The 54,281-nt window shown below is 38.4% G+C and overlaps 1 protein-coding gene across 2 annotated transcripts; it reads right to left on the minus strand.

Moving 5' to 3' along the window:
- Positions 1-3,191: 3,191 nt before the first annotated feature.
- Positions 3,192-53,469, minus strand: loxl4 (lysyl oxidase-like 4). Of its 2 annotated transcripts, none has more exons than XM_084392276.1 (15): positions 53,388-53,469; positions 51,106-51,421; positions 41,616-41,938; positions 40,995-41,209; positions 28,894-28,932; positions 28,548-28,761; positions 27,270-27,450; positions 21,774-21,928; positions 20,945-21,112; positions 16,677-16,839; positions 16,344-16,587; positions 9,236-9,351; positions 9,041-9,150; positions 6,363-6,474; positions 3,192-6,266 (listed from the first exon to the last, which is right to left on the minus strand). In XM_084392276.1, exons 2-15 carry the CDS (start codon positions 51,398-51,400, stop codon positions 6,196-6,198), a joined length of 2,406 nt encoding a protein of 801 aa, XP_084248402.1. In that variant the 5' UTR covers positions 51,401-51,421; positions 53,388-53,469; the 3' UTR covers positions 3,192-6,195. The 2 variants fall into 2 exon arrangements, with proteins under 2 accessions (XP_084248402.1, XP_084248401.1); XM_084392275.1 differs by having other exon boundaries at positions 9,014-9,150.
- Between the last annotated feature and the right edge of the window lie 812 nt (positions 53,470-54,281).

A 54,281-nucleotide genomic window follows, 5' to 3' on the forward strand; every position in this document is an offset into this window, starting at 1 on the left:
TGACATGGCGAATTGATTACGTCTGGATTAAATTCATACTACACACATTCATACGATGTAGAACATAAATTTTTTTATCGGTCACAAAGTAATTACTTATTCAAACGAATTCCCTACAACATATGCAGCCAATATGTAAAAAAAAAATGTGTGTGTCCAAAATATGAATGGGTAATATCACTATCAGATGCTGGCCCTGTCCCAAATAGAGTGGATGGCGTCAAAACCTGGAAGACAAATTTGCCACTGGTTCCTTTGAGATTATGGGGTTTGAAAATGGATTTTTTTTCAATTCATGAGTAAACTAGGTCTGTGGTAAACATAACTTGACGATACTTTGACATTTTGTTTGAGTGAGTGTCTAGGGTGTCATTTGGGACAGGGCCATTATAGACCTTTTTACATGTTAATGGTGTTGCAAAATCCACCTAGCTATACTAACAATGCTAGGTTATTAGCACATCTTTAGAGTATTCAGTCCTTGCGCGTACTATCCCATAATCCCTCTGTGCCATGTGGGTCTGTGGAACTCTCAGAGGAAGCCTCCTGGCTCGTCTCTGTGGCATGGGCAGAAAAATGGCTCTGTCCCGATCCCACCCTATAATCAGTGCTTTTAACAGCTCTCATTTTCTGCTGTATATATAACTGTAATTGTCAGGCAATACTCCCATAGCAATGCATATGTTCGGCAGTAAATTTCAGAGCAAAACTGTGAGGAACCAGACAAATTTACTCACTCTCACACACACACACACACACACACACACACACACACACACACACACACACACACACACACACACACACACACACACACACACACACACACACAGTATAACACAAAAGCTACATACAGTATGGCTAAATAATGTTAGCTGAGTATGTTTGCGGAGGAAAATCATAAAAAGCCAACTTTCATTTTTATACAATAGGAATGAGTATAATTCACAAAGATAATGATGTGTTATATGTCAAACATATGAAGTACAAATGAATAAAGAAGACAATATTAGCCAGAACACAACTCTTTTCAACAACATCATCTTGATGTTGATGTTGATGCACTGATATTAATTAATTATGATTCATTTTATAATTTTATGAATATGATGTGGTCTGAAGACTGACGCATGGTTTCAGAGGTAGTGAGTGGTTACTGTATGTCATCATTTGATCAAATGAAATGGTAAAAATGATTGCCATCTCTGAATATTTCCAAAGTTGAAATGTTGCTATTTTCAAAAACAGTGGCAGATAAAAAGTTGTATTTAATTTGTGGTCATTTCTTAGCTTTTCCTGACAGACTTTCATAATGATTGAGTTCAGATTTAACAAAATAACTTGGGCTTCATAAACTAGTCTGAAACTGAATGTATAATAGCTCGTAACATATTCTTGACTTCAGCTGCACTGGTTTTATTGCTTTCCTCTTCGATACAATAGTTTCTTCCCAGTGAACATAACAAAGCCATACACAAATGACTGTAGAACTGCCATACGCTCTCATAAAAATGTCACACATCTGTTGATCAAATACAATGTGTCACCATGTGTAGAATAGACAAATGCATTGATTTGAGGGCTGAACTGTAGGATGTCTCATGAGTGTCCAATGCTTTCAGTTAGACAGACATGTTGAATGTGCGCAGTGTCCTAAGTGGCGGTTGTAACTTTGGATGAGCATTTAACATAGCTCTTGCAGGGACTAGGTGACCGTACAGGGAAAATTTAGGGCACGTTTACATGACAACAATGTACTAAAAAGTAAGCATTTTCAGGCAACCAAAACGCTGCTGTTGTGTAAATGAATGGCCAAAATGAATTTTCAGCATAATTACTCCAGTCTTCAGGGTCACATGATCCAAATAATTCTAATGCTGATTTGATGCTTAAAGCGGGGCTCAGTAGTTTCGGGATTTCTTCGCTGTATTCTCGCTTTTTGCTCGCAGGTTTCTCTCTAGAGCTCCCCCCACAGCTTCGGTATAGATATTTGACAACACTGTTGTAAAAACTCGTTGGCAATTCTCAGACACCAGAGGCTAGTAGATCAACGACATCAAAGCAGATGGGACATTCTTTAAAATGTCTTCTTCATTCGGGTTCGAACAGCGTGAGGGAATGCAATAATGACAGCATTTTAGCAGTTTTCTTTTGGCCGTAAAGCAATTGTTTACATCGCGAGACCTGATATCACGCGATACTTCCTGACGCGGCGGCCGGCGGCCCGCCGGCTCAAAGTTGCAAGCGTGAATTTTCCGCTCACGGGCACGCGAAACGACCACCATTTAACCCGAAATAAGTAATATAACCATTCCAATGACTCCGAAGCTGTTCAGTTAAGGTAAAAAAGTTACTTAGTTCACCTTTAAGAAAAATTTCTTATCAATGTTGAAAACAGTTTTTAATTTGAAAACTGAGACGCATTTAAGGATTCTTTAATGAATAGGAAGTTCAAAAGAACAGCATTTGTTTGAAATAGATATCTTTTGTAACATTATAAATGCCTTTAAAAACGATATAGTTCCCCCCAAAATGAAAATTAGCCCATGATTTACTCACCCTCAAGCCATCCTAGGTGTATATGACATTCTTCTTTCAGACGAATACAATCAGAGATATATTAAAACATGTCCTGGCTCTTCCAAGTTTCCCATTCACTGCTGGAAGCTAGTTATTTTAGTCGATAAAGTTTTAAAAATGAATATTTTTCTTACACAAATGCATCGCTTCAATTCAGAAGGCTTTTATTAACCCCCCAGAGCAGTGTGGAGCACTTTTATCATGGATGGATGCACTTTGATGAACTTCCAAAAAAATATACCTATTCACTCCCAGTATAAAGCTTGGAAGAGCCAGGACATTTTTTAATATAACTCCGATTGTATTCATCTGAAAGAAGAATGTCATATACAAGGGCTTCAGGGTGAGTAAATCATGGGCTAATTTTCATTTTTGAGTGAACTATCCCTTTAATGTCACTTTTGATCAATTTATAAAATAAACGTTGGTCGTGTTTACTATTATATAACTGATTATATAACAGTTACAGAGATTATATAATTAATTACAATTACAATATAGTAGAATTATAAAATATGAGGATTACTAAATTTTTATTTGCTTTGTCAAAGTAAAATGCTTCCATATATGCCGTATTTTTTGCTACAACGGTTTCAACTTTTTCCCCCCTCATCTGAAGCAGCCATTTATTTTTATTTGAAAACAAAAACAGTCTTTCACAAACACACATTTATTGATAATGGAGTCCCTGTGCAATTGATCATGGTACACAATGAGCAGAAAAACAGAGTATAGGTAGCTAAATGAGACCTGATACGCTATATTTATTCACATTTGAGATCAGTTGTTTGCATTGACCACTGTAACACTCATCACAGAACAGTAACAAGAGTTTTACATCACGTTTGAGTTTCTAGAATGATTTTGGTATTACTTTCCCATTTATTTGTGTCCTGGCTGTCCAAATGATCTCAAAGAATTTTGAACACACATATTTCATCCCTGAGAGTATTGCAAATTACAATAAGAGCTTAAACTCTCAACTACTCCATGAAAAAAATCCCAGAAAAGTGCACAATTTGCACCTGAAGATAATAATATAAAAACAGTTTGCTGTGAATTATGGACTGAAATCAATTTATGCACTAATATGGTAACATGCAAATCATAAATAAAAGTATAGATGAAATAACAGTTCAAGAGAAACATGGTGAACATAAAGGTACACAATAGAGGCACAGAATAAGTCATATTGATGATCTTACAAAAACAGTTTTTCGTGAAAAAGGAAAGTACATAAAGTTGATCTATGCACATACTATGGGCACAGATGATTCACTTAAGAAAAATCACTCGTGTGTTTATGAAATCAACCATTATGGATTATACTTTAAGATAAATAACATGAGGATTTGAGATAAACAGCAGGAACAAATTACATATCAGTTCATTACATGCACAATAACCATTGTTTAACAGCGTCTTGTACTGTGCAAATAATTACAAACATAAAGACTGATACAGTATAGCTCAAAAAAAAAAAACTTTTTAGATGTTTAGACTAAGACTATATGTAATGCTCTAGCCCATAAATATTATTCAAGCTAGATTTGAACTCATCATTAAATGCTGTAGTGAGCTCTTCATAGTATTCCCAGCATCCCTTTTATGCTTTACACTACTTTTTTTTTTTTTTTTTTTAGGACACTGTGACAACATACTCCTTTATACTCATAGATGTTTTAAAAAAAGCTTCAAGTACACGCTAGACTAAGAAAACAAGTTCCATTCATCCACAAATCAAAGCTCCAAGATGTTAAATGACTATTAAAGCAGTCAACCATTTAGCAAGCATTTATTAATACTATGAATTGTCAAACTAATAAAACTCTCATCCAGAAATTTTGTTTTTAACATTGTATTAAATAAATTAATCTTTTGCATATACAACATCCTTTATTATCTTTTAGGATTTAGGAAAGTCACTGAGAAAGAAGGTATTTGTTATTAATTTGTTAATAAACAAACAAAGAGATGTGTGTTGAAATATGGTAGTGAATTACCCATTTCTACCAGAATACTGACGGTTCTTCAATAAAGTGCTTAACTCAAACAGAAGAATTGAAGTTATAAAAGTCATGAAGATATAAAACTCATAAATGAGCAGAAAAAGTGAACACACTGCATTTGGATGTCATATAAAATAGATCATATTGTAATTAAATGTAATGGGGGTGAAATGTAATGAACAATTAAACATTATACAGATGCATTTATTCTATAACATATTTATTATTCTAAAATTATTCTGTAATGTCAGGAAATAAATATGTGTACATGTAGACAACAATAAAAAAAAGTTATTTTCTAATAGTTTTATGGTCCCAAGAACTACAAATCTTGCATGTTTTATTTTAAACTGGCAACAATTGCAACTTAGTCTCTGAAAACAATGTCCCAGTTCAATGGATAATAACTAAAGCATCAGTTCACCCAAAAATACAAATTATGACTATGCATTATTGGATTCTACTCTTTTTGAGTATAATGAAAGTGGGAAAAGACTGTGCACGGCTATCAAGCTCTAAAATGACAAATAATGCACTATAAAAGTATATTCCATGTCTTCTAATGCAAAGTGATGTGTGTCAGGAACAGATTGAAAATTAAGCTATTATTCAATGAAAATTTTGACATCTGCGACTGCAACTGGGTGGAAAAGAACAACCAGTATGCTATTCAAAAAATAAAATCAAATACAAAAGACAGACAAATTATGACAGAATTTTCATTTTAAGGTGAACTAATCCTAAAGTTCTATTGATTTTCAAACATCTGCTAGACTTAATTCAATTCCATGGAGAAAACCATTTAAAGGGGTCATGATATGAGAAATCAAATTTGCTTTGATCTTTTGAGATATAAGAGGTACTGTTATCATTAAAAGGTCCTGCAAGTTTCATAGTTAAAAAACAAAGCATTTATTATTTAATATAAATACATTTGCATATGCCTGACTCCAGAGGAAGACCTTGATATAGTTATACATCATCACACCATAGGCCCCAGCCACTGGCGTTCAGTCGCTCAGTGGCTATATGTTTGTCCGGAGCGTTTTGTTTAGTACTTTTGTTGAAAGATGAAGCGGTCAACTGTTTTGAAATTGACAGCAGCTGCACAAACCGTAAGTAAATTATTTCATAATGCTTTGTCTGTAAATTACGGTTTTATGTGGATAAAGTTTTCAAAACACTTACTCGCATGTAATAGCGAGTGGACGTTGATACTGTTTCCTATGCAATGACATTAGCCAATCATAACAGTGGCCATTTACTGACAAACCTTAAAGGAGCCGCCCCTTAAAAACTGATCACTTCAGACAGAGGGTCAGAATAAAAGTGGACAATAATTGTTTTTCTGCATATATATTTGTTTTTGTGTGTGTATGCGCAACACAACTTTATAAACATTATAAGTGAACCTCAAGAAACCAAAAAAATATATATCCATGTCATGACCCCTTTAAAAATGTAGCAGATCTCTTCCACTGTGGTGCTACTGGTAGACTGTTCTGAGATCAGTTGACAAGATCTCTTTCTCTTTCACACAGTTTATTGTCCAGAAAGCCACATTTCCAGGACCCATCCCCTCCTCTCACCTATCTTTACTATAGGCTCAGATGAAGTTATTGCTGATCTGACGCTGATGTTCAAATAAATCCTCGATTTCAGCGCTGTAGGCATCACCTGTGAAAGAAGAGCGCGTCAGACAGGGAATTTAGATACTAGTGCGCTTGAGCATGCATGCATGTTGTGAATCATTCATTGATATGGGGATCATACCTGCATGGCAGCCGTACATAAACACTCTGTGTCCATCATATTTACATCGACAACGCATGACGTTGTTCATAAAGTCTGATTCAGCCATATCCAGGGACGGATTTACCTCAACCTGACAAAACACACAAAAGAATGAATAGAACCGGTCAGTAATTAGGTCAATTTGTAGGGCAACCCAGAAGGACAATTTACCATGGGTTCCCTCTGGAATTTTTTTTTTTCTTTTCTTTTTTTTTAAAGCAGTTTATGGTCTTGTACTTCTAGAGACTCCAGGTGGTTTGCAGTTCTGGAAAATGGTGGCACTGGAGACTATAGAGTTAATATCTTTCAAATTAATACATTTTCTTCTCAACCTGTTTTTTGTGACCCTGCTGCCCCATTGAGCATTTCTTTCCAACGGACACAACTTAAAGAGATAGTTCGGCCAAAAATTATATTAAACCCATGATTTACTCACCCTCAAGCCGTTCGAGATGCATATGTCAATAATTTTTCAGACGAACACATTTTCAGTTATTTTAGAAAATGTCTTAGATCTTTCAGTGGTTATAATGTCAAGTTATGGGGTCCACGCACGTATGACGTAGGACGTAGCGTTTGATTTAGCTATACTTCGTTCTACGTCACGACGCTTACTACGCTACGTCCTACGTCATACGCCAGCATCCATCTCCCGTGAACGCGCGTCGACCGTTGCCGGAAGCCAGTTATTTTCATTTATAAAGTTTTAAATATGTATATTTTTACAACAAAACCGCACGGATTACCCTCAGAAGGCCTTCGTTTATCCCCCTGGAGCCGGATGGATTACTTTTGTGAAGGATGCATGCACATTTTTGGGACTTGAAGGAGTGGACCCCATAACTTGACATTATAACCATTGAAAGATCTAAGACATTTTCTAAAATAACTGAAAAGGGTTCCAAACCTGTATGAATTTCTTTCTTCTGTTGAACACAAAAGAAGATATTTTAAAGAATGTTGGTAACCGGACAAATGACTTCCATAGTATTTTTTTCCTACTATGGCAGTCAATGGCTTCTGTCAAATGTTTAATTGCCAACATGCTTTAAAATATCTTCTTTTGTGTTCAACAGAAGAAAGAAACTCACACAGGGTTGGAACAACTTGAAGGTAAGTGATGACAAAATTTTCATTTTTGGGTGAACTATCCCTTTAATTTAGCAATTTCTATAGCATCCTTCCCATGGGCATTTAATCATTTTGACTTTTCAGTAAGAGTTTCAGCGTTCATTCTCTTTTTTGGTCCATTTTACCTGTAAAAGAAAGCCTGCTCAATAATTATGCACATCTGAATGTAAGGTGTTTTACACTTACAGCCCTCGCTAACAATTAGTTATTGTGTTTGGAATTGGTCAAATGTACTTGGGGAAAAACTATGATAAAAATATCGACTTACCTAATAATTATATAATGAATTGTAGATGAACTGTATTAAATATAGAAGGTTTTTTTTACAATGCCAGCCTGAAATAATACTACTAGTATCAGTTGCAGACATGCAGAACCAATAAGGATGTGGAGCTTGTAAGGAAATGTTTTGCAAACAGAATTGCTCATCAAACCACTTTACAAATTGGCTCCACCAAACCAGACTCTCAAATTACTGTTATAAAATCGCAATATAATAGTTTAATAGTGCAAAAAGTTTCTGTAAGCAGGGTAAGAAGTCAAAAGAGCAGCTTTGAGCAACAGTACGTTATAAATTGAATGGGATTATGCCTACTAGGCTTGAGAACTTTTTAAAGGCTGATACAACAGTTCTTTTATTTTCAACACTGTTAAGATATTGTTCCTAGTAGCCAAAGGTCATTATTCTGTGAGCACATTCAAGTCTCACTTATCTTTTAGCAACTTTAACTCTGGACTATATAGATCTGAGTCTGTCTGAGCATATGTTTGAGCGAGAAAGCGCCTGTAAAACTGGCGGGCGTAAATTACTCTGAACGTAATTGACCATGTCTAATAGAGGGGGATATAGCATGTTTTTCTCCTCCAGCAGGGAAAGCTTAGCATTGGGTTATTTTTGGTGTAAAATTAAAGACCAGCAACTCAAGGAAAGAGCAACAAGTTTGTCTGGTTCATGAAGTATAGATGCTTCATTTACACGGCGTCTTTGCTCAGACGGGGTTGGCATGGGATAGCTGGCCTCATTCTACATGGAGATGGTAACTCTGACCTTTTGACTATCACCACGGCTCATTGCTGTGCCATATATAGCAGCAGCCCGATGCCGGTTTGTAATTAGCATCTGCCAAACGTGCTTAAAATACATGCAGATCTATCATGGCGACATTTCGAGCAAATAAATCTTCAAAAAGGTCAGAGCACGAAGGTACACTGTAATTAAAACAAAGCTTCACATCAACCTATATTTTACAACTGGGATGTATAAAAGGCCTCTTGATTGGCCCCTAAAGCGGCTCTTTGATTGGCTGGTTCTGCATGTGAAGCTCAGCTGCGGAAGTGCCCACAGTGATTTGGATGATTAACACGTTTCCAAAGTTAATGACAGAGAAAAAGTGGAAAAACTGCATCCTGAAAAGAGAATCTACTCTTGAAAGAATAGTGAAAAATGTTTTGTGCGTGACTCCCGTCTTCCACCGTTCAGATGTTCTGAATCATTTCACCTGCATGATGTAGTCTCCAGGTCTCACATCGGTGATGTCTATCCACTGGCAGTCGATGTCGTGGCGGTACGTGTCCCAGCAACCCACTGAAATGCCTTGATCTCCATAATTGTAGCATGAAAAGCGTTTGTGAAGTCCTGGAGATAAACACAAAAACTGTTTTATTTGCTCTCGTAAACCAATTCGCATTAGTATAAGGTTTTAACGTAACTAGTCTTTTACCCTCAGGACAGAAGGTGTCTTCCAGACAGAAACTGGCTTTGTGTCCTTCAGCCACTCTGCTTCCATTGAGTGTGAGGAGGTCATAATGCGTGAACACTTCAATGCTGTGATAATGCCTGAATAAAAAAAAAAAGAAAAAAGAATGTAAGTACAAGTAGCATTGTATAATTAAGTGATTGCCAAGGCAAGAACCACAATTACTATTGCCGTACTGTACATACCTTCACTGCTCGTGCTAAGCACATAAAATATCATTCAAATCATGCAACTTGTTCGAGGACGATATTGAGAATGCATCGAATGCAAACTTGAGAGAATCAAACCGTTAGAAATCCCAGAAGACGCTGCGTAAGATGTAAGCTTTAAACTTCTTGTATTGACTGTACGATTTCGTCAATCCTATAAGATCATTACAAATCACACTGTACAAAATGGATCTAATAAACTTGTACGATGATGACACCTATTGAATGGTAGGCTACGACGCAAGTTAGTATAGAAGAATAAAATCATCAGCATGCGCTAGTGGTAAACAAATAGAGCAAGATTAATCACACTTTGGCATTTGTGGTTTTTATGTGTGCTATTTCCAAGTGAAACGGAATATTGAATAGAGGGCGGGGGTTTTATTTTAGCGCACCTCCTCTCCATCCCCTCGCTCATTGCAGACTGACGGTTGGAGGGAGTGGTTAAAGATATTCAACCCAAGCCGTCAAACCGACGTCAGAGACGGAACGCCATTCCAGAGCGGAAGCAAATTTTCATATTTTGATTCAACAACTTTTTTTTCTGTGTATTAACTTAATAACTTAACTCAAATTAATTGTTCACCACAAAGCTAGTAATGTGCACTAACAAAGTAAATAGGGTCCATTGTGATTTCATGACGACTTTAAAAAGAATCTTAACATCGACAGCATAGGTGACGTTATAACATACATACTGATTTTCACATATACGTTGTTAAAATAAAACAATCTAAAATAATATGAACATAATGTCTATAATAATATGAAAGAAATGTTTCAATAGGTTATTAAATTTGTTTGTGATGTTACTGTATGTTGTATTTATTGTGTATTGGACGCTACTTATAATAGGACGGTCAGTTGAGCAACAAGATCGCAGCACATCTCAATTCTCACAAGGATGCGTTCTGTGCCCTCGCGTCCTTCCGAGTTCGTTCTTTCAAGGCAACCTGGCAAAACAAGTACGTTCTTTGCGTTCTTGGATTTGAGAAACAGCCTAGTATTAAATGTGTTATATACCACTCTGAATTCCTTAGCAACTGTACATAGTAATGTTCTAGCAACACAGTATAATCATGTTAAATATGCTATATACCACCAAAGACTTTAGATATACAAAAACAGTGCACTCATATTACTTGAAGAAAGTGCAAAGCACAATATGGCGGCATAAGTCCTGCCTTCTAAATAAAAGAGCCAAAAGCTAATTGGTAAATTCATTGCGCGCTTAGAACTGCACGTGCATTGGCTGGTCAAGCCTGGAAAATAAGCTTTTTTAACACCATTTAAGCATAAGAATTGCTTTTTGGGACAGCTCATGTCTCAAATGTTCCTTTTTTTGCTGATTTTAAATGTTATGTAATTGGGAGTTCAGCAAACAGTTTTTGAGATTTCAGGATTCCCCCATTCAAGTAGATAGGACTTGCTCTTGGATGCCCGAAATACAGTAGCTGCCCGGAGGCGTCGCAAATATTGGCGCAGAGTGAAGAGACTTTCCTTGAAAGAGACTTTGATACCACTCACCCACAACAAGTTTTCCATGACTCTATTCCAGAATATGTTAAAATGTAGTTGCCTTATATTTCATGCTGGCTTGTGAACATGGGCAGAACAAAGGTTCACTATGGACCACTGTCTGATGACCTCATTGCTCCTACATGAAGGTGTTGGCTGCTACCGTAACACCCTTTACAGGAAGTTGTTGTTATGCTGACAGGGTTACGCTTGCAGAGTTGTTTATTCAGCTCGCCTGAATAGACTGCTTTCAAATGCCAACTTCTCTGGTGTTTTTAAAAGATTAATAAAACAGATTTGGCCCGTGAACACGCAAAGCCCACGACTCCTCCACAACAGAGTGCCTTGTTCCCACAGAATGGGTTTGCAATTATTTTCAAAACACATGTAAAGGGAGTGAAGGTGCTCAAAGCAACTAATAAATCTGAAAGATGACGGCAAGCTTTCTGACCACCCATGACCGGTTTTATAAACAGGAGTGTACGTTCCTTTCATTGCACATTGAAATAACTGAGTGAACTCAACTGAAAGGAAATGTACCCACAAATACTCTAGTCATACGTCAGGGTTATCCCTACATTATTTCAGTCAGGACCACTTTGAGAATGAAATTTATTGACAATCTTTGGATTTGTCGAGAGGCTTAGGCTCTAAGTTGCTCGAGCTGCCATACTAGACAGTTTGAGATACATCCTTGAGACACAAATCCCCCAAGCCTTTTAATAACCAAATGTTTCTTAGCATATGTTTACAGAAGGAAATACAATGATCACGTACATAGAGTTTCTATACAGAATCCACTGCTCTGTTATGAAGATGCTAGGAGGTGAAGGGGTGAAGGTGGGTGTAAATGACATGTCTGTGCGAATGATGTTGAATGAGCTTAAATACTATAGTTGATTAGAGTTGGTGGAGTAACAAATCAGCTGAGCGTCAGCTGATATTGTTTAGCGATCAGTGGTCTGCCTGAACTACGCTTGAATTTCATTCGATCACTCAAGCTCTATTTAGTTTCATGTGCTGTCTGCATTATTTTAGTACCCGAGTTATTAAAAGAATATATGCAAAAGCTGGTTCTGAGTGTTCCAGTTGTGGAGGATGCAGAAGACTACCATGATGTAATCAATGTACTTTACTGGGATTGTACAGCGAAAACTGCGCTTGACTACACCACATGTCTGGATGGATATATGCAACACTTATAAGACTATACATTGCCATGAAAAAGAGTAAGACAAAAACAATATATATATAAAATATGTATATGTACACTCACCTAAAGGATTATTAAGAACACCATACTAATACTGTGTTTGACCCCCTTTCGCCTTCAGAACTGCCTTAATTCTACGTGGCATTGATTCAACAAGGTGCTGAAAGCATTCTTTAGAAATGTTGGCCCATATTGATAGGATAGCATCTTGCAGTTGATGGAGATTTGTGGGATGCACATCCAGGGCACGAAGCTCCCGTTCCACCACATCATGTTCAAGAAACCAATTTGAAATGATTCGAGCTTTGTGACATGGTGCATTATCCTGCTGGAAGTAGCCATCAGAGGATGGGTACATGGTGGTCATAAAGGGATGGACATGGTCAGAAACAATGCTCAGGTAGGCCGTGGCATTTAAACGATGCCCAATTGGCACTAAGGGGCCTAAAGTGTGCCAAGAAAACATCCCCCACACCATTACACCACCACCACCAGCCTGCACAGTGGTAACAAGGCATGATGGATCCATGTTCTCATTCTGTTTACGCCAAATTCTGACTCTACCATCTGAATGTCTTAACTGAAATCGAGACTCATCAGACCAGGCAACATTTTTCCAGTCTTCAACTGTCCAATTTTGGTGAGCTCGTGCAAATTGTAGCCTCTTTTTCCTATTTGTAGTGGAGATGAGTGGTACCCGGTGGAGTCTTCTGCTGTTGTAGCCCATCCGCCTCAAGGTTGTGCGTGTTGTGGCTTCACAAATGCTTTTCTGCATACCTCGGTTGTAACGAGTGGTTATTTCAGTCAAAGTTGCTCTTCTTTCAGCTTGAATCAGTCGGCCCATTCTCCTCTGACCTCTAGCATCAACAAGGCATTTTCGCCCACAGGGCTGCCGCATACTGGATGTTTTTCCCTTTTCACACCATTCTTTGTAAACCCTAGAAATGGTTGTGCGTGAAAATCCCAGTAACTGAGCAGATTGTGAAATACTCAGACCGGCCCGTCTGGCACCAACAACCATGCCACGCTCAAAATTGCTTACATCACCTTTCTTTCCCATTCTGACATTCAGTTTGGAGTTCAGGAGATTGTCTTGACCAGGACCACACCCCTAAATGCATTGAAGCAACTGCCATGTGATTGGTTGATTAGATAATTGCATTAATGAGAAGTTGAACAGGTGTTCCTAATAATCCTTTAGGTGAGTGTATATGTATATATATGTATATGTATATGTATATATATGTATATGTATATATATGTATATACAGTACTGTGGAAAAGTCTTAGGCATGTTAATATCCCCCGTCCGCCCCAAAAAATGGTTTTAAGACAGTTATTTATATCTTTTGCTGTAGTGTGTCAGTAGGAAATATCAGTTTACATTTCCAAACATTCTTTTTGCCATTAATTGTAATAATCCAGTGAGATTTGTGTATGCACAAGGAGTCTGACAACAGCCAGGATGATCTGATCTCACCATCATCGAGTCCGTCTGTGATTACATGAAGAAACAGAAAAAACTGAGACAGACTAAATCCAGAAGAACTGCGGGAACGTCTCCGATATGCTTGAAGAAACCTCACACAGCGTGCAGCTGGCATGTGTAAATATATTTATAAAACGGTTAGTTCCAATCCTTGATTCTGATTGGTCAATAGCTGTGCTTTATTCACGATAAACCCAACGGTTCTATTTATCACCTTAGCAACACTCTTAGCAACCACACGTATCAACATAAACATAGAAAAAAAACGTAAGAATTAAAAAGGCTAAAATGTTTTAAAGTAAATTTCAATTTACTAGGTGGCATGACGATGGATGAGTGGTTTGAGGAACAATTTGGAGAGACTTCTACAAATATGAACCGTCATGCTGAAGTGCTGAAATGTAACATTGATAGCCTACATTCGAGAAGACTCGTAATGAAAAACAATACCGTGCAGCAAACCCAATGGGCAGTGAAATGCTTCGGTGACTGGTGTAGTGAAAAGGGTTGCATTGATTTTAAATATCACCACAGTGGAGCCAATTGAAATGAGACAAATATTGAATGCGTGCACAATAAACGGAGATGTTCAAATAAATTTAAATAAACAATAAAAAAGTATCTCTTGTTAGGCAGCATTTTAGCAACTAAATTAATAACATTAATAATAAAGACCTAACTGTTATCTATCAAAATATGTGCCCTTGTGTTTTTACTTAGGCTATGTAAATATTTAGTTTAGTGCAGAGAGAAAATAACGGAATAAACGTTTTCTCGTGCTGAGAGATAAGCTATGCCTATTTGTGTGAGGAAAATTTCACAAATATTGTGTTGTAAAAAATAAAAAGAATGACACAAAGTTTGAGAACGGTTTGTTGTTTTTATTTGATCTTTCATGCATATTACACATTGGAACGTTGTTGTTCACGGTCAGGGACTATTTTTTCTAGCGGAAGGAATGTTTTTATTTATATTAACTTCATGAAAGTTGCACTAATACATTTTTTTTTTTACTTTAATATTGTGTGGTAACCGTTTTATAAAAGCAATAAGGTACTCGAGGCAAGTGCTGTATCGTGAAAAAGTAACGGCTGAAGGGGTTGCAACGCCCTTCGGCCGTTACTTATTCACGATACAGCACAGCCTCTTGTACCTTATTGCTTACGTATATATATGTATTTATATGTATATGTGTATATATATATATATATATATATATATATATATGTATGTATATATATGTGTGTGTGTGTGTGTGTGTGTGTGTGTGTGTGTGTGTGTGTGTGTGTGTGTGTGTGTGTGTGTGTATGTATGTATGTGTGTGTGTGTGTGTGTGTGTGTGTGTGTGTGTGTGTGTGTATGTATATATGTATGTATATATATATATATATATATATACATACATACACACATACATAAAATGGGCTTGACATTAACTTTTTTTGCTCAGCATTTTCACTGGCTACAATTTTGACATCGACACCATGGGGAAAAACTGCCATTTAGACATTCTTAATATTATCTCATAATTTGGCAGCAGATATATTAGACTGCTGTCACTTTAAGACCTGACGCACGGATCCATTATACTGTTACACATGCATTTCCTTTCTCAACTGTTTACGTTCACTTAAAACATAAAGGACTGTGTTTATGTGAATACTCGTCAAGACCGGCATTTTGACATTATTTTCTGTGTATTTGACTTTAAGAGCAATAAGCAGCGAAAAAAGAACGCAATTTAGTACTTAGAGGTGGCTTTATGTGCGCACATTTTGGGTGTGAGAACAAAATCTGCGGGAATGAGTAAAATTATGGGAAATACGTGCAATCCCATGTCCAAATTCAAGCCCTGTAACACCAACAATATTCATTGAGGGAAGTCGGGTGTGTGTGTCAACTAGCTGTCGGAGAGATGGGAGAACTAGAAAACGCAGTTGGTATCGTGTATCTTTTCTGTGGAAAATTATTTTTGGAAGCGTTTCAGATATTCCAGTATCAATATGTATTGAAAAATCAATATTTTTGACAACACTACACTGCACGTAGTTTATTATTTCAGATACCTTTTTAAAAGACTAATTTAAAAATGTATACATTATATATAAAATTCAACCCGCCAAAGTGGCTAGTAGGAGTGACTGCGTTACACGCCACTGCTGAAATTATTACATCATGATAAAGATGAAATATAAAATGTATATAAAAATCTATTTTAAAATCATTGAACTATTAAAAAGAATATGCAACAAAAGAAATATAAAAAGAAATAAAAGTAATAGATAGACAGGAAAAGAAAAAGTGAAACAGGAAAGAAAAAGTAAAAAATATAATATAAAATTATTAATAATAATAATAATCTGAAGAGAATAAAATAATTTTTACTTTAACTAAAATAAAAATGTAAGTATTCATTGCAAACTGGATTGCAGGTAGCTAATGAGTAAGATTCAGTTTTTGTGAAGCATCTGTGCAAATGTTTCGTGGTCTTGGGGTCCAGTTTCCTTTAAGCATCATACTGTATTCTCAGCATACATACTTGTTTATAAAACAAGATGACCAAACTATGTTTTCCCAGCAGATCTCAGGCTGCTGTTTCATTCTGTATAGACATTAAAACAGAAGAAAGAAGGAAACCCTCACCTGTGGCACTGGTGCCAGGTCCAGGACTCTCTAGAGGAGCGTGGACGGAAGTCGGCTCTGCCCAAGTTCAGGATACGAGAGGAGAAACGCAGAAGCCGGCGGTGTCCGTAGGGCCACTGCATCCGGGTGGCAGAGGAGGAGAGACAGTTCTCTTCTTGAGCACAGGTGAGCAGGTGCAGAGGCCTGTCTTCCAGGTAAGCGCTCTCCTGCACGAGCTGTGCATCCAAAACCAGGTCAGGTGCCGCTAAAACAAGATGTTGATTCATTCATTGGGATCATTCAGTGCAGATAAAATTACAATATGCATCAGATTTTGTCATTCCAATCACTTACTTTCAGAACAGGTGACACCTGCTGCTTTAGCCCCGCCTCCTCGAGGGCAGTGGACGTGATTATTCCGACGGCACTGCTGGATGGACATTTCTGTTCCCACACAGTGAGTCCCACTCAATGTCACTTCTTCTGCCGAAGGGTCTCCTTGCCAATAATACGTTTCCTATACACAGGGAGGCCAAAGCTTATTTGTCTGCATATGGTATGCTATGCTTAAAATGCAAGACATGATGTTTAGGTAGGAAGTTGACATGAAATACTTTTGGGAAGATGATATGCCATCTAGTTTCACAAGTTATGAATAATCTTAACTATTTTTATTCAGCACTTCCTATAGTTCTTGTTTATACCTAATTATGCTTTGTACTTAATTAATATGATTATACTGCATGTATGCACCATTTATTAGTTAAGTGAAGAAGTAACAAGGTGAAGCCAACAAGTTAACCAAAAGAAAATGAAAGAATGAACTTCTACAGGACTTAGTATACACACACCTATATTAATTCATATTCATTTTAACTTAAAATCTACATGATGATGCTAATCTACTTATTTATGGGTCCCGAATTTGGTCATTAGTTCTTATTACCAGAAATAATGCAATTTTACCCTTCTTCCATTTTTTTACGTGAAAATGAAGAACATTAATTGTCCAATTTGCCTTAAATATATCATAAATTATACTGAATTTGTACTGAAAACACACACTGATCCTTAATTTATTTAATGCAGATTTTTTGGGGGAAGAAAGATTAGATATTCCCCTTCAGTCGCTCACGTTTGACGTAACGTCGACGTGACGACGTAATTGGGATCACTTCAGGGAGCCCTATCAACTTCGAGTGTCTACAGAATGAGCCAATGAACGTTGGCTTGCGTGAATCGCGTAACGCGCCCCGCCCCGCAGCGAGGGTATAAACAGGAAGTCTTTCCCGCACACATTGTCTTTCACTTCGGAGCCGAGCTTTGTTTTGACTTCTGAAACCTACAAGACTGCCAATTGAGAACGAGAAGACTCTCATTTCATGTTGGTGTGACGGCGCGATCAGCGGTGGTCGCAAGCATTGCAGCTCACAACTGCTGTTTTCACAGCACTACTGTTCTGTGTGTTTGTGTGTGTCGGTTCGGTGGGCGTTTCCCCCTGTGTGTTATTCACACCGCGGCTACCCCTGGGTGCCTCAACACTGAGAGAGTATTTCTATTTTTTGTTTTCACTAAAAGAGCAACACAAGCGTGACCCTGCGTCTTTTTCAAGATGTCATTCCGCTTGTGCGTTTCTGGATGCCGTCGTTCCTTGGCGCCAGCAGATGGCCACAGTAGTTGCCTCTCGTGTTTGGGCATTCAACACGCTGAGGCAGCTTTTGTGGATAGTTCATGTTCCCATTGCGGGAATATGACTATCACAGCACTAACATCGAGACTCACCTTCCTGAAGGGAGGTCCAGTCCCCTCGCCTATGCCCTGATCTAGCGTCTATTCTGCCCTGCAGAATAGGTGATCTGAAGATTAACATGAGGGCTTCCCCGCCGAGACAATCTCCGTGGGCGCCTCACAAGCGCTGCTGCCATTGGAGCCCCTGAGTGAACGTCTTGGTCCTTCTCCTGGACGACCAACAGTTTCCTTTGGGGCTCCAGCTGACAATCAGATGTCGATCGTTGCTCTGGCCCTACGCAAATATGCGTTTCCCCCAGTGAGCGTTCTTGCACAGACCTTGTGCAAAGTCAGGGAGGATGAGGAGCAGGTCTTGCTAGTTGCGCCGTATTGGCCCAACCGGACCTGGTTCCCAGAACTAGTGCTCCTCGCGACTGCCCCTCCCTGGCCCATTCCTCTTAGAGAGGACCTGCTCTCTCAGAGACGGGGCACCTTATGGCAACCTCACCGGAGGTTCTAGGTGACCTACCCCAAGCGGTAGTTGACACCATCACTTCCGCTAGAGCCCCCTCTACGAGGCGCTTCAATGCGTTGAAGTGGAACCTGTTTATTGACTGGTGTTCTTCTCACGAGGAGAACCCCAGATCTTGCTCGATCAGAGCCGTACTTTCCTTCCTGCAAGAAGGGCTGGAGCAAAGGCTGACTCCCTCCACCCTTAAAGTGTATGTTGCCGCAATTGCCGCACATCACAATGCAGTTGAGGGTAAGTCTTTGGGAAAGCACGACCTGATCGTCAGGTTCCTGAGGGGAGCGAGGAGACTGAATCCTCCTCGCCCACTCTCTATACCTTCTTGGGATTTGTCTCTGGTCCTTTCGGCACTTCAGAGACCACCCTTTGAGCCTCTGCAATCAGCTGAGTTAAAAATCCTGTCCTGTAATGGTGCGTTCACACCGGATGCGAATAGCGCGTCAGGTGCGAGTGATTTCAATGTTAAGTCAATGCAAAGACGCGCTACGCGCATAAAAAATTCCTGCGGCGCGAATGAGGCGTAGAGCGCGGCGCGGTAGACGCGAATACGCCTCATTCGTGCGTCAAGTTCGCGCGAACGGCGCGAATTGAGCGCCTGGCGCGTTAAGAGCGAATGATTTTATGTAGTGCTTTTTGTGCATTCACGCGTTTGACGCGAATTCGCGTCTGCCGCCCGAGTTGAAAAATCTGAACTTCTGCGTCAATTTGCGCCGCGATAACCAATCAGGAGCCTGCTTGCTGCTGTCACGTGGTGAAGTAAAAACAAACATAAAAACTTAATTTCAACATACAAGACATATTCATTTTGTATTGAATGCTATTTATTCCATAACCAAATTTCAGATTATATGAAACATTATTATTCTAATGTAAAGACAACCAATATACTTTAGTGTATAAGAATAGTTTGTGTCTGGACAGTGTTGTGTGAGAAAAAACAAACAAACACAGGACAGGTTAATTACTTTTGGAGGCTGGCTCCATTTATCATCAATACAAAAATAAATTACAGATTATGTGGGTGAGGGCGAGGGTGATCCTCGCTCCGATGCGGGACAACAGGTCATTAAACTGGGCGCGAGACAGGCGGAAGCACCGCTGATAGCGGCCGTCATCCAGGCGCAGCTCCTGGAGCAAATGGTGAAACTCGTCAAACTGGGTTCGCCTCCGAAGGGTCTGGTGGACCCAAATACGGCGACGATGATCCCTACGCCGTTGTTCTGCTCTCCAGAGCAAATACAGAGCAGTGATTCTCTCGATAAATGATCGATCAACATCAGACATCTTGTAAAAAGATGGCCGCCAACAGGTTTCTAAACTTTTGAAACTTTTGCCTCTGACGTGCGTAAATTTCGCTTCAAACTTTTGTTTTTAAGCGCGTCAATTTCGCTCTTGACGCGCGAATTAACACAAAGTGGTCAAGCATATAACTAGACGCGGCAGGCGCGAATTTGACGCAGCAGAAGGGAAAGGCTGTCTCCAAGCAGAGGATGGCCCACTGGATAGTGGATGCCATCGCCTTGGCTTATGAAGCCCAAGGCATGCCCTGCCCGCCCGGGTTGAGAGCCCACTCCACTAGGGGTGTCACTTCTTCCTGGGCGCAGGCACACGGCACCTCGCTGACAGACATCTGTAGAGCTGCGGGCTGGGCGATACCTAACACGTTCGCTAGGTTTTATAGCCTACGTGTTGAGCCGGTTTCTTCCTGTGTGCTCGCTTCAACTAGCCGGTAACACCGAAGTTCCCGCTGTAGTGTCGGCTTGCTGCGCCACTCCCTTCCTCGGAACGGATACGTGCGCTTTTTGCTCCAGTCGAGTTCCCCACTTAGGCGAACCCTGTGAGCTCCTCCGCACCCCTCCGGCAGTCGGACGGTGCGGAGCGTCCGATGCCAGGCCTAGTGCTCGTATGCTTGTGTAACTTGTGCTAGGGAACGAGGGTTACATGAGTAACCGAGACGTTTTCCATTACAGTTTTAAAACAATTCATTTTAATGAAGTAACTGAATATAAATAACCCTAACTTAATTCATTCATTCATTTATTTGGGGTTGCGATATGACCTGGACATTTCTTTATGAGATTTCGTAAAACAGTTTAGTTCTGCACATGTAATACAGAAACAGAATTAAGGTAAACAGTGTGAAATGAAAGTATAACTGCCTTGATTCCTGTTCTCAACTATTTCTAAACCTGTCCCACCTCTTCATCTTCACAAAACAGCTACTGTATAACACTTATGTTTCCCAGAAGTATCCTAACCCCTAAACATGCACAGGAAGCTCTCAAATACACACAGACTGAGGCAACCAAAGCAACATATTAAGAGCGATTACTGGAAAACACAACATTCTTTTCAGCAGTCTCACCTGATGGGCACGTGAGGCGAAACCAAAGCCCAGTTGCCTGCACACCACCATAGCTTCATTTATTCCCCAGTTTTCACTGCAAATCGTCCCCCAACGTTTTCTGCCCCCCACCTCCATGAGCACCTCCACACGACCCTCAGCCGAATCCCTGCCGCCTGCCAACCGCACCTGAAACACAAACATGCTCACAGGAGTGAAAACTACACACACAGTGGCCTCAAAGAACACTTTTGCAAACAGATGATGCTAGAACTTTTCTCAGAACTAACTTCACTTTCCTAGGGGATGTTCAGTGGATTAAGTGTGTATATTAAAAATAAATGCCATAATGCATTTAAATGTACATATTTACATTCAGCATTTGGTAGAAACTTTCATTAAAAGCTTATCTATTTATCAGTTTGTGTATTCAAAGAGTAAACATTTAGTAGGAGTGAGTTATTTTCATATACAATACAATAAAGAGTAGTAACAATACCCTTACAATAACGGTTTTGTTAATAACCATCTGTTGATCATCTGAACCATCTGGGTCCAGGTATACAAAAAATGCAGAAAAATTATCTGTAGTTTTCACAAAAGCTCTGGATCTGTAAAAGGTCCTTTTGCTGACAAATAAACATACATTTATCTCTCCAGGTAACATGGAGAACAAGTCAACATTATTAATTTACATACTGTATACTACCAACTAACATTGTAACAATACAAATGTAATACAAAGCTACACTTTAAGTGTCCAAATATTTTGGGGGACTACTGTGCAGATAACATGACTAATAGGAGCTATCCGAAATATATCAGAGTAACCTGTGATCGTTTTGCTCACCGTGGTGTCCACGCCTGTCTTAGGAACATAGCACTTGACAGAAGCATCCTGGCTGTGTTTGAATGTCCAGGCAGGGACTTCCTGGAAGAAACAATCCAAAATGGAGCGCTCTGTGCCAGTGCACTGGACAGAGTTAATGTGGATTGGCCCCGTCCCTGTAGAACAAACAAACAGTAAATGTCACTGGGGAATCACAAGTTAAAAAACAAAATAACAAACACTCGGCCTGTTTGAGTTCTTTCTGCCACAGAGAACACTAGATACTTTCTAACCGACCCTTTCCAAAAATGGCCTTAAAAAAACATTACAGACCAACTGCTGCCATTTGTCACTTTCTCAAACTAATCTGTGATCTTTACTGATGTAAATCTATTGAGGATTATTTCTGAGTAACTGAACAATTCATTGTTATAAAAATGGCAGATAAAAAAAAGCTTTGCATCGTCACAATTCATCCAGCCCATGTAAGAATATCATCAATTAATTATTACCGAAAACCATGTTGTAAATGGATTCATTCTTATGGGAAGTGTACGCATTACAAGTAATGTGAGTAATCTGATTATGTAATCAGATTACTTTCAAGTAACTAGTAAAGTAACACATTACTTTTAAATTTACAACAAAATATCAGTTACTTAGTCAAACAAGTAACGCATGTTACTTTGTTTTCCCATTTATAAACGGACACCTCTCTTGTCCCCATGTTGAGAGAAACTCTGCAAACCAGTTATGTTAAATAACACAAATATACTTTATGTATTTAATCTCACTTTATTAAACAATGTCTCTGCTGCTGACCTTCGATGATTCAATACTAATACTAATAAGCAAAAACTATTTTAGATAAACATCACTTTTGTGTTTTATTTTTTTGTTTTTATTGCTGAGGTAAATGTCGAACTTTCTCCTGCGTCCTATTCTTCTGCAATCCAGAATGACAGCACAGCTGAAAGGTTTGTCTGAGCCGAGCCCTCTACTGTACAGACGTGCATTTACATTTCCTTCAACCCGAGGCTTATTTATTTAATTTTTTTAATGAGAAAGATGAGAAAAGGTGACGCAAAAAGTAACTAAATAACGCAATTAGATACTTTTTAGGGAGTAACGCAATATTGTAACACATTACTTCTAAAACGGGGACGTTCTAAAAGTTGTGTGTTAAAGCAATATTCCTCACACACCAGAGGGCCACACATGAGTCTGATCAGATACAGAGGAGTGGAATTGTTCATGTGAAATCATTATCATCACATTCTTGAGGTTCTATGGAGATAAAAAGCTTGATAAAAAGTATCAGATGTCACAGTTCATTTCCCTCTTTGTTTACTGTGACGTCGGTCGAAACCAGAGTCCAATGTGAGCAGTGTGCTAAAACTTCAGATATGAATCTCACAAGCATGTGAAATCTGCAGCATAAATGTACCACAGCAACATTAGTGTAAGAGTAATTGTAAAGTTTTTCCCCCATCTCAGAAATACATGCTGAGTAAATGAAGTAGAAATAATGACCAGCTTAGTTTTGAAGCAAAAATGATAGTGCACAAAAGCAAACACAGCACCCTATTTGGCCTCGCTTCTGAAGCAAATTGCTATAGATTGGCTAAAACCATGAGGATTAATATGGAAATGTTCCCTCACAGAGATTATTATATATAATCAAGGATTTAAGCAAAGAGTGGAGACCAAAAGTAAAAGTTAAGAGTCATTGAAAAACCCATTGATCGACTACAGAAAAAAAGAAGAAATGCAAGACGTCTAATTATTGTTCATGTAATTTCTCCAGTAGACAGCATGATGACATCATCATTTAGACTCAAATGGCTCAATCAAAACTGTTTCTTTGTGTCATGTGCTACTATATAAATACAGATATACATATAAATAAGGAATAATATATTGTTACAAAATAAATATACACTACCATAAAAGTTTGGGGTTACACTAAGATTGTTAATGTTTTTGAAGTAAGCCTCTAATACTCACCAACGCTGCATTTATTTAATCAAAAATACAGGAAAAAAAACAGTAATGCTTCCTTGTTGAAATTTTACTTAAATAAAAATCTTAGCATAAATATAAAACCATGTATGCACAAAAAAGCAAGTAAATAAGTAAGTATTCCAGAAGTGGCTGAAGGAAAGGGAGTGGTTCTGTGACTGACTGCAGTGAATAGTTTCACTAGAGTGTGGTTTATGGAAAATGGACATTTTCTTCTTCCTAGAATAAAACAACATATATATATATCACATATATACCCGCATTAATGGTGTTTTCCTTTCATGGAATGACTATAATCCCTATTTTAAGAGCAGATTAAATTGCTATATAAGAAATATTTCCTCTTAGCCAAGTGCATGTGTCAGCATCAGTTCCAAGCCAGAGGAAAAACTCAGTGTGTACTGCATACAAAAATATATTCTCATCTCACCTTATACATTTTGCCAGTAAAGCAAAAGGTGAACCAGTGAACGTGACTTTAAATCCCTTGTCTATAGTGTCTGACTGAAGTAAAAGCAGCTGATACTGCATTCAAACAAATCTCAAAACATGAAGTCATCGAGGGACTTCAGAAACGCTTGCTTACTTCTTACTGGGAGGTCAGACTTAGAGAACGCCTCAACAGAATTTGTTGCTTCACGCCGCATTGGCCTTAAAAGATCTACACTGTCATACAGGGTTCATGCTAACTCCACCATAAAAACATTTCTGAACAAAAAAAAATCCACAGAAAGAATGTGCTCCACAATGCAGCCACAATGACATCCAATTTTCAAACTTGTTTCCACCACTAAGCACATTAAAGGGATAGTTCACCCCAAAATGATGTAAATGATGACAGAATTTTCATTTTTGGGTGAACTATCCCTTTATGTTATATTAAATGTCTGGAAAATCTGGCAGTGCAATAAGCACTGTACCAACACCATTATTCAGGATCATTTCTAAATGTGGTAACCACAGTCTGGTACATGTAGCCCATCTCAACAGATTTCCTATTTTTACTGCCTGTCCCAAACAGTCCAGCTCTGTTCTGTCATTGAAACACTAATTTGTGTCTCTTTTCACTCACTATATGTTTTTGTGGCCTCGGCTGCAATGGGAAAATTATACATGACATCTAAATACCTAAAGACCTCGATGCTATAGATGGACAGAAATCATAAGCTTTGATCTCAAGTAGTCTTACATCCGAATGGGTGAATTCAAAAATCAGCAAGTGTAGTCACTTTCACTTTTCACATCTGCCGATGAAGGGTGATTAAGAAAATTTACTAACCAAAAATATTTATTAACCAACATTAAACTATAATTTACATTATTTGTTTTATTTATTAATGTATGTATTTTTGTCTCAATGACAATGAGGTTTAGCTGTTTTTCTTTGTGAGTTATAGTAATCATATAATCTGATATATTAAAGTCAATTATGCTCACAAAGGCTGCATTTATTTAATCTAAAATACAGTAAAAACAGTAATACAGTATTACAATTTAAAATAACTGTTTTCTACTTTAACAGTAGTGTATATTAGCTTACTTACCCTTACAAAAAAAGATGTTTATTAAGTGTGCTATTACTTCTTTAAACTAAAAATAACATTATGTATTTATCAGAAATATACTTAAAACATGAAGTATGTATGTATACTTGACTTATACTGACAGCAAATTCAGTATATTTGACCTATACAGATATTTGGCCTCTACTTTTACTCAATCTTTTGATCGAGATATACACAAAAGTATCATTTAAGTTTTCTAAGTATACTTGGGTTGTAGTTGTGTTTACTCTTTTGTTTGAGTAGCCTATTAAATACTTCTTTCACAGTCTTATAAACTTACATTATAAATCAATATTTGCAAACATTTTTGAAACATATTTTCGCTCTTAATTCTGAGTGAATGTGATGTGAATTTTTGTTAATACAGTTAAGAAGATCAAGTAAATTTCAAGTATAAAATGTATACGAATAGGAACATAGTAGTATACTCAGTGCAAAATTAATAAGTATGATAAGTTCACTTAAAGAAAACCTACAATTATACTTGCAGTATAAAACTACTGAGAGTATACTTCAAAGAGTACTTTCATAAACTAAAAAGTGTGCTACAAGTATTTAACTAGTAAACTATCAGTATACCTATAAGTTCACTTGTACTGTAGTTGCAGTACAAACGAAAAACATAGTTGTAAACTGTGTACTCAACATTTACTACTGTTACACTTAAAATATACTTAAAAGTATAATTTATACACTAAAAAGTGGGCCAATTTAGTCCCAATTAGTAATGAAATAGTACACTTACAAGTATACTTCTAGTACATTGATATTAGTATACTTAAAAATATACTTGAACTTTACTTAAATATACTTAATAAAATGAACTTGAAGTATACTTATTTTTTGTAAGGGTGTTGCAAGAAATATTCCATCCATGTGTATAAATAAGCCTAAAGTGGTACCACTTAACAGGTACTTAACTGGTTGCTTTGAATTTACTTTTGAAGTTGCCATTCCTAAAAAAAAAAAAATCAGCCTGTAACAGACAAGTAACACATTACATAGCCTATTTGTACTTACAGAATTTGGCACTTGGCGAGTGTTAAATTAAAACCTTGATTGGATTATTTTCATTAGATGAAAGTACTCAACCTTAGGCAGATTCATTTCAAGTCTGTACTTTCATATGAGTCACTACTGGTGCATTACAGCTTATATTTTTAAAGTAACAGACCCCTAAAATTCTCATAATCCATAAATCAACATTTCATAATTTCAGTTTTTTGAATGGTAGCACCTGGTAAAACAACATTATGAGTCAAACGTCATTTCACTTCCTTCCTTTAAAAAAACAAACAAAAAAAATCTGCACAACATTACTGGCTGTGTTTTTCATCAGTGTGATATCTGGAAGTCTTCAATAGATTGCTACTGTCATCGCTTCGCTCTGACCGGATGAGATAATTGCTCTGCCAAAGAGAAGAGTCTGCTCGGAATACAGATCAGAGTTGAGTTTTGTCTCAGTCAGCTTAAATAAACTCACATGCAGTGTGGATCTGAGGCAGAGAAAGTTCAGGGAAAGTTCTTGGCTTAAAGAATCGTCATTGCCGTACTTCATTCATTCATGCTTTGCGTCTGGAGAGTGTGATTTCGCATAATGTAAGACATCCTCATGTCACGTCATAGACTGCTTTCATATTCAGCTGCAGACAGGCGTATCCCACAGATAAGCAGAGCTTTCCAATTAAGCTCAGACTCAGACTTCGTTGGAATCATGTGCCAAACTCAGTATAATAACCATGTTTGTAGTTATGAATCACCTTCTTCCCAAAAACACCATATTGGCAGATTGAAGGACAAAATGAAAAATCTGTAATTTACTTACCCTCAAGTAGTTCCAACTGGGATCAGAATGAGGGTAAGTAAATAATAACAAATATTTTCTTTTGGGTCAACTATTTCTTTAAGCTTAAACTACTGTAATTCTCACCTTGACCCATGTATGCTCCGGAAAGAGCCTCTTTGGCAGAGCCGAAGCCCAGCTCTCTGCACACCACGCTGGCTGAGATACGGTTCCACAGGTGGTCAACCACAGTTCCCCACTTCCCCTCGCGCAGAACCTCGACTCTGCCTTCTCCCAGACGTGGCCCTGACTTCAGGCGCACTGACAGCTATGAGAGGAGAAAAGAGATTGACAAGGTTACTTTCAGGAAATCATAATTTTCCACCTCAGTCCCAAAGTACCAGGGTTATTATAACCACAATAGACGTTTGATGACCACCAGTGGGACTGCCCTCCCAAATCTTCAGATTAGTGGTCAACCAATATGTTTTTTTTTTCAATGGTTAATTCTAATAGCCCCAACCCTAAATATCTGTTTATAACCCATGACAAAACGGTACATTACAACTGTACACGTTTTTAAAAGTTTGTTACGCTCAAGGTTGCATTTATTTGATCAAAAATACAGTAAAATAATACTGTAATATTATGAAATTTTATTATAATTCACTGCTATTCTAATATATTTTAAAATGTAATTTACTCATGTGATGGCAAAGCTGAATTTTCAGCATCATTTCTCCACTCTTCAGTGTCACATGATCCTTCAGAAATCATTCTAATATGCTGATTTTTTTCTCAAGTAAAATTTCTTATTATCAGCATTGAAAACGGTTGTGCTGCTTAATGTTTTAGTGGAAACCTTGATACATTTTGTTCAGGACTATTTGATGAATAGAAAGTTTAATTTCAATAACGGCATAATGAGGGTCGAATTAGATTATAGTAATTATAAGTGTTATTAAGTGATTTCTTTTTTGTGATTTTTGAGTTATGTATTCAGTATAACCATTCAAATGTAATGATGATGAGTGGGGACAAATTGGTTATTCTGATACAAACATTAAAAACGTATATTTTTTTTATCTGAAATATTAGATAATAGATTTTTTTGAAATCTTTGGACATACCGTTTGAATACCGTATTAATACTTTCGTCATTTCCGTCACCGACTTTGACGTTATCAATGTGTCACATTAAGAGTGATGCAAAAGAAAATTTGAAATCCAATTTGAGCTGACAGAGTGTCCACACTCTGATTGAAATCGCATTTCAAACCACCTCCAAATGTGGTTTGAATAAGGTTTGAAAAATTCAGGTTTCATGTGTTTTTCTCCTGTCCAGACTATCTGGATAAAATCTGTACATGCAAAAAATCGGATTTTTGCTTGCAGTCTGAACAGTCTAAATGTTTCAAGGATTACCTGCACAGGGTGAGGTGCCCGGGGTCTGCCAGAGGACATACGAGCAAATTGCGGTCCTGGGACACAGCGGACCACAGCATGGAGACCGTTCTTACAGGGGGTGGGGCTTCGCGGGATTGACAGCTGGGCGTGACACTTCTCTAGGCTGGGCTCTGTACCCAGACAATGTACTTTCTCAACCCAGAATCCCTTCTTCTTGGTCATCTGACTCAATCTAGGAGACAACATAGTTCACCAGAGCATTAGTATATTAAGTTAAATTAAGAGTAATAAGATGTTCTGATGTAAAGAAATGTGCTTTAGTGTGCATGTAGATATTCGGAAAAGAAGAGTAAACTGAATTCACCTTGTTGTTGAATCCTTGACCTTTTTATCCCATATTTTTCTGTAAATAGAAAAAAATCGGACATGTGATGCAATTCATGATGCTGTTAATAATATAAAACATATTTAGGACTCGGAGGCAGTTATAGTGAGTAATAACTCACTATTCCAGGTCTTGACCGGTTCATTACCATTGTGTCTATTCAAAATACTTCAAACTAAAGATTCATCTGTTTACATTGCTGTTATAATAATAAAATGTATGGCCCACAGACACAGACATCAAAGAACATGTGTTTTAACTTTATGTACCACTAAACTGGCTTTCAAATATGTACATTCTATAAACAGATATTTCCACTGGCATGTTTGTATCCTGGAATGGGCACAGTAAGACTTCCCAAAAAACAAACTGAGACGAGACGAGACGAGACGAGACAGAGAGAGAGAGAGAGAGAGAGAGAGAGAGAGAGAGAGAGAGAGAGACAGAAAGAGAAATAGAAAGAGAGAGAGAGACAGAGAGAGAGAGAGAGAGAGAGAGAGAGAGAGAGAGAGAGAAAGAGAAATAGAAAGAGAGAGAGAGACAGAGAGAGAGAGAGAGAGAGAGAGAGAGATCCACCCATGAGCACCTGCCCTCTAATGCACCTGTCATCATAGTGACACATTATATAATCACTGTCATCATCCACCGTCTGTCCAGCTAAATGTGGTAGTTATTAAAGATTTGTGCTGGTATAACCCAAAGGATTTTACTCTGATTTAGCTGAATCTGTTTTTCTGTCTACACACACAAAATAGTTTATCAAATGTCTACTTTAATACAGACTTTCAAAATATGCAAATTCAATCCAGATTTAATAAACTAATTTTCCTGACGGAAGCGTCTTAACGAATAAAATTCAAGAGATAACATCAGTCAACAGAAAAGAAACAAGTCAACTGCTGTGTGGAATCTCCAGTTCAATGACCTCATAAAATATTCTGGATGTTTCTTCCATATGACATTCTGTAGCATTCTAGTGACATTCTAGTAACTTGTGTCTAAAGCTACAGAACTCCATCTTAAAAATGATCATTTACAGCTGGAATTCAAATAAATCATTTCATATCATTTATATATTAAGTTGTCCTTTTATATATCAAATGTAGTTCTCTGAACATGAAGAGATACTTTACAATAACTAATATATATACAGTCTTACAGTGGCTGGCACTGAAATACCCACCTGCTCATGTAATTAGTCCAAGAGTTCCACCCTTGGTTTACTGCTGAACCAAGAAAACTTAATGATAGAGAGAGCTGGTCTGTTTGGAGACAACAATCATGCCACTGTTTTAAGCATTAGTCTACATACACACAAAACACACTCTCTCTCTCACTCTCTCACTCTCTCTGAAATGCTGTTTAAGCATTTATTTAAGCAATAGGGTACTCAAATCTCTGATATAGTACATCTTAAGGACCAATCTCAACAGTCATGACATAATACAATACAAGGACGCAAGTTTTCATGAAAAGGTTTATTTAACACCAGCCAGGGTGTCTCCAGGGTTGATTGTTATTAAAAATCCACTTATATATATATATATATATATATATATATATATATATATATATATATATATATATATATATATATATAAAAGTGTGAAACTTGCCTACTTGAAACTAAAAATGAAACTAAATTGCCTTAGCAATTATTTCCTAAGTGCAGGTCATATATTTGGCCATCGCCTTTGATTAGTAGAAAAAGAATTGTGCCTCATCCTGTACAATGTATGTGATATAATATAAAATATAAATAATGAAAACAATGAAAAATCTCTCACACCACAACACCGAATGTTGAATGCCTAAACTGATTATTGTGCTTGACCCTCAAAGGTGATTCTAAATGAACTGAAAATTTGTTTAAAATAAGTTTAAATCCTGCAATTAAATGACTGAGCCAAAAATTACAGTACAAACTCCATAAATATAGAAGGCGATTTTTCTTTCTGAACACAGTCTGACTGGGGCACTGCTTTAGACTGAAGACCAGAATCCGAACCATTAAAATATTGTATTTCATTTCTTGAGATGCTTGTCTAAGGATATTTCCTTATTGTGGTTTAAGTCTTTCAGTTTCCTCGGTGACAGAGTGTGTCCTGCTGACACAGCAGCCTATGGGGCGCAGCTATAATTGTAATCTGTCTTTCCCTTACTCGCCAGAAACGTGGAAATCTTCTGAGGGACCCAACATTTAATTACAGCATCTTCAGCTGAGGATCCAGAAGAAGCAGTGTCAGGGCGGGGTGGCTCGCGATCTCTGAGACGCTGAGTGGGAGCGTGAGGGATCGCTCTTCAGTACATCTGCCAAGTCTGGTGCTCTTTGGAGACTTAACAAAACGCACGTAATACATGGTGAGGTCAGGTACTGGGCACGCTCACAGACGAGGAAGAGCCAAATGGAGATTCTCTAGGACGTAAGCCACAAAAACCACAGCTAGCTCTATAAGCTCTAATTTAAGTTCAAACAGCATCTTCAAGTTGCTGTTTGTGGCATGTCTTTGAGTCATGCATAAACAAAAGCTTGCTTAGGTGTTCCTGTGACCTCAAGATTAGAATTCTCAGGAAAAAAGGCACAAAGCCTAAAAAAAAAAAAGATAACAAAAACCTGTCAACGATCTTATCTGCTGGGTAAGATTTTTTTTTTAGAGCATAAAAAATTTAAAAGCACATTTATCGGGGCATTTTGTAATGCAGCAGCAGACAGACCTTAGAAGAATCATCAGCAGAAAGCACGTACAACACTTATAACGCCCCAGCACAAACCTAAAAAAGCTTTTAGGCCGCAGACCCATAAGATTAAGGTGGTGCTTTTTATAATGAGCACATGGGATGGCATGCCAGCACGGCCAAAGTCCATTCACACGATGGGAATAAAATAGTTGTGCTGAGAGTGTGGTAACTCAAAAAAATGCCTCTACTTCAAACCAAATTATTAACTAAACTAAGAAAACCTGCTCAGAGTTAAATGGATTTGCATGGTCATGAAATAAAAATATGCTTGTGCAACAGACAAATAAGAAGGTTGATTGGTAGGTAGGAAGGAAGGAGGGGTAGAAAATAAGAAGGGAGGTAGGCAAATACTGTAGATTTGGTGGATAGGTGGATACGTAGTTTGGGTAAAGGTAGGTAGATAGATAAAAATGGTAAATATGTAGAAAGTAGGTAAATGATAGGTAGTTATCCAAGAAGGTAGACAGGAGGGGTAATGAAAATAAGTAAGAAGGTAGATAGGAGGATAAGTATTTAGGTAGGTAAAAAGGTAGGCAGGCAGTTTGGTAGGAGTGTAAAAAAATAGGTTGGTAGAAAGGTAGGTAGGTACATAGGAGGGTAAAAAAAAATAGGTAGATAAGTAGGCAGTTGACTAAGTAGGCAGGTAGCTTCAGTTATAGGATAGGTAGGTACGTAAATGATAGGTAGTTGACTAAGAGGTAAGTAGGTAGATAACTAGGATGGTAAAAAGAGTGATACGTAGGTAACTAGGTTGCAGGAGACGAAAATATGTATGCAGGCAGATGGATAATGTGGATAGGTTTATAAGTAGTTAGGCAAGTGAAAAGGTAGGTAGGTAAGTACAAAGGAAGGTTAAAAAAAATAGGTAGATATGTAGGCAATTAGGTAAATGATAGGCAGATATCCAAGTAAGCAGGTAGGAGGGGAAGAAAATATATAGAAAGGTAGATAGATACTTTAGATGGGCAAGTACAGCAAGTTGGTTGGTGGATATATGGATAAGTAACGTAGGTTAAGAAAGGGGTTGGAAGGTGAAAAGATAGGTAGGCGAGTAGGTGAATGATAGGCTGACAGTCACAAGTTGTTGCAGGCAGACAGATGAAGATAAGGCAAGTTTATGTATATAGCACATGTCATACACTATGGTAATTGAAAGTGCTTTACACAGAAAGGAATTAAAATAATCCCAAAATAAAAGCAAAGAAAATTAAAACAGTTATAAAAGGAATTAAAAGAGATATAAAGATGATACAGTTGTAAAAGGAATTAAAAGAGAAAAAGATGATTCATAGATCTTCTCATCTGGCATAAACACTGGGTTATCATATTTTTCACAGCTTCCAGTTTTACTCTGATATTTTCCTATGGTGATGATTACACTGTGTCTGTGGTATTCTTTCGGCGCGCCTAAGAAATCTATTGTATGTCTCCAATACACCCGATTTATCCCTAAAATTGGACAGGAGGAGCTCTAGGACTGACTCACGGGGTAACTTCGGGTTCACTGCCCCATCAGTCCGCATCCCAAAGATTTGTTCGGAAGCTCTAGGAATGGAATCGGTCCAGTCCGCACCCCACAGAACCTCGAGTTTAATTACACATCAAATTCACTACTCCACTACAGACTCAGGTCATCAGCATGGTTTCATCTCTCAAGTTCCCTAATTAAGTAATTTATGTTTGTCTCTTACACAATTCTCAGTGCCATTTGAGTTAAGTTTAGAATCAAAAAGAGGAATACAGTGCAATCAGTTGGACGTACAGTGGATGCAGTTATAAAATGTATTAAAGTCCCTGTAAAGTCAAAATTAAGTATGTGTTCTGAGTTTGTCACACCACAGAAAAAAATTGTTATTAGCCACCCAGCCAAATTTGAATGATAAAAAAAGCAGCCAAGTAAATAAAATAAGCTATCAAAATCTTGAAAAAATTAGCAGTGGTCTCTGCTCTCAAACGCTGGGGGCGTGTCCACTGGCTGCGCTGAAACCACGCCCACTAACGGGAAAGTTGACTCGTGGGCACACACTGCCGATGATGGCACCAGTTGTCGGCGCGACGGCCGAGGATGAAGGCCGAGGCGGGAGATAGTCAGCTCGGCCCCATTCACCTGTATAAGCGGATTATCAGTGAATTCCAGTTGTCTCCGACGAAAGTTTATAAAACTATCCTGTGTAAAATTATCACTACAGAGGCGGGTGTTGGTGGTGATCCTCAGCTCTCCATCAAGGTGGCTTTTCACGAAATGAATCCACCTCTTGTTGATATGATCGTTGTTCCGAAATTTAAATAAGGACACCGATCTGTTTTGTAAGTGATCGCATCCAGGTAATACGCATTTCCGTGACGAAGGCATAGCTAGCTAGCAAACTGTAGGCTGTAGTAAATAATACTGACTGTAACTCGCGATTGAGCGGCGAACTGATAGGGGAGGGGGCAGCATCAGTGGCCCCAGTGCGTCATCAAGTAGGGGCGTGTCCAGGAGCTCAGGGGCTCCAGTGCGTCATCGAGCCCCCGTTTTAGCCCCGCCCAAAAAATCCGGAACACAGCAACGGTGAAAAACTGTTAAACGTTCTAACTCCACAATTCAGTACTTCACAGTTCAGTCTTTGTAATATGTTTTAGCAATACATTTCTAACATTTCTAATGCGTTTAGATTTTTTTAGAATTGCCGTTACAGGGACTTTAAAAGAGTAAAAAGATTATACATAGATAAACTTCTCATCTGGCAAAACAAGTACATACTTTCCACAGCTGCTTGTTTTACTGTGAGATTTTCCCATGTTAATTTGTACTGTGTCTGTGGTGTTCAATCTATTTTGTACGTCTCCAATAGACCCGATTTGTCCCTAAAATCGGACAGGAGGAGCTCTAGGACTGACGCACGGGGTAACCCTGGGTTCACTGCCCCACCAGTCCGCACCCCAAAGAATAAGAAGAATAAAGTTCCAACATGAGTTTAATAACAATTATCCAAAAGGTAACAGAAGGTGGCTTCACACATAATCATAAGACAGACCAGACAAAGAATGAACGCGAGGGAACAATTTATTTAGTGACGCAAACAAGATGATTAATATAACACAGCTGAACCAAACAAATTCATAATGATGGGGACTATGGTAACAAAGAAGCGGCCGGGAAAATCAAACAAAGGAACATGAGAATTAATGAAAACAAACTAAACTAAACATAACTGTGACAGTGACTATGTAGGTAGGTCTAACCCAATGAGAGTAAACTAATAGAAAAGTAGGAAACCATTCACAGTACCACCACTGTTATATGTATAAACCCATTATGCAGATAGACAACCTGTATAAATGCCCTTTTAGAATAAGAGCTAAAAGGTGAAATTTAGCCCAGAAACTCCCAACAGTAATCTGCTCTTTACATACTTAAAATAACTTATCAATAAAGACAAGACTGTGAAAGTACAGCTTGGTTGGAAACACTCTGTGAGGAGGCAGGAGAAAGTCAAGGGTGACAATGTCAATAAAATCATTAAACAAACTTGAAACTCTTTCTCCAACAACAGACACTTTGAAGGCTTTAAACTGATGTCCTTTTCCAATAACAATCAGCAGGAATATTAGACTTCTTACTTAAATCTAAGCGTCCAGAAACAGACCGTTCATTTCACTAGCACTGGGGTCTAGATAGCATCAGTACGTTTGAAAGATCTTTTAATCATTGCTTAAGTGCTCAAGTTTGTGAAAGGTGCCTGGAGAACGGAGATAAGGGAAACAGACGTGCTTTTCCAACCAACAGAGGAGGTGAATCTCTCACTTTCTAAGTGGTGTCCACAAAATAATATAGGGTTTAATGACAATTGGAAATGTTTTTCATCACCTTTCATCACATCTCCAGCGCGAGCTGGAGGGAGAACTGTGGGAACAGTTTTCATGTGTAGGGGTGCGTACTTCATAGTGGGCACACAACCTACATTTATTACATCTCCCGCATGAGCTGGGGGGAGAATTGGTACTGTGGTGGCAGTGCTTGTGTGCAGGGGTGCGTACTGTATAGTGAGCACATGACCTGCATTTATTGCATCCCCTGCGTGAGCTGGAGGAGAGGTTAATAATTTGGGAACAGTGCTTGTATGTGTAGGGGTGCGTACTTTATCATGGGCACGTGACCTACATATGACACAGAAAAGAGCTATTTTCGTGCTTTATTTGTGTCGCCGTAAAAATGGCGTTTGTTTGCAGGTATGTGTGTTTTATAACAGACCCATTTACTGCAACGTCAGTAAAAGAGGGGACTGGGAAATGTGTGAGATGCTTTTTGGAGAGTGGTCCGGCCTTAAACTCTCTCTCTTTCTTCCTAAGGCTAGGAAGGCTTACGAGGCTCGGGGTCCAACACAATCTTGGGTCGGGGTCCCCGTCTCTCAGGGAACTGCTGGCGCTTTGCAGAGCGAGAGTGGTGACGGACTTCAGTCGCTGGGCGGGGCTGGGAGACCGGAGACCCTGATTTTACCAGCTGAGGAGGTGGTGCCTTCTTTTGGCGGCTCAAAGCAGAGCTGGAGTGTTTCGGGAGAAAGTGCAACGCTTTCTGAGCCTCAGTGTAGCGCTCCATGAACCCTGGGCCGAACAGACCACTGGTGGAGATAGGGGAGTCCAGAAAAGCTGCCCTATCTGTGTCCTTCATGTCAGTCAAATTAAGCCATAGGTGCCACTCAAGCACCATCAAGCTGGCCATGCTTCGTCCAATCGCCTGGGCTGTCGACTTTGTGGCTCGCAGGGCCAGGTCTGTGGCGCTGCGCAGATCCCTGAAAGCTTCCGGTTCAGGTCCAGACCCGTCCAAAGAGCGGAGAAGTTTGGCCTGAAAAACTTGGACGACAGCCATGGTGTGAAGCGCCGAAGCAGCTTGGGCAGCGGCGGCGTATGCACAACCAGTGAGAGCTGAAGTGGCGCGGCAAGGCTTGGATGGATGCAACGCTTCAGCTTTCCATCCAGTAGCGGTGGGCAGGCAAAGGTGTGCGGCCACCGCTTCCTCGAGGGGAAGAATCACCTCATAGTCTTTCTCCAGAGCGCCGTCTACGGTAGAGAGCGTCAAGGAAGGAAGGCTTTTAGCGAGCTGAGAGTGGCGCCTTCCACGATTTCGTCAGCTCGTTGTGCACTTCTGGGAAGAAGGGGGAGGGTCTCTGCTGAGGGGCCTGCCGGCGCTCCTGCAGGAACCACTCATCAAGCCTGCTGCTCGTGGGCTCATCGGGCGAAGACCACTCGAGCCCAAGGTTTTCAACGCCCTTGGTGAGCACGCAGAGAAGCTCTGCATCGATGCTCGTTCTCGTGCTGGCTTGTGTTGATGGAGCGGGAGTGGGCCTCACAGAGAGGGCCTCAGCATGAGGCGTGGGTGGTGCGAGGCATTTGAAGCAACTCCTCGAAAATGTAGCTCTCTTAGAAAAAGTGTGACGCGACTGCGAGCACACTAGTGTTAAAGGATATGGAATGCCAGGTGGCACAGCAGAACAGCGGGCTGAAGGCGGTGTCCGGTGAACCCAGGAAGCCGGCGTCCTCAGGGCTGCGAAGCAGAAGGCTTGTTCCGCTGAAAGTTTGTCGACGGTGGCGAAGGCTTCTATCCAGAGATCAGCGAAGTGGAGTGTTCGCTGAAGGAGATAAAATCTGAGTTTCTTGGCAAAGAATGGGTGCTTATATAGCCATAAGCCATGCCTATTCTGACGGGCTAATATTAGTAAAGTAAAATTCAAGTAATAAAGTAAACTAGTAAAATTCATTTCGGGCTACCAAAATCTGAAGAGAGCCTGCCCGAAGGCCTACCAGCGATTTTGAAATTTCATTCATTCATTGCTATAGGAGAGGAAGAATTGTCTAAACTCATTAAATCATCTAAATCAACAACATGTATGTTAGACCCTATCCTATTGAAACGCTATCCTAAACTAAGCTATTGAAAGTGATGCTTCCAGAGGTCATAGATCCTCTTCTTAATATCATTAATTCATATTTGGCTATTTATACATCTTTGGCTGGCTATTATTAAACCTCTTAATAAAAAAACGCAACTTGATCCTACAGAATTTGTCAATTACAGGCCGATCTCGAATCTACCTTTTCTGTCAAAATTAATAGAAAAGGCAGTATCCTCACAACTATGTTCCTTTTTAGAAAGAAATGATATCTGCGAGGATTTCAAGTCAGGACTTAGACCATATCATAGCACTGAGACTGCTCTCATTAGAGTTACAAATGATTTGCTCTTATCCGATCGTGGTTGTATCTCTCTATTAGTGTTACTCGATCTTAGTGCTGCATTTGATACTATCGACCACAACATTCTTTTGAATAGACTCGAAAATGATGTTGGCATTAGTGGAATTGAACTAGCATGGTTCATTATCAGTTTGTAGCAGTAAATGAAGAGATGCCATATCGATCAAAAGTTAAGTATGGAGTACCACAAGGCTCAGTACTAGGACCGTTGCTGTTCACCCTGTACATGCTACCTTTGGGAGATATCATTAGGAAGCATGGAATTAGCTTTCACTGTTATGATGATGATACTCAGCTCTATATTTCTACGCGCCCCGACGAAACGCACCAATTCACAAAATTAACGGAATGCATAGCTGATATAAAAATTTGGATGACTAGTAATTTCCTACTACTTAATTCTGAAAAAACAGAGTTTCTAATTATTGGGCAAAAAACCTCTGCACGTATTAACCCAGAATACTGTCTAACAATTGATGGCTGATCTGTCAAGTCTTCGTCGTCGGTTAGGAACCACCTGGGTGTGCTTTTTGATACCAATCTTTCATTTGAATGCCACGTTTTTAGCATCTGTAAAACCACATCTTCCATCTCAAAAATATATCTAAATGACAACATATGCTTTCAATGAAAAATGTGGTTTAAGTACGATTATTTTCATCCTACTAAGAGAAACGACGTGAAGTTGATCGTTTAGTCACTGGCTTGATTTACTGATGCATAAACAGTATTGAACGACTTTGAGAGAAAGATTATCTGTCTGAACTTGAACAATTACACATCAGAAATTCACATAACCCACTGGTTCTTCAGAGGCTCGGATGAAGGAACTAAAATAATACCTTTGTGTTCATTTGTACATCCAAACACTGAGCAACTGCCATGCTTCGCTCGTTTGCAAGCTGTGATGTCTCTCGAGGAAAAAACAACATCGCACTCACGCAGCTCATTTTCTCATGGGCGGGCCAGCAGAGGTAACCTTTCCCTTTATGACGACATAAGGGGAAGATTCTAGATTCGCCCGTCTGAGCTTTCATTTTCACAAAAATACCCAGGGCTTGGTTTACACCCATCAAAACGTCTAGCCACTGGGGGAACATAGGCAGGCTAGGGGAACTCATATTAAGGTTAAAAAACCTCATAAAGTGAAATTTTCATGCAATGGGACCTTTAATAAACAAAGTCCAGTTGGTCCAAAGCGCAGCAGCTAGAGTTCTTACTAGAACCAGAAAGTATGACTGTATTAGCCCCATTCTGTCAACACTGCATTGGCTCCATATTAAACATTGTATACATTTTAAAATATTGCTGACTACTTACAAAGCACTAAATGGTTGAGCTCCACAGTACTTGAGCGAGCTCTTAACGCATTATAGTCCTTCACGTCTACTGCGATCTCAAATTTCCGGCCAGTTGATAATACCTAGAATATCAAAATCGACTGCAAGTGGTAGATCCTTCTCCTTTTTAGCACCTAAACTTTGGAACAGTCTTCCTAACATTGTCCGGGAAGCAGACACACTCTGTCAAGTTTAAATCTAGACTAAAAACTGATCTATTTTACCTGCCATTCATATAGAACATTATACATTTCTATTATTCAAATCAGTTAAATGATTATTAGGCTGCATAGATTAGGTCAGCTGGAACCGGGGACACTTCCTGATGTGCTCGTTACATCATAAGAAGAATGGCATCTATGCTAATGTTAGTCTTTCTGTTTATTCCGCAGTTTACTGAAGTCAGCTGGATCCGGGCCGTATCCAGATCAGATGGTGGACCTGCGTCTGGACCCATCCATGACGCATCCCTGAGGTGCCAGCCTCATCAGCCCTGTGAAGGCCTCATCGACACAACAGCCATCAGCACTGATCCTCAACAAAGTCGTCTCCATACCGTGATGACTCCGACTTCCAACCAGATGGAACTAGAGAAATATTCTAAATGTTCTGATCCAATCTGACTTCTGACCTGTAATGCTGCCTGAATCATAATCATTCACTGTTCGTTGGCCAGAGGAGAACTGGCCCCCGACTAAGCCTGATTTCTCCCAAGGTTTTTTTTCTCCATTCTGTCACCTTATGAAGTTTTGGTTCCTTTCCACTGTTGCCTTGGCTTTTGGCTTGCTTAGTTGGGGACACTTAATATTCAACAATATTACTGCTCTGCCTTACTTAAGGTGGACGATGACGCAATTTTCTTCTAGAAATGTTTTCACTGTGAAGCTGCTTTGATGCAATCTGTATTGTAAAAAGCACCATATAAATAAAGGTGACCTGACTTGACTTTCCACTACATGCAGAGACAAACATCTTTTTGTGCTTAGAAATGAACTTTTTCTACTTGCAATATCATCCTCACATCATCCTGTGTGGTCCAACAAACATAGCAAATCCAAAAACAAACCAAAAAAGAGGAAAAAAGAAATAAAGATAGGATCCCTTGAATAACAGGTACCAGTCTTTCTATATATATTTTTTTTTTCTTAAATTATACTGAAATTGAAATTATTAAGAAGTATCTTTTTTCAAGAAATTACTTTTATACTATAAAATATTTGGTAGCACTTTATTTTACATTGTCATTTTTACACGTTACATGTAGTTACTGTAGTTATAATTAATAATATTTCACAATATTACTCTTTTAATTGTATTTTTTATTAAACAAATGCAGCCTTGGTGAGCATAAGACACTTTAAAAACGTTCAAAAACAAAACAGACCATAAACTTTTGAATTTTTGATTCAACATCAATATTTAACCAAATTTGACCTGTATTTACCCTTACTTAAACAGCATGTAAAAATAAAACTGTTGCTGGCTGATACAGTTCTGCTAAATGTGAACCAGACAGTCTTTTCCTGTCCAAGTGGGCAGTTTTTGGACAGAATATGCTGCAGTCTGGACTAGATTTTATGTTATTAGTCAAAAGTCTGGGAAACCCTGTACAAACCCAATGAAATTCACACAACTAATATCATCCAATAACAGGGAATTAGCGCTAAATGTTGGATTTTAATATAATACTAATTATCTCAGGACCAAAACCTCAGAGAATAATGCCAGTGCACATGCTGAATTTTTCATTAGAAGTGCAAGACTCACTTGTAGGTGTTCATGTTGGGCTGCTCCGCGTCAGGAAAGCCAAGCATCCCACACACAACTCTGCTGCTATTCAAACTCCAGCCTTTATCACACACCTGTCTCCATCTCCCAGCATGCTTTACTTCCACCACACCCTCCGTGACAAGAGTGCGCCTCTTTGTAACCGTCAAGACTGGCTTGAGACGGACTTCCTCAATCCTCACCCTACTGGCAGACTAGAGGAAGATTGAAAACACAACATTTTCTCATGAGCATACCTGCAAGTTTGCCCAACAATGAAACATCTCATATTGATCCAAACCCTTTATTCTTTCATGTGTCATGCATAAAAATGGCAGAAAAGTACTATAAAAGAATTGGAAAAAGTGGTCAATTGCAACAAGTGAACTAGATTCCAAGTAGGATATTCTTTAAAAAGTATTATTTTGTGTTCCACCGAAGAAGGAAAGTAAGATGAGTTTGTAACAACATAAAGATGAATAAATGCTTTGTTTAAATTTCCAACTAAATCAAAATTTAAAGAAAATGCAGATGAGATTACTTATGGATAAAAACGTCAAGGTCAGGATTCGGTTTAGAGTTAATCATAAGCATTTCAGATCTACTTCATTCTCTGTTTACCGGATTATGAAACTGCTGTCTGGAGAATTGATCCCATCCGGTAGGATCCTGGAAATGTCCATTGCCTTGCCTGGGATGTGCATGTGTTCTTGAACTGTAAATGTCCTGCCAACGGTTGGAGGTGACTGCGTTTGGTCTGAGAGCGATGGTGTGCCCTCTTCTGGTGACTCCAGGATGCACTTGGTCCAGCCTTCTCTCTGGACTACAGACCACCCCGAGATCCTCAGTGTGTTTGCAGTCATTAACACCCCACCCGTTCGACTTGCAGTCTTTCAGAGTTTTCTCTGTTCCTTCACACCTCACATTATCCATCCAAATGGGGCCTGTGGCAGATGTTACAGGTTACAAAAGCACTAGATGAATAAAACATCAGTTATGGGTCTTAAAATGCCCTTATTATGCTTTTTTTGGATATTACCTTTCATGTAGTGTGTAATATAGCTGGTTGTGAATGTAAAATGTCTTGCAAAGTTTCAAAGATCAAACTGCACAACAAATGGAGTTATTGTCTCCCAAACCATTTCTGAACTGCCTGAAACAAGTCGTCGGTGATTCCAGTCTGGTATTAAGATGGGTTTTGATCGATCAGATCATCAGTAGATGAGAGAGACACATTCCTGTTTACACCTGCTGTTTTAATCTGTCTTTTTTCCACTTTCAACCACTTCTGTCCTGATTTCTTCGAGGGGAGGGTCTATTGGCAGGTAAATGTATGGGGTTTTTTGCGCAATTTACATATGAATGTGACCAGAGATGACGGAAAAAAACACGGAGAGCAGCCGATTTCGTTTCTGCTCTGACAGCCGCAAGCCCACGCCGAACACAGTTTGTGTTAGAAATCAGGAATGGTGAGAGAACATTGTGCTTGGTACGTTTTTCGTTTTTAAACCAAACTTGGGTCTTCATCCGACAAAGTTTCAATCCTTTCTGTCTAGTGTGCTTCCCATGTTTACGCATTAGGTCAGTAGAAGGAGAGAAGGCGGTCTTTTGTGGCTGTTCGAATGCATTCAACCACATGAGCGTTAAGACAACAAAAGCAATGTGGTCGAATGTGTTTTCGACTACCACTGGAAGTGGTTGAAAGTGGACAAGCTCACCCTGTTTACATCTGTATTTAGCATCATCCACTTGTGATCCGATCAACCAAAACGCATCTTAATATCAGGTGTAAGCAGGGCCTTACTTCCTACTTGAGCCTACGTACTGTAAGTTTGTAACAAATTTGGATGCCATAAACAACGTCTACTTTGATCTGCCCTCAAACACTGTAGTTGTAGCAGAGGCCTGGAAAAGTTTGGTTCGTGTTGTCAACATGTCGAGAAGACACTGTTTTCTGCGCTGCAAAAGCAATCCACTTTGCATGCACTTCCAAAGTATGTGGACTCAGGCTCGAATTGATATGGTAAAATCGATGGCATCAATACTGGTCTCATTATATGGTAAAGGACATTTTGTTTCCAACATGCGCTGTAAGTGGTAGGCCAATCACAACAGACTGGGCCATCTGACCAATCAGAGCAGAGTAATCTCTTGGAAAGGAGGGGTTTAGAGACACCGGACTCTTGATCGAACCATTTCAGACACTGTGAGAAAAAAGGTGATGCTACAATGTTGCAAATGATGCTTTTGTTTTTTACCTTGGATGCATGTAAACCTATAATATGAGACCCCAGAAACAAAAGTAGGAATAATATAGGCACTTTAAAGGAACAGTTCAACCAAATATGAAAATTATATATTTCCAAACCTGAATAACTCTCGTTTCAACACAAAAGGTGAATTTGAATTAGTCCATACAACTCATATATTACAAGTCTTCTGAAGTCATATGTCATACATTTTGTGTGATGAACAGATCAAAATTGAAGTCGTTATTCACTGGAAACCCTGATATTTGAAAGTTCATAAGAAAAATATACTAATCATTCTTTTAAGTAAAATATTTTCAGTGAATCAGTCAATCCAGTCCAAAACTGGTCTGAATTATTCATTTTAGTATCAGACTTAAAGGAGAACTCCGGTCAATTTTAACATTGAGCTCATTTTTTGTGCATTTGGAGTGCTGTCAGTACAGAGAACAACGACAAAAATCGGTGTTGCCCACACCGAGTTATCCTCGTATTAAAATTTGCACCCTGTTGACTTCAATGGGGCAAGTTTTAAACCTGCTTTTAGGCTCTTAGGTTTAGTACCTATGATCACGCGCGTGAACTCGACAATCGACTACTGTGGACTTCGACCGAAAACAGGATGTAAATACAGGTATGTGCGCTGGCTGAATAAACATCCTTTTTAGGTAACCCTTCCTTTTACAGTCACCTAATTACTAGGTATTTACCTGGTAAATATATGGTAAGTTATAGTTGGTTATTGGTAATTACCACACAGGTAACAAGTATGTAAATGCAGAGAAACTACAAACTAATTACTAGGTATTTACCTGGTAAATATATGGTAAGTTATAGTTGGTTATTGGTAATTAGCACAGGTAACAAGTATGTAGGCTAAATGCAGAGAAACTACAAACTAACTACTAAGTATTTACCTGGTAAGCATATGGTAAATTATAGTATTTTAGTGTGTAATTACTTAAGGTGATTAGTATGCAATTACAGAGAAACTACCAGGGAAAAAAACACCACTGTTAAATATCAACTCAACAAAGTACTGTGTACTTGTTACCTGTTTAGGTTGGTAATAACTCCGATTTAATTGTGTACTTCCTCAGAATGTAGGCAGACTATTTTTAGAAACACCTGTAGTATTACCCATCAATTCAAGTTAGGTTTGTAGTTATCCTAGGGTTATGTTGGTAACAGTCCATGTTTATTTATTACTATCTTGAAATTAAGACGGTAGTTTTCAATAAATTACCTTGTCTTACATAGTTGTTGTTCATTGCTACACCCATTTATAGAGGGTTTATCAAATAATTTACCTTACACTTACCTGGTAATTACCCCGCAGGAACAGTTTTTCATAATGTCATGGCACATCTTAAAAACTGGGTATGTTCTTGCAAATGTTTTTACAATTTACTCAGTAAGTAAAGTGCAACTGTACTGTAAAATGAAGCCTTGTTTATTTCCATGGTATTACCGGAATTGTACCATATAACTTGATCATTCCCTTTTCCATATAGTCACAATTTTTTACCTCATATGTCCTGCAACGTTACCAAGGAAAACATGACAATGTACTCAGTAAGTAAAGTGAAACTGTACTGTAAAATGAAGCCTTGTTTATTTTCATGGTATTACCGCAATTGTACCATCATTCCCTTTTCCATAGTCACATTTTTATTTTATTTTTTTCCTAGTATGTCCTGCAACGTTACCAAGGAAAACATGACAATTTACTTGGTAAGTAAAGTGTAACTGTACTGTAAAATGAAGCCTTGTTTATTTCCATGGTATTACCAGAATTGTACCATATAACCTGATCATTCCCCTTTTCCATATAGTCACAATTCTTTACCTCGTATGTCCTGCAACCTTACTAAGGAAAACATGACAATTTACTCAATAAGTAAAGTGAAACTGTACTGTAAAAGGAAGCCTTTTTATTTCCATGGAGTTACTGGGATCTTACCCTATAATCTGTTATAGCAATGTAACTGTATTACAGATTAAGATCCCAGTAATTCCATGGAAATAAAAAGGCTTCCTTTTACAGTAACGTTCCAGTTTCACTTTACTTACTGAGAATGTTCAACGTGATCTCATGAGAATACGTGTGTATTTTTACGTAAAGTGTAATTCTACCATACGTACATTTACACGTTACGTTTTATACACACAGAAACGTATAGTAGCACCAGAGAATGTCTAATATGGCGAGAAGTTTCACTCTCACTACACTTCCGGCTTCTGAACTGGTTGCAGTTCCACTCTGATTCCATATGAGGGCGCTCACAGGACGAGTGCAGAATGAATGGAGGTCAATGGCGGTATACCCCTCAAAATCCACTTTTCTCAGGATATAATTTTTTGTCTAGTAATTTGAATGTTGTATTCGAAAGGAGATGCAAAGAAATTACACATTGCTGGGTGTTAGATTTTTTAGAGTCACTTATTTGCTTTAAAAAAGTCTTTCAAAATGTCAATGACGTCAGAATGCTGACGTCATTAGCAGAATGCTAGCGTGTTATGGGCAACAACAACTCAACCTGTAAGAAATCAAAACGACATAAGTACTCGTTCATTCAACTTTCGACCTAAAACCCATGTTGAACTTGCAAAATCTACAATCAGATCTGAGATTTCTCAACGGCAATCGGGTGAGGGAGACAAATTTAGCCGTCTAGCCCCATTGACTCCCATTCATTTTGCACTCATGGCGAGCGCCCCCAGTGGAACTCTGGTGGTACTACAACCAAAATTCGGTACAATAGGGCTTACAGTTTTTCTCGATTGCTTAAACACATTTCTTGAAACTATGCCTCATATTCTCAAAACAGTAAACACAAATCCATAACATCTCACCCAATTCCCCAAACATCCTATTTTCAGGTCAAAATGAAGCTCTACACTCAAAACCATTCACTCTTGCTGAAAAACCAAACTTTGCCCTCACACTGGACACACAAGCCCTCATAATCACACACACTACAACATAGTCTAACACACTGGTGCAATAAATTCAAAACAACATTTCCAAAACTGGTAAGTTATGTTACTTGTGGTTCCCCGCCTCACAAACCTTTTCACATGATGAACACCAAAGACACAACCAATGGATACACTGGCACATTTTTATTCATTCATGTACTACACAGTACAACACACACACACACACACACACACACACACACACACACACACACACACAAAAAAAATTATGTATTTTTTTACTCTCTCCTCTAATTTTTTTTTACAGTATTTACTTACTTACAGTAAGATGTGTGTGACCATCATATGACAGTAAAAGAGCACACACAAAACCTTATTCTATGTGGAATTGTATTGGAATGGTAAAGAGTGTTAGTAGGTGACAGGAGGGCCTCGATCCACTCAAGGAGACAATATGATGAACACGTCTAAGAATGTTCCACGTATGGTTGAAATACCATCATTTGCCTAGAAAGATAACATTCTGGGAGTCAAGACTATAAAGGATGAAGGATGGCCAACCTTCACTGTTACACTCTCTGCAGCCACTCTGTGTGACTGTACGACTGCTGGCCTTTTCTTGCAAGAAAATACACCTCATCAAAGACTATTGGAAAAGTTTGTCTTTTATTCAGTGATAGAATTTTGTTTGTCACCACACCTCCCTGAAGGTTCTCGAGGCGACGGTAAAGCAACTCAAATTTGGCCTTACTCGTAGCCCAGCCTCCCTCATAGTCATACCATTGACAAAGACATGGGCAACTAGAGTGGCTTGAATTTCATCTGAGACTGCTTGTCTTCTTGTCCTTCGTCGTCGTCCTCCTCCTCCTCCTTATCCCTCCTCGATCTCTTCCTTCATGTCTTTCTGGATCCATTGTTCCAAAACTCAATAAACTGATTTGGGCCCTTTTATATATCTATTGAAGGATCTGATTGATGTGTGTTAAATTTTGACTCTTAGTGTTTCCACCTGGGTAATTGTGTGCTAACTGAGCTGAAGCTGTGCTAACTTGAGTGAACAATATTGAGTGCTAGTGCTTTATACATGACAACATGGTGTAGGCAATGAGAAATGAAGGGATTTGTGTGTAGAGTTTTGCAGTGACAGTTCAACAAATTTGACTCATGTGTCAAAACAGGGAATAGTGTTTATAGTTTAGTGAAATGGGTGTGCATTTTGATAAATGGCATTATGGTTTTGAAATTTTAGTTCAAAAGCCTGGTTATAGTGTTTAAGCAATCGAGAAAAACTGTAATAGGGAGTGGACAGGCTCTCCGTAGACGGGCTCTGGTAGCACTAAAACGTAAAATGTTTGCATTAACTAATAACAGCACACAAACATAAATTATTTACGTATGAACGACTCTATACCGACGTACATATTTGTACGCATTCTTATTTATGCATATTAAAATCGTGGCATTAATGTTTTGACTCTATTGCATTCAAATGTCTTATCAATTACGTTTTCAGTCGCATTTATGCAGTTTACTCAAGAAATAGACTAATAACATTTCGCTCTGTTCGTGCCTTCTGCTGCAAACTCGTTTCGGAGGATTAGCATGCAGTTAAACAAGAATAGCCTACACTTTAAAACCTTAAAAGTACCTTATTTAATCGTTTAACCATTTTAATATTTAGTTTATTTACAGTGAGACACAAAATGTGTTTTCTCCAATAGAACAATACACCAAAACCCAACATAAATTCACAAAAGACATAACTTATTATAGCCTGGCCCTACTTGATATAATCCAAATCTTTAGAATCCATACGTTTGCAAGAAAAAAATGATCAAAATTCAGCCCTTTATCCAGTGAGTGATCTTCATCTCCATTCCACAGGCTTTAACAACAACGCAGTCTGTAACTGTCAAATCCCGCGGACCCGCGCTCGTGATGATGAATTAAAATTCAAAAATTGCGCCCTCAAGAAGCGTGTTTTACGGCAGTGATATCAAACGCTCATTGGCTCTCAAGTCTCACCTGTTCGTCTATGTTCGTCACAGATTGTGACATGTCGTATTTCAGTCGGTAAACTATATTTGAAATGGAGAAGCGCGCGCGCCTTCACACAGAGCGAAGCCGGATTAACATTTTCATGGATTAATCATTTAAATTCTGCTCTGTAAATTACCTCATTCAAAATTATTATATACTGAAAGAGAGGACTGTGACTGCAACACATCGTCATGTGAACGACTTTTGGTACCGGTTTTGACATTTTCGCAATAAATAAATGATTGTGATTACACGTATGTTGTTTTTCTTCATAACTGTAGCCTATGTAGTTTTCTATCTTTGAAAATTACGTGTTAATACTACGTATTAACAATGAGACCAGGCTGGAATGTTTTAGTTAAGTTGCAGAACACACGGTAAAAGTTTGTGATTTCAAAAATGTTTAAGCAGTAACGTTAGCAAAGGATGTGGTAAGATTCTGGTAATACCATGGAAATAAACAAGGCTTCATTTTACAGTAGGCTACAGTTTCACTTTACTTACTGAGAAAATTGTCATGTTTTCCTTGGTAACGTTGCAGGACATATGAGGTAAAATAAAAAAAAATATGTGACTATGGAAAAGGGAATGATATGGTACAATTCCGGTAATACCATGGAAATAAACAAGGCTTCCTTTTACAGTACAGTTTCACTTTACAGTACTTACTGAGTACATTGTCATGTTTTCCTTGGTAACGTTGCAGGACATATGAGGTAAAAAATTGTGACTAATATGGAAAAGGGAATGATCAAGTTATATGGTACAATTCCGGTAATACCATGGAAATAAACAAGGCTTCATTTTACAGTACAGTTGCACTTTACTTACTGAGTAAATTGTAAAAACATCTGCAAGAACATACCCAGTATTTAAGATGTGCCATGACATTATGAAAAACTGTTCCTGCGGGGTAGTTACCAGATAAGTGTAAGGTAAATTATTTGATAAACCCTCTATAAATGGCTGTAGCAATGAACAACAACTAGCCTATGTAAGACAAGGTAATTTATTGGAAACTACCGTCTTAATTTCAAGATAGTAATAAATAAACATGGACTGTTACCAACATAACCCTAGGATAACTACAAACCTAACTTGAATTGATGGGTAATACTGCAGGTGTTTCTAAAAATAGTCTGCCTACATTCTGAGGAAGTACACAATTAAATCGGAGTTATTACCAACCTAAACAGGTAACAAGTACACAGTACTTTGTTGAGTTGATATTTAACAGTGGTGTTTTTTTCCCTGGTAGTTTCTCTGTAATTGCATACTAATCACCTTAAGTAATTACACACAAAAATACTATAATTTACCATATGCTTACCAGGTAAATACTTAGTAGTTTCTCTGCATTTACATACTTGTTACCTGTGGTAATTACCAATAACCAACTAAAATTTACCATATATTTACCAGGTAAATACCTAGTAATTAGTTTGTAGTTTCTCTGCATTTACATACTTGTTACCTGTGGTAATTACCAATAACCAACTATAACTTACCATATATTTACCAGGTAAATACCTAGTAATTAGGGGACTGTAAAAGGAAGGGTTACCCATTTTTATTAATATATTTCACATCTACTGCAGTCAGATTCACCCGCGTTCACTCCGAAGGAATCACTCACATGACCTGTGCACTTGCAATGACACATCAAGGATGTTAAGAGCCTAAAAGCAGGTTTAAAACTTGCCCCATTGAAGTCAACAGGGTGGAAATTTTAAAAAGAGGATAACTCGGTGTAGGCAACACCGATTTTTGTCGTTGTTCTCTGTACTGACAGCACTCCAAATGTACAAAAAAAATGAGCTCAATGTTAAAATTGACCGGAGTTCTCCTTTAAGAATCAGAGTATGGTTCTCAAGTTGATTAACATTCAAGGAGAAGATTATCACTGAATAATGACTTAAATTTTGTTCTGTTCATAGCATACAGTTATAATATCTGCTTGGAAGACTTGAAATACAACATACAAGTTGCACTGACCACTTCTGTGAGACATTTATGGTTCATTTGACTTTTTTTAAGTTTAAAGCTTCAGTCTCAAATCATTAAATAAAGCAATCACTATTAAAACTTATTTTGTGTTCAAAAGAAAGTCATAAATGTTTGGAACGACATGAGGATGAGTAAATAAGGACAATTTTTGGGTGAACTACTTTTAAGCGAGACACTACCAATAGCTCAATTATTGTCATAAAAGACATTTTTTTAAGAAAAGGTACATAAGTATACAGCAAAAGTCTGCAGACTTCATTTACACAAAACTTCTTTAATATGGGAAAGAAGTTTCACCAACAAAAACATTACAAAAGAGCTCTGGTGAAGCTGTCTGAAGGGTTTGTTTTAGTTTTAATGACAACGTTGTCCTGCCAACTAAGTGTTATACATGCTTTGGGTTAGTGGCTATCTTTATAGCTGCCTTAAAGTGAAATTACAGGGAGCGATTTGGGCGATGTAAAGAACTGTAGCTCTGTGCACTTGCACTAGTGTGAAACAGCTATTTAAAACAGCAATGCGCCTTCATAAGCAATTGCGCTCAAGCCTTTCACATAATCCACAGTTACTTGTGAAAATAACAGAGATTAAAACTCTTAAACCTCAGCTACTCAGACAGCAAGTGTTTAAAATACTTAAAGGGATAGTTCACCCAAAAACTCAAAATTGGAGCATGGGGGCTTTCATCATTCATTTTTATTGTATGGAAAAGAGCAGCACTGACATTCTCCTAAACATCTTTCTAAATAAAGAAAGGCATACAGGTTTGGGACAACAATGAAGGTGAGTTAATTATGACAAAATCTTAATTTTTTAGTCAAAAGAGATTCATAACCCACATGCCATGTATTTAAATAGAGAAATTCACTCACCCTCTCCCTCTCCGTACTTGGCACTGTGCGCCCATGTTATGCCACTTTGGAAACCCAGTTCCCTGCAAACCACATTAGCGAGTTTAATGTCGACCTCGTCGTCGCAAACGGTGCCCCACTTCCCGTTGTGCAGGACTTCAACTCGTCCCTCGTTTTCTCTGTGGCCGATACCTGCCAGTCGCACTTTGGCAGCGGGAGCACGCCTTGACCGGACAGGCGATTCGGGACGTGCATCCGTGCACAAAAAGAGGAGTGTGAAGGTAAGAACACTCAAGGGAAAGATGGCCCGAATCATGACTACACACAGATGAGGCTTCTGTAATAGAAAACAACAGGTGTCCATGTTAGTAAATTAACTACTTAATTAAATTAACAGTAATATTAGTGAGTGATAAAGATAAATTGAGTTGTAACTATTCAGCTGGTCATGTGATCTCAAAATGGCGGCCTCCATGAGGTGACCCACTACATGTAAAATGAAACTGCTTTTATTAAGCTACTGATATGACTGGAGTCTTTGTCTAATAATGTTTTGCAAAAGCAATTTTTAAAGATTTAGCAGAACATTAAACAACTCCGTTAATAAGATGCACACCGAGTCCAAAATTCTCTTCCGAAATTTTCGCACGTTAAAAAATAAATACGACCTCACACGTGTGTCAATCACGTTTACACACTGCCTCCGAAATTTTCATCCGTCATAAAAAAAAACGGGATCGGGTTCGATTTTCGGTGTTTTTCACATCCGTAACTACTAGCAAGCATTTTGAGGGGCGTTTTGAAAATTCAGAGCCACCGAATGACGAATACGAAAAAATGCATATGAAACTTTTATATTTGTATAAAGACAAATCTATTTGAAGACCATTAGGATATGTTGCATTATGACAACTAAACTAAAAAAATAAAAAAAATAACAACTTTTAAATCTTAAGTTGCATCCCAAATGACACACTAAACACTTACACACTGTGAATTTATGCTGGCTTCACGTGCAATCAGAATTATCTTAAATACAAGTTTTCTAGTATTTATCACTGGGAAGCTTGGGAATAATTTTAACACCCAAATTCAGAGTTTGGCGGGCCACAAACTTTAAACATGGTGGAAGGGAGAACTTTTGCTGCTGTGACTGGAATTATTTATTCGTTTTTTTTTCTACAACAGCTACATCGCCTTGTCTTGTCGTTAAAGTAGTGCATATTATTTACATATATGAATAACCATTTTAAGCATATTGTATGTTTTATACACAACGAAAATTTGACTGAAATTCCAGAATTGTCAGCAAGCTGACTATATACATAGCATGGTGAATGTTTATATGGTTGTTAATGAATAGGAGCTAAATATCATTTTGGCTTCAATACAATTTTCCCAATAAATAGGCAAGAATAAACCCGGTGTCCTCCATGATTTCTGTTCTTTCCGACAACAAAGCACTTGAATGCGACAAGCTCGTAATCACAACTTCAAAAGTGGGAAGTAGGACATTTTATGCAACTATGTACTCAACCGTGTATAGTGTATGAATTTTATAAGGTTGTTTTGTCAATCAACTTCGAGGTCTGATCTGAAGCCCCTCCCCCTCCGCTACGTAACTAAAACTGCGTCAGGTGAATGCGTCAAGCGTCCAACATTCCAACCTTTGCTTTTTCAGTTAATTAAGTGCATCTTCAGGATATTTAAAGTGCACTTTTTCTTTTGGGGATTTTCTGTGTGAAAACACTACTCGCACTATTTATACTACAAAACGTCATAGAATAGTAAGTGAATTGGGAAGCACCTTTAATATCCCAAATATTATTTCTGATTTCTTTCTTGTTTCATTTTGGAGTTAATTATGGCTCAGACATGCTCTTTACAGGTTTAGTGAGGTTCACCCAACAGATTTGTACATGTTGCATTGGGGCATGTTAGATGGATGAAACTTTTCAGTAGAGGTGTGATAACAGTAACCTTGTCTATGCAGGTCTAAGAAGCAGCATGATTTTATAAGTATCCAAACAACAAACAGGAATAATAAGCTATTATTTCTCAATCTCTATATGGAGACACATTATTAGAGAAACAAATAGATAATGTATATACAAATAGATATCAATGTATATCAAAAGCATCCAGGTAAGTGGCCAGAAATCATGGGCTTAATTCATGATTCAATCATTAAAACCCACTATAACATAAAGCATGCACTAAGAGAAGAAGAAGAAACACATATTCAATCATATCATTAGGAGCCCAAGCAGACGCACCAAAGAGTTAAAAGTCATTTCACTCACCTGGCAGCCACACGCAAGTCACGTCAGTCACGGACTGGAGGAAAATGAATGAAGGAGAAAGTTGAACATACACTCTGTCCCTCTCCTTCTCTCCCTCTCTCCCTCTCTCCCTCCCTCTCCCTCTCTCTCTATCACTTCTACATCCCTCCCACAGATGTCTCCATCTTTATCTCAATGTGTTTCACATCAATGCCTCTCCAGCAGAATTGTGAATTTTGTTCACATTGTAGTATATTTGCACTCAATTTTATACAGTACATACATTCATATGACAATTTACCTTTTAAAAGGTTCTAATAACATTTATGTACCACCCCCGCAGCTTTTGAACCTTGTTCAAAAGTGTATACATGTACAAAAGTGTGAGTGTATACATATACAAGTGTCTGATCATTTTCTTCTAAATAACTCATTATTAGTAAATAAACCAGGCATTTGTAATTATTTGACTATAGCGTTTATGTTTGTTATAGAGCATATGCATGTTGCTTTTTATGTCAAGGAGACTCATCTGAACTTCATTCTATTATACTTTCATAAAAAAAAAAAAAAATTATTACATTCAACAAAGGGTTTTATGTAACGCATCAAATAAGAAGTTGCTATTATTGTTTGACATTTTTTATCGTTTCACAACTTTTTATGGCCAACTTTGTTACACAAAGCCACAGGAAGATCTCGAGTCCTGAATAACTCCATATGTCACAATTCCAAGTAACTAAAAGAAGCTGCATAACCACATAGATGTTTCTTCAGTGAGCTGACCACAAACCTCACTCCCAAAAAAGCAAGACATCCTTCTCTTTAAACCACAGTAAGGATTCTTCTTAAATATCTCAAGACTCATTTTCACCTCATCCACACATCGGTCGGTCACTCTATAGATAAACCGGA

The sequence above is a fragment of the Rutilus rutilus genome (assembly GCF_951802725.1).
Source record: "Rutilus rutilus genome assembly, chromosome: 20".
In the NCBI taxonomy this organism is placed as follows: Eukaryota; Metazoa; Chordata; class Actinopteri; order Cypriniformes; family Leuciscidae; genus Rutilus; species Rutilus rutilus.

What these genes read in the sequence shown, in the direction of transcription:
- loxl4 (XM_084392275.1), bottom strand. Translation starts at nt 51,400, where the DNA reads ATGATTCGGGCCATCTTTCCCTTGAGTGTTCTTACCTTCACACTCCTC. An exon ending in CCCAACATGAACACCTACAA is followed by an intron (nt 28,933 to 40,994) that starts GTGAGTCTTGCA and finishes TTCTATTTACAG; the next exon opens with AAAAATATGGGATAAAAAGG. An exon ending in TATGTACGGCTGCCATGCAG is followed by an intron (nt 6,267 to 6,362) that starts GTATGATCCCCA and finishes CTTCTTTCACAG; the next exon opens with GTGATGCCTACAGCGCTGAA.